Source organism: Zalophus californianus, chromosome X, assembly GCF_009762305.2.
Source record: "Zalophus californianus isolate mZalCal1 chromosome X, mZalCal1.pri.v2, whole genome shotgun sequence".
Lineage (NCBI taxonomy): Eukaryota > Metazoa > Chordata > Mammalia > Carnivora > Otariidae > Zalophus > Zalophus californianus.
In genome coordinates this window covers 117138925-117211013 of record NC_045612.1, presented here as the reverse complement: position 1 = coordinate 117211013, position 72089 = coordinate 117138925, and the positions used below count along the sequence as shown (strand labels likewise).

General features: G+C 42.5%; 1 protein-coding gene and 1 pseudogene across 1 annotated transcript; both read left to right on the top strand.

The window, feature by feature from the left end:
• Positions 1-31482: 31482 nt before the first annotated feature.
• LOC113930760 (carbonic anhydrase 5B, mitochondrial) lies at positions 31483-71874 on the top strand. The gene is made up of 8 exons (XM_035725689.1): positions 31483-31610; positions 41416-41610; positions 51051-51248; positions 60488-60606; positions 62062-62157; positions 62778-62840; positions 63862-64017; positions 69640-71874. The coding sequence occupies exons 2-8, from the start codon at positions 41469-41471 to the stop codon at positions 69817-69819; spliced, it is 954 nt and encodes a 317-aa protein (XP_035581582.1). The 5' UTR covers positions 31483-31610; positions 41416-41468; the 3' UTR covers positions 69820-71874.
• On the top strand, positions 55767-59140 carry LOC113930624 (annotated as a pseudogene).
• Positions 71875-72089: the final 215 nt, after the last annotated feature.

Sequence of the window (72089 nt, the reverse complement as noted above, 5' to 3'; positions counted from 1 at the left end):
TTAGTGTCCCCTTTCAATTTGATACGTGATTATACCCTTGCATTTTCCTGGAAAGCAATCCTGTATTTCATATTATGTACACATACTTTAAATCCTTTCTTTTACTTTTCAACAGTAATACCTAGCTGATGACGACATTATTCTTGTTTGTCTCACTGTAGTGGCGCTATCAGAACAGCCTGATGTAATGGCACTATCAGAACAGCCTGATGTAATGGTGGGAAGACCCTTGTCTTCCTCCTCACCCTGATGGGAATGCTGCTTTTCTGCAGGATCTTGTGAGTCCTTTTAAATATAATGGATCTCTGGTTTACTAAAAATTCTTTTTATCAGTAATTGATGTTGAGTTCTATCAATTGCCTCTTCAGTATCTGTTAGTATGATCACTGGGTTTTTACCATTTGGTGCATTATACTAATACATTTCTTTACATTGATCCAGTCCTTAGATAAACTCAGTTTGATTATTTTTAACATGCTACCAGACTTATTTTGCTACTTTTTTCCCTCAGATGTTTAGACCTATTTTCATAGGAAGAATAGTACGTGGGCTCCTTTTCAGGTGCTAAATCCTGAAGATTCTGTCTTTTTTTGTCATTATAATATCACCTTGAAAATCATACAAAAATATTTCCAACATTTCCTATGTATAGAAATATTCAAAAAGCATAAAAATTAAAAAGTTACAGGTAAATAATCTGGACATGCATATATGGGGCATGTTCTCTGAAAACTCCATTTCTTCCATTGTTTTAGTTATTTCAGATTTAATACTTCTTTCTGAATCCATTTAGATTCTCTACAGTTTCTAAGAATTCAGGTTTTCTAGTACTCTCATGAGCTTTATTTTTTTAATTTAAATTTATTTATTTTTATTTAAATTCAATTAACATATAATGTATTTATTATTGCTTTCAGAGGTACAGGTCATTGATTCATCAGTCTTATATAATACCCAGTGCTCATTACATCACATGCCCTCCTTAATGTCCATCACCCAGTAACCCCATTCCCCTACTTGTCTCCCCTCCAGCAACCCTCAGTTTGTTTCCCATGCTTAAGAGTCTCTTATGGTTTGTCTCCCTCTCTGATTTTGTCTTGTTTTATTTGTTCCTCTCTTCCCCTATGATCTTCTGTTTTGTTTCTTAAATTCCACATATCAGTGAGATTATCTGGTAATTGTCTTTCTCTGATTGGCTTATTTCGCTTAGCCTAATACCCTCTAGTTCCATCCACGTCATTGCAAATGGCAAAATTTCATTTTTGATGGTTGAGTAGTATTCCATTGTATATATATATACCACATCTTTTTTTTAAAGATTTTATTTATTTATTTGATAGAGATACATCAAGAGAGGGAACACAAGCAGGGGGAGTGGAAGAGGGAGAAGCAGGCTTCCTGCTGAGTAGGGAGCCCAATGTGGGGCTCAATCCCAGGACCCCGGGATCATGACTGAGCCAAAGGCAAACGCTTAACGACTGAGCCACCCAGATGCCCCTATACCACATCTTCTTTATCCATTCATCTGTTGATGGACATCTGGGCTCTTTCCACAGTTTGGCTATTATGGACATTGCTCCTATAAACATTGGGGTGCAGGTGCCCCTTCAGATCACTACATTTGTATCTTTGGGGTAAATACCCAGTACTGCAGTTGCTGGGCTGTAGGGTAGCTCTATTTTCAACGTTTTGAGGAACCTCCGTACTGTTTTCCAGAGTGGCTGCACCAGCTTGCATTCCCACCAACAGTGTAAGAGGGTTCCCCTTTCTCGCATCCTCGCCAACATCTGTCGTTTCCTGACTTGTTAATTTTAGCCATTCTGCCTGGTGTGAGGTGGTAATCTCATTGTGGTTTTGATTTGTATTTCCCTGATGCCAAGTGATGTTGAGTCTTTTTTCTTGTGTCTGTTGCCCATTTTGTATGTCTTCTTTGGAGAAATGTCTGTTCATGTCTTCTGCCCATTTCTTGATTGTATTATTTGTTCTTTGGGTGTTGAGTTTGATAAGTTCTTTATAGATTTTGGATACTAGTCCTTTATCTGATGTGTCATTTGCAAATATCTTCTCCCATTCTGTTGGTTGTCTTTAGGTTTTGTTGAATGTTTCCTTTGCTGTGCAAAAGCCTTTTATCTTGATGAAGTCCCAATAGTTTATTTTTGCCCTTGCTTCCCTTGCCTTTGGAGACGGGTCTAGGAAGAAGTTACTGCGGAGATCACAGAGGTTGCTGCCTGGGTTCTCCTCTAGGATTTTGATGGATTCCTGTCTCATATTTAGGTCTTTCATCCATTTTGAGTCTATTTTTGTGTGTGGTGAACAGAATAGAGCAATACACTGGATTCTGTTTGTATTTTGGTCTGGTTGTTAAAAAACTAGATCCCAAAACTGTAAAGAAAGAAAAACGTATATATGTACAAAAATAAAATTAAATACAATGAAAGGATAGAATGTAATTTTAAAAATGAAAATTAAAAATGATTTAAGCAGGGGCGCCTGGATGGCCCAGTTGTTAAGTGTCTGTCTTTGGCTCAGGTCATGGTCCCAGGGTCCTAGGATCGAGCCCCGCATCGGGCTCCCTGCTTGGTGGGGAGCCTGCTTCTCCCTCTCCCACTCCCCCTGCTTGTGTTCCCTCTCTTGCTGTGTCTCTATCCGTCAAATAAATAAATAAAATCTTTTTAAAAAAAGATTTAAACAAAAGAGTTGATAAAATAAGAAATTGGTTGAAAAAGGAAAAAGAAAAAAATTAAAATTGAAAGACTAAAGAATCGTGGAGAAAAAAACATGAATTCTATAGGCTATATTCCCCTAGTGCTGGAGTTTTGCAGTTCCCACTGAACCTGTTCTTGGCTGGATGTTCTTGCTGATCTTCTGGGGGAAGGGCCTGTTGCTTTGATTCTCAAGTGTATTTGCCCCGGGCAGAATTGCACCGCCCTTGCAGGGGGCCAGGCTGTGTAATCTGCTCCTGATTGCTCTTTGTGGCTTTTGTTCCCTGGAGGCTTTCCTCACAGCTTTAGAGGATGAGAATGAAAATGGTGGCCTCCCCTTCTCAGTCCTGGAGTTGAAGGCTTGGGGCCCCACTCCTCAGTGTGGCCTCAGAGAAAAGCAGTCAATCAGTCTTGTCTGCCTGGTCTCCATCTGCACTCGGTGCTCACCCAACCTGTGACCGAGCACCCAACCTGTGACCGAGTGTTTCTGTCTCAGGTACATGACCCTGTTTCGAGTCTCCAAACCCTGCAGACTACTGCTGCGCAGTCTCCCACTACTCCTCCTATGGGGGGAAGTGGGGGTCTAGCTGGTTCTGCTGTTTGTTGGGCCCCTGCTTAGAGAGCAGTCGCCGGACTGTGACATGGTTCCTAGTTTATGGCAACCCCCTGCTGAGAGCCCACTCCTGGGCTTGCTCATTGCAGCTGGCTTCCCTGTTCTGGTGCCTGGGAACTCAGCCTCACTCAGGCAGCCCTGGTCTTCCTGTGACTCCAAAGATCCTGAGATTACACTGTCCCACCTAGGATTCTGCCCCCACTTTGCCGCCTGAGCGCCTTTCAGGCAGGGACGTCCCTCACTGGAGCAGACTTCTAAAAGTTCCGATTTTGTGTTCTGCTGCTATATCGCTTTCTGGTAGCCAGCTAATGGATGCTCCCTCCTCCAGCAGTTTATCTTCCCATATATCGCCTTGGGTTCACTTATCCGCACCTCCTACCTTGCAGAAAGTGGTTGCTTTTCTCTTTGTAGAGTTTCAGCTGTTCTGTTCTTAGATCTCCGGTTGAGTTCACAGGTGTTCAGAATGATTTGCTAACTATCTAGCTGAATTCCTGGGACCAGACGAAACTAAGGTCTCCTACTCCACCATCTTGCACCGCCATGCTCTATGAGCTTTATAGACTATTTCCCATAAAATATCTATATTTGTTACCATGTTTTATATATTTGCTAGTGAATACATTTTTTCTCATTTTCCATTGGACTTGCCAGGAATTTTGCTAATTTTTATTATTTTTTCAAAGAACATGTTCTTAGATTAATTTTTATTTCTATTATTTCTGTTTTCTGATTCACCCATCTTATTTACATTTATTAAGTTCTTCCTCTAGTTGTTATACTTGTTTTGTTGTTCTGTTTATAACTCTTAAATTGACTAGTAAGCTCATTTATTTTTGGTCTCAGTTAATAATGAAAACATCTGTGGCTGTGAATTTTCCTCTGACCACTACTTTGGCCATGTGACATAAGAAGTGCAGATGTACAGTGATCTCATTATTATTCATTTTCAAAATAGTTATAGTTTTAAGTTTTTCTATACCCAGTAATTACTTAGTAAAGTATTTTCTAAATTTCTAAGCCCCTTTCAAATTTAACCCAACATATATATGTGTTTATCTCATTTTAAATAGCATTCTTATTAATCTGAAGTACATTGATCTATTTTTACTTTTAGAATTTATAAGAGGAAGTCTGTATAACTTACCCACTAACATCCAAAGATATTTCATTCATAACTTCAAATAAGCATCTAACAATATTCTTTTAAAAGGAATCATGAACGGGGCGCCTGGGTGGCTCAGTCGTTAAGTGTCTGCCTTCGGCTCAGGTCATGATCCCAGGGTTCTGGGATTGAGCCCCGCATCGGGCTCCCTGCTCAGTGGGGAGCCTGCTTCTCCCTCTCCCACTCCCCCTGCTTGTGTTCCCTCTCTCGCTGTCTCTCTCTGTGTCAAACAAATAAATAAAATCTTTAAAAAAAAAAAAGGAATCATGAATGAATACCACGCTGTTAGAGTAAATTTCCTTTTTTACAATAAAGGCATTATAGGTGACTTTCATATGGTTTTAGAGCAGATTTATCATAATATTAAAGAGCTATGAAATATACTGTTTCTTAAGGTAGTACGATTTTTATATCAGGATAAAGCAAATTCCTGACTATGGGCTAATGTACTCATATGACAACAAAATTGTCAGATATGCAGCCCAAAAGGTCATGATTCAAAATGTCAACTTGTATAGGTCCTGTCAGTTGAATAGAAAGACAAAAGCTCAAGTGACAAATATGAGACACTGTTAATAACTTGACTTCAAATCCAAAGGCGCACTATAAGTTACATATTAAATAGAAAGTATTAAAAATAAATTAATTGTTAAATAGCTTTATGGAGACCTCAGTAAAATGGAAAACTGAACTGGATTCTAGCCTGCCAACAAACTGTCTTTACTTTCTTATAATTTTTAATATCTTGCACAAATTTAGTATGTACAAGTTTTAAGTAGTGAACTTCCACAAGATTCATCTTTATGTAATTTGCTTCATACAGTGCTCATTTTAGCAGTTCCACATATAGGAACCCAATAACCTATTAGTAACAGTGGTAACGATGACAAATAAAGTAGTTTCAATCATTCTGAATATGTTACTATTTACTTCCAATGTTCAGAGTTTAGAGAACAAAGATAAAAAAGAGATTACTGTTGCCATGAGCAATACAAAAGGCACCGAGTCTCCAGAGACAGGAAAAAGAAATTGATTTCTGTGTCTTTTTCATACTCCACAACACTATTGAAAAGCAGTTTCTCATACATAACTATTGATCTACTGCCCTGGAGAGTAAATTAAATATGAGATCACATGGAAAGAAAACACATGTCATTCTTTTAATTCATGCAAGATAACTTTTAAAGTTCATAGTGCTGTAAAAGCATGTGGGCATATGTATACTCCATTTACTTGCAGGCAAACAAGAGGTAGTAGGGGTCAATGTCCCTTTTGAATTTTGACCCTGATTATTCCACTTCATTATCACAAACAGAAATTAACTAAACCTATAGCACCTCAATCTACTACAGTAAACTGTGAAACCATTTAAAATATGATGTTACTCTGGGGTGCCTGGGTGGCCCAGTTGGTTAGGCATCCAACTCTTGATCTCAGCTCAGGTCTTGATCTCAGGGTCGTGAGTTCAAGCCCTGTATTAGGCTCCATGCCCAGCATAAATAAATACATAAAAAATAAATACATTAAAATAAAAGAAAATATGATGTACTGTGCACATTTTTAAAAGATTTATTTATTTATTAGAGAGAGAGAGTGTGTGCAAGCACAGGGAGAGGGGCAGAGGGAAAGAATCTTCAAGCCAACTCCCCACTGAGCATGGACCCCATCATGGGGCCCAATCCACAACCCATGAGATCATGACCTGAGCCAAAACCAAGAGTCGGAGGCTCAACTGACTGAGCCACCGGAGCGCCCCTGTACATTTTTATTCGTTTTTGGGAAATGTATCTGGCTGTGACACATTAAAAGAAATCAGATAAAACCTTTAATCACTGAATATGGAAACCTACATTTTTAAAACTAGTATCTCAATTATATTTAGGACCACTCACTAATTTTCTACAACAGAAGTTGTAGATTTTTTTTTTTTAAGATTTTATTTTTACGTAATCTCTACACCCAACGTGAACCTCGAACTTATAACCCTGAGATCAAGAGTTGGATGCTATACTAACTGAGCCAGCCAGGCACCCTGAAGTTGTAGACGTTTAATAAAAAAATGATCCTTCATAGTTTAATTGGAATAAAATTGATATATCTATATAATATACAATTTCAAGAGGTTTATAATAATTACCCCAATATTTTCAGAATACTTAGAGAAGTAATAAGATGGTTCTAGTCTCTTTAAGCTATCATCAGGTTAAGATACATATGGGGATAGAAGATTTTTGCTTCTGTGCAAACCTATTATATTTTAACTCAGTGGTTCTTAATCAGGGGCAATTTTGTCCCCCAGAGAACACCTGGAAATGTCTGGAGACATTTCTGGTTGTTAAAACTGTGGGGGACAGGGATGGGGACTTCAGTGGCCTTCTGATGGGTAGGTGGAGACAGGAGATGCTGCTAAACATCCTCCAGTGCCCAGGACAGCCCCCCACACCAAAGAGTTATCTGGCCCTAAATGTCAGTAGTGCTGAGGCTAAGGAACTCTGTTTTAACCTAATGGTGCCACTTTCACTGTGCAGATGCTTTTGGGTAATGGACCACATATCCCTTCCTAAAACAGCAACTTAGGATCTATTGGAGACAGTATTTGGCACTGACACCTTGATAAACTGGGATCATTTCTTTTATTGTTCACATGTACAAATAAATAGGTCATATGTCATATTCTGAGGAAAACCTCCTAGTTGTATGTGTAGTGAGTATCACCCTTGGAGACACGAAAAAGTGGAGAGCCCTGCAGGACAGCGAGGCACAAGGCATTGGAAATGTTCACCTCTTCCTTGTGGCCTGGAACCCACTCCTGTGCTCCAAGCCAAACCTTGTTCCAGGGTCCCTGGATAACCCCCGTGGGTCTGATCTCCCACCTGCTCCACCACCCCCTCCCCACTGCTGTCCCAACAAGGTTTTCCTTCTCGGGGCTTCTTCAGAAGCCACACTCGTGGGGTTTTATTTTTTCTCTCCCAGCTCTGTTCATTCGTGCACTGCTTTTCAGATTAGCTAGGAGCCGCTTCCACCCCCTTCCTTCTTGTCTCACATCTGCTCGCCATTTGAAACACCACGGAACAGTGTCAAATTAGTAAACCTGAACTGAATCTCCTAGATCCTTTAGTCCAGGCGTCACTTTCCAGGTGGACACAATAACTGAGGTCCAGAAAAAAGTGGCGTGAAGTCCATGTCACTGATAGATCATTTCCAAAGTCCCCTTCTCCCTTCTCCTGCTTCATTGACTCATTCTGTGAGTTCTTGTCCCCTTTCCTTCCCACCTTCAGAGCCTCCCAGGCGCTGCCCTGGTTGTTCGGGGCACTGTGGCTGCCAGTCGGATGGGGACTTGGACAGTTCTCAGTCCTGGAATGCTGTGCCTTCCTTCCGTCCTTTCCTCCTTCTTGGCATTTACAGTGGAGTTATCACCACACTGAAATCTTCATCAGCACCCCGGGGCCCATGTCAGGGAATCAGACTCCTTGGCCTCTAAGATCTGAACCCCACTTGGCTTTTCAGATGCATCTACCCCGATGCCCCCTCCCCCATCCTCCTGAGCCATCCTACCTGCCAGTCCCTGCCCCTGGGCTGTGTCTCACCTCTGCCCTTTGTTGTGTGTGTTTGTATTCTTAGTTTCCTTAACTTCAATGCTGTGAGCTTTCATTTTTTACCTTTAAACATCTTAGCCATTCTTCCAGGTCTATCTCAATTAACTCCTTTGAGAAGACTTCCTTTTTTTGCTTTTTTTGTAGAGTTTTATGACTGACTTGTCCAATCTGCTAACTTTGTATTCTCTCCTTTTCCTGTATTCTCATAGTATTTATTTAACATTTGCATATGCAGGTCTTGCCAAGATGATATACTTTTGTGTCCAACAAAATTGAAACTTCCTGGAGGGCAGGGACTGAATTTGTTTCATTTTTTGCATTTCTAATGGCTCATGAATATATGTTGAACATAATTGAATTGACTAACCCTAATCATAAACTTGATTTCTATGAAGCCCAATACATTTTTTCTCATTCCTAGACAGAAAAAAAAATGGTTTCCAGGATCTATCATAAACAAGGCTTTGGAATATTTTGTCTCCATCCTGATATTTTATGCCCTATTTTAGGACAAGAAAATGTTATGAAACTATGATATTCAAAAGGCTCATCAATTTTTGTAGGTGAAATTTATAGCCATAACCATGATGAACTTTCACTTATTTTTCACAGGCTAACATTGTCTTACTTCAGTGAAAGTGAATCACTACTGCTTAGAAACAAAAATTAGGCAAACCGAGTGTAGTTTTGCCAACATCATATTCCTAAAGTGGGAATTTAAAGAACAGTTTCTTCGATGATATGCATGTGTGCCTGTGTGCCTTCATCCTGTGAATGATAAATCATGAGGTTTAGTAGTAAAAGCAAGACTGTACTGAGTCTTCTGATATTTTCTCCTAGAGGTTTAATTCTTTACGCTGCTTCTTAGATGTTACACGGGAAATTTTTCATGGTCTTGGCACCTAATGCTTGCTTTTCTAGGCTAAATTCTTGCAGCCATGCCTGGAGTGGGATTTTCAGTCTTTGATTGCCTATTGAGCTGCCTGTTGGAGTTTACCCAGAGGTCTGTAGCCCTGCCCATATGTACTTCCTTTGCCAGCCTTTATAAAGAGGCAGAGGGGGCATTAGGCCATATACTACTTTGGCTAGAAGCTCTTATTTTCATAACAGAACCTTAAACTGCCCACCTCCTAGTTGATATACAAAGCATATGAATTAATATCTCAAAGCTTCAGCCCTTAAGTTTTGGCCAGCGTCAATGACCTTGTACTCTCTTCTATATGAATAGTTCGCAGCAGCCCTTTAATGAGAAATGTTGTTTCTGGAAGACTGCAAAGACCTCTATTCCTACAAACCAGAGATACCGGATAGGTTGTTGCTTGCAGCCACTCATCCTGTAGTGTTAATCACAAAATTTTGTCCTTCCTTTCTCCTTCCTTCAGCCTCAAAACTTCCCAGTACAGTTACTCAGGCAGCTACTATGAATGGATCAGAGTTGAAATGCGGGTTGAAACCTTGCCATCCTGTGGAACAATAATCTAAATGCTATTGTGGATTAGGCCAGACCATTCAGGACCTGAGTACTTTACTTAGTTAAACAGGAATGTTTGGACATGGTTTAATGCATTGTGCTTTATGATTGTAGCAATGATTTACATGGAGGGGAACTCTGTAATTCCTTATGACACTTATGTCCCACTTAGCTCACAACATCATCTTTATGAGTAATCAGGATTTCTCTTGGTACTAAAAATTGAGAAAGCTTTACTTCCCCAAATCAGTCAAAGAAAAACCCTAGCTTTTATGTTATGAACATTGGAAAACGTTAAAATGGTTACCATTCTCTCTTTTGATGGGCATTAGGAGGTTTAGAGTCAGATCTCTGGCCTGCCTTTAACAAGGACATTTTCCTCTGTGCTCACAAGGGGAAGGTTCAGGAATCTAGCAGCTTGTCTACTTGTTTATCTTATCATTGGCTGCATTATTCTCTTTCTTTTAAGCTCCCCTTTTCTTGATTCCTTCAACTATTTAGTTTACCCAGCATTGTCTTTATTTTCATAAGTTGCCTCAAATCATTTGTAGAAGTCAGCTCTTCCCAACTACATAAAAAGTAACTCAGTAACTCAGTCTGTATTTGGCCTCATTTCTTGTTATTTTTTAAGGCAAGAAATGGATGACATTTGAAACATTTTATGTAAATAAAGCAGACTTTTCAGGGTCAGAGTGAGCTCAGTTTAACTGTTCTGTTGAAAATTGTTCTTTTCTCTGTGTTCCTTCTAGCTCAACATTGTGAATGTTGCCATCATCTTCAAGGCAGAAATGGGATGGACGAGGGTGGGAAGGAAAGAGAACTAACATGTGATCCTAAAATCATTATTGCCGGCATATGAAGATTTATATGTAGCAAATCTTTTTTTTTTTTTTAAGATTTTATCTATTTATTTGACAGAGACAGCGAGATCAGGAACACAAGCAGGGGGAGTGGGAGAGGGAGAAGCAGGCTTCCTGCCGAGCAGGAAGCCCCATGCGGGGCTCGATCCCAGAACCCTGGGATCGTGACCTGAGCCGAAGGCAGACACCCAACGACTGAGCCACCCAGGCGCCCCTATATGTAGCAAATCTTGCTACTATGGAGGAAAAACTGTAGCTCTCCACTGGAGTTAAAAGGATATACATTCAATGAAGATTTATTGAGAGTTTCTTGTACAAGGGGCCATAGTAAATACAAAGTGGCTTCCTATGTTTTTCTGCCCCAAATATTCCTACTGATCGGATCAAGAAGGCCTGTGGTTGTTGTCAAATGACAGAAATAATACAATTTAGTAACAAGTGTGATGTCCTTTATTCAAGGGAAAACAATGTATGGATTGGAGAGTACAGTGCCTCACAAGCATCGTTCCCCTGAATTTCAGGCAAGAGAGAGTTTCACAGAGCATTCGAAGAAGCAGCCCAGAAACAGAGCACAGTTGGCTAAGAAGCCAAGGCTTTCCTTATAAGGCTAGCAGGTCCTATGTTCTAGGGTAATGTAGGCCCACTAAAGCAGAGAGGGAGGACTGTGACTAGTGTATATTAGCTGTTTCCTGTAAGTCCCAGCTGACCTAGGTTTAGATCTGTGCTGTGGGCAGGGCCACTGGAGCACCCTCCAGTTTGCGAGTCCCAATATACAAATTTACTTTAGCATTACCAAGTCCTTTTCCACCTATCAACCCCCTTAACACACTTTCCTTTACTCTCCAGTCATTTCTTACTCTTCACAACCCAAGTTGGGGCAACATCAGGCTGTAAGCTCCTTGAGGCTCATTAATGACTGGACTTAAGAGTACCTAATAAATATGGTTTGAATGAATGAGTGACTGAATGGCTAACAAAGAGAGCCCTGGCCCCAGGAGTGCTCGTTCTGAGATTTTTGGATGGGGAAAAAAGTTGGTTATGTATAACCTCTTCCTTTTTTTTTCTGGACTCAGAGTTGTAAATGGAGCGAGCAAGGCTAGTAGAATGATCTCAGAGCACAGGGCTGCAGCCGGAGTTTCAGTCTAAGCGGGGTGATGTCAGGTCTGGCCCTAGACAGCCAGAGCACCCTGGGTGCCTAGGAAAGATGCTTGGGAGGAGACATCAGGAAATACAGGATTGCTGCTTACTCCGTGCATCTGTCAGCTGAGGAGCTGGAAGGAACAGGTTTTCCAGGTCACGTTATAGAACATGAAACTCGGCTAGAAGGAACACAGGTTTAGTGGACATGAAAACTGGCTGGGAGGAACATGGCTCTATGACCCATCTACCAGTTGGGTTTCTCCGCTGAACAACTACGTTGCTTCTCAAGTCGTGGTGTTTCAAGCCAGGAGAAATCTGAGGAAAGTTATATTTTAGATGAGGACCATGAGTCCACAGCCTCATTTCATTATACAAATGCCCCTGGAACCAAGCTCTGGGGCCGGAGTAGGATTCTCAGGACCTGAGCGCCCCCCACAGGCATTCCCTGAGGTACCAGGGACCATGCCTTGCCAGTGGGGGAACAAAGGGGGTGTGGCATGCACAGTAAGGTGGGATTGAGACAGAGTGCACCTAGCTTTCCTGGGACTGGATGGACATGGCCATGGCAGGTTGCAAGGACGTGGCATGGGCAGAGAGCAAAGGGATAGCCCAATTGGGAGGGGAACGGTTGGATGAGAGGGGCATGACCAGTGGGTATGAATGGGGTGTAGTTATGGTGGGAGCGGAGTGGCCATTGACTGGTACAGAGTGGCCTTGGAGGGGGAGGAATGTTGGGTGCAGGAGGGAATGTGGTTAGGACTGAGCTCATTTGTCATGGCCCAGCCAGTAGGGGCACAGTGCAGGTGGATCACAAGGGCATGACCTTTAGTAAAGGTGTCTGGCAGGTTAGGAGGGGGCTCATTTATGACAGAGAATTGGGAGCAAGGCCCTAGGGGTAGAGGTGTGCTCAAGGCTGAGCTTCGAGGACTTAGCCTAGCCAAAATAAGTGTATTGGGATGTAGGAGGTGGCCAGGAGTGAATGAAAGGAACTGCCAGTTGGTAGTGCTAGGGGTGTGACCTGAACAGGAAGTATGTGGCCAGGTGGAGCCCAGGGGCATGGCTTTGAAATGATGGGCATGGACATAAAGAATTCCAGAAAGGTGTTGGGGCAACAGCCAGAGACCAGAGAGATGTGAGGGGGGCATGATAGAAGGGTGGCCCAGATGGACCACAGGAGTGTAGCCATAATGGGAGGGATATTGCTCATGCAGGAAGGTCAGGAGAAGCTCAAGAGACCATTTATCTATACATCCCACAATATCTTGTCTTTCCCACAATTCCTCGTCTCTCCCCAAGACTCTACATCTCCCAGAATTCCTTGTTCTCACCCACAGTTCTCCATTATAACCCATAATCCTCCATTGTCCCCTAAAATGTTTCTTTCTTTCCCATACTGCTTCTTTCTCCCTCATAATTCTTGTTTCTCCCACATTTCTGTTTATACACATAATTCCATATCTGTCCTGCAATTTTTGAACCATCTTTTTTTTACTGAGGTATAATTGACATATATTAGTTTCAGGGGTACAACATAATGATTTAATATTTGTATATATTGCAAAATGATCACCACAATAAATAGTTAACATTTGCACCCGTACGTAGTTATACAAAGTTTTTCCTTAGGATAAGGACTTTTAAGATCTACTCTCATAACAATTTTCATATATGTAATACAGAATTATTAACTATAGTCACCATGCTTTATATTACATTCCCACAACTTATTTGTTTTATAACTAGAAGCTTGTACCCTTTGACCCCATTCCCTCCCCTCAAACAACAATCTGTTCTCTGTATCTGTGAGTTCGTTTGTCTGTTTCTTTAGATTCCACATAAGAGATCATACAGTATTTATGTTTCTCTATATGACTTAGCATAATGCCCTCAAAGTCCATGTGTGCAAATGGCAGGATTTCATTCTTTTTTGTGGCTGAATAGTATTCGTGTGTGTGTGTGTAGAATAGTATTCCATTGTGTGTGTGTGTGTGTATATATATACATATATATGTATATGTATCACATCTTCTTTATCCATTCATCCCATCAGTAGACACTTAGGTAGTTTCCATATCTCAGCTATTGTAAATAATGCTGCAATGACATGGGGCTGCATTTATCTTTTTGAAAATTAGTATTTTCATTTTCTTTGGATAAACACCCAGAATTGGAATTGCTGGGTGATATGGTAGTTTTATTTCTTTTTTTTTTAAGATTTAATTTATTTACTTGTCAAAGAGACAGAGAGAGCACAAGTAGGGGGAGCTGCAGGCAGAGGGAGAAGCAGACTCCCCATTGAGCAGGGAACCTGATGTGGGGCTCGATCCCAGGACCCTGGGATCATGACCTGAGCTGAAGGCAGACGCTTAACTGACTGAGCCACCCAGGTGTCCCATCTATTTCTAATTTTTTGAGGAATTCTATACTGTTTTCCATAGTGGTTACACCAACTTACATTCCCACCAACAGTGCACAAAGGTTCTCTTTTCTCCACATTCTCACCAATACTTGTTATTTCTTGTCTTTTTGATAATAGCCATTTTGACAGGCATGAGGTGATATCTCATTTTGGTTTTGATTTTCATTTCCCTGGTGATGAGTGATGTTGAGCATCTTTTCATGTACCTATTGGCCATTTGTATCTCTTTGGAAAAATGTCTATTTAGAGCCTCTGCCCATTTTTAAATCAGATTATTTATTTATTTATTTATTTATTGCGATTGAGTTGTATTAGTTCTTCATATATTTTGGATATTAACTGCTTCTCAGAATATGATTTGCTCATATTTTCTCCCATTCAGTAGGTTGACTTTTCATTTTATTGGTGATTTCCTTTGCTGTGCAGAAGCTTTTTAGTTTGATATAGTCTCACCTGTTTATTTTTGCTTTTGTTGCCTTTGCTTCTGGAGTCAGATCAAAAAAGTCATTGCCAAGACCAATGTCAAGGAGCTTACCTCCTATGTTTTCTTATAGAAGCTTTATGGTTTCAGGTCTTACGTTCAAGTCTTTAAATTGTTTTGAATTTTTGGCTATGGTGTGAGACAATAGTCCAGTTTCATTCTTTTGCATGTGACTGTTCAGTTTTCCCAACATCATTTATTGAAGAGATTGTCCTTTCCCCATTGGATATTCTTGGCTCCTTTGTCATAAGTTAATTGGGCATATATGTGTATGTTTATTTCTGGGCTCTCTATTTTGTTCCATTGATCAGTGTGTCTGTTTTTATGCCAATATCATACTGTTTTCATTATTATAGGTTTGTATTATAGTTTGAAATCAGGAAGTGTGATGCCTTCATCTTTGTTTTTCTTTCTCAAGGTTGCATTGGCTATTTGGGTTTTTTGTATGCTTTTACAAATTTTAGGATTATTCTATTTCTGTAAAAAATGCCATTAAACTGGGGCGCCTGGGTGACTCAGTCATTGAGCGTCTGCCTTCGGCTCAGGTCATGATCCCAGGGTCCTGGGATCAAGCCCCACATCGGGCTCCCTGCTCAGCGGGAAGCCTGCTTCACCCTCTCCCACTCCCCCTGCTTGTGTTCCTTCTCTCCCTTTGTCTGTCTCTGTCAAATAAATAAATAAAATCTTTTTTAAAAATGCCATTAAACTTTTGATAGGGATTGCATTGAATATGTAGATTGCTTTGGGGAGTGTGGACATTTTAACAATATTAATTCTTCCAATTCATGAGCATGGAATATCTTTCTATTTATTTGTTGTTTTTTAAAATATTTATTTATTTAAAAGAGAGAGAGATTGTGTGTACATGGGGGGAGGGGCACAGGGAGAGGGAGAGAGAGTCCCAAGCAGACTCCACACTGAGCGTGGGGCCCAGCATGGAGCTTGATCTAATGACCCTGAGATCGCAACCTGAGCTGAAACCAAGTGTCATATGCTTAACTGACTGTGGCACGCGTGTGCCCCTCTTTCTATTTATTTGTGTCTTCTTCAGTTGCTTTCAGCAGTCTTAGTTTTCAGTGTATAGGCGTTTCACTTTCTTGGTTAAATTTATTCCTAGGTATTTTATTCTTTTTGATAACAATTACAAATTGGATTGTTTTTTAAATTTCTCTTTCTTATACTGCATTAGTGTATAAAAATGCAACAGATTTTTGTATATTGATTTTGTATCCTGCAACTTTACCAAATTCATTGACTAGTTCTATCGGTTTCTTGGTAGTCTTTAGGATTTTCTATATATAATATACCATCCACCAACAGTGATAGTACTTCTTCCTTTCTAATTTGGATGCCTTTTATTTCTTTTTCTTGCCTAATAGTTCTGGCTAGGATCTCCAATACTATGTTGAATAAAAGTGGTGAGAGTGAGCATCCTTGTCTTATTCCTGATCTTAGAGGAAAAGCTTTCAGATTTTCACCATTAAGTATGATGTTAGCTGTGGGCTTGTCAGATATGGTTTTTATTATGTTGAGGTATGTTCCTTCTGTACCCACTTTGTTGCAAGTTTTTATCATGAATGGATGCTGAATTTTGTCAAATGCTTTTTTTGCTTCAATTGAGATGATCATGTGATTTTTATTCTTCATTTTGTTAATGTGGTGTATCATGTTGTTGATTTGTGGATGTTGAATCATCCTTGCATCCCTGGAATGAATCCCACTTGATCATGGTGTATAATTTTTTAATGTACTGTTGGATTTGGTTTGCTAAATTTTATTGAGAATTTTCACATCTATGTTCATCAAAAGTACTGGCCTGTAATATTCTTTTCTTGTGTTTTCCTTGTCTGGTTTTGGTATCAAGGTAATGCTGGTTTTGTAAAATGAGTTTGGAAGTGTTCCCTCCTCTTCAATATTTTGGAAGAGTTTAAGAAGGATAGATACTAATTTTTCTTTGAATATTTGATAGAATTCATCAATGATGTCATCTGGTCCTGGACTTTTGTCTTTTAGGTGGCTTTAGTTTACTGATTCAATCTCCTCACTAGTAGTCCATCTGTTCAGATTTTCTTTTTCTTTTTTCTTTTTGAAGACTTTTTTTTATTTATTCATTTGAGAGAGAGAGAGAGCACAAGTGGGGGGGGGGGAGGCAGATTGAGAGGGAAAAGCAGACTCTCCACTGAGCAGGGAGCATCCCTGCTTCAGATTTTCTGTTTCTTCATCGGGCTTGGAAGATCGGATGTTTCTAGGAATTTAGCCATTTATTCTAAGTTATCCAATTTATTGATATGTAATTGTTCATAGTAGTCACTTATGATCCTTTGTATTTCTGTTGTATCAGTTGTAACATCTCCTCTCTCATTTCTGATTTTATTTACTTGAGCCCTCTCTCTTCTTGGTGAGCCTACTTCTGTTGTCAGTTTGTTTATCATTTCAGTGAACCAGCTCTTAGTTTTATTTGTTTTGTTTTTAGTGACTCATCAGTTTTATACCCAGTGCTCATTATATCACATGCCCTTCTTAATGTCTGTCATTAGGAGCAACCCTCCAACAACCCTCCACCAACCCTGAGCATGTTTCCTATGATTAAGAATCACTTACGTTTTGTCTCTCTCTGGTTTCATCTTGTTTTATTTTTTCCTCTCTTCCCCTATGATCCTCTGTTTTGTTTCTTAAATTCCACATATCAGCGAGATCATATGATAATTGTTTTTCTCTTGATTGACTTACTTCGCTTCACATAACACCCTCCAGTTCCATCCACGTCATTGCAAATGACAAGATTTTGTGTTTTTTGATGGCTGAGTAGTATTCCATTGTGTGTGTGTGTGTGTGTATATATATATATATATATCACATCATCTTTATCCATTCATCTGTTGATGGACATCTGGGCTCTTTCCATAGTTAGGCTATTGTGGACGTTCCTGCTATAAACATTGGGGTGTTTCAGATCACTACATCTGTATGTTTGGGGTAATTACCCAGTAGTGCAATTGCTGGGGCATAGGGTAGCTCTATTTTCAACATTTTGAGGAATCTCCATACTGTTTTCCAGAGTGGCTGTACCAGCTTGCCTTCCCAACAACAGTGTAAGAGGGTTCCCCTTTCTCTGCATGCTGACCAACATCTGTCGTTTCCTGACTTATTAATTTTAGCCATTCTGCCTGGTGTGAGGTGGTATCTCATTGTGGGTTTGATTTGTATTTCCCTGATGCCTAGTGATGTTGAGACTTTTTTCATGTGTCTGTTGGCCATTTGTATGTCTTCTTTGGAGAAATGTCTGATTGGACATTTCTGTCTTGATTGGGTTATTTGTTCTTTGGGTGTTGAGTTTGATAAGTTCTTTATAGATTTTAGATCCTAGTCCTTTATCTGATATGTCATTTGCAAATATCTTCTCCCATTCTGTCAGTTGTCTTGCTTTTGTCGACTGTTTCCTTTGCTGTGCAAAAGCTTTTTATCTTGATGAAGTCCCAATAGTTCACTTTTGCCTTTGTTTCCCTTGCCTTTGGAGAAGTGTCTAGCAAGAAGTTGCGGCAGCCGAGGTCACAGAGGTTGCTGCCTCTGTTCTCCTCTAGGATTTTGATGGATTCCTGTCTCATATTAGGTCTTTCATCCATTTGGAGTCTATTTTTGTGTGTGGTGTAAGGAAATGGTCCAGTTTCATTCTTCTGCATGTGGCTGTCCCATTTTCCCAACACCATTTGTCAAAGAGACAGTCTTTCCCATTGGCTATTCTTGCCTGCTTTGTCGGAAGATTAGTTGACCACAGAGTTGAGGGTCCATTTCTGGGTTTTCTATTCTGTTCCATGGATCTGTGTGTCTGTTTTTGTGCCAGGACCATACTGTCTTGATGATTACAGCCTTGTAATAGAGCTTGAAGTCCAGAATTGTGATGCCACCAGCTTTGGTTCTCTTTTTCAACATTCCTTTGGCTATTCAGGGTCCTTTCTTGTTCCATACAAATTTTAGGATTATTTGTTCCAGCTCTGTGAAAAAAGATGATAGTATTTTGATAGGGATTGTATAGATTGCTCAAGGTAGCATAGACATTTTAACAATATTTGTTCTTCCAAACCATGAGCATGGAATGTTTTTCCATTTCTTTGTGTCTTCTTGAATTTCTTTCATGAGTGTTCTGTAGTTTTCTGAGTACAGATCCTTTGCCTCCTTGGTTAGGTTTATTCCTCGGTATCTTATGGTTTTGGGTGCAATTGCAAATGGGATCGATTCCTTAATTTCTTTTTCTTCTGTCTCATTGTTAGTGTATAGAAATGCAACTGATTTCTGTGCATTGATTTTATATCCTGCCACTTTGCTGAATTCCCGTATGAGTTCTAGCAATTTTGGGGTGGAGTCTTTTGGGTTTTCCACATAGAGTATCATGCCATCTGCAACGAGTGAGAGTTAGACTTCTTTGCCATTTCAGATGCCTTTTATTTCTTTTTTTAAAAGATTTATTTATTTATTTATTTGACAGAGAGAGTGAGAGAAAGCACAAGCAGGGGGAGCAGCAGAGGGAGAAGGAGAGCAGGCTCCCCACTGAACAGGGAGCCCGATGTGGGGCTCGATCCCAGGACCCTGGGATCATGACCTGAGCTGAAGGCAGACGCTCAGCCGACTGAGCCACCCAGGTGCCCCCCTTTTATTTCTTTTTGTTGTCTGATTGCTGAGGCTAGGACTTCTAGGACTATGTTGAACAGCAGTGGTGAGAGTGGACATCCCTGCCATGTTCCTGATCTTAGGGGAATAGCTCTCAGTGTTTCCCCATTGAGAATGATATTTGCTGTGGGCTTTTCATAGATGGCTTTTATGATATTGAGGTATGTTCCCTCTATCCCTACATTCTGAAGAGTTTTAATCAAAAAAGGATGCTGTACTTTATCACATGCTTTTTCTGCATTTATTGAGAGGATCATATGGTTCTTGTCCTTTCTATTATTTATGTAGTATATCACATTGATTGATTTGCAGATGTTAAACCATCCTTGCAGCCCAGGAATAAATCCCACTTGGTCGTGGTGAATAATCATTTTAATGTACTGTTGGATCCTGTTGACTAGTATGTTGGTGAGAATTTTTGCATCCATATTCATCAGGGATATTCGTGTGTAATTCTTTTTGGTGGGGTCATTGTCTGGTTTTGGGATCAAGAGAATGCTGGCCTCATAGAACGAGTGTGGAAATTTCCTTCCATTACTATTTTTTGAAACAGCTTCAGAAAAATAGGTATTAATTCTTCTTTAAATATTTGGTAGAATTCCCTTGGGAAGCCATCCAGCCCTGGACTCTGGTTTGTTGGGAAATTTTGGGTTACTGCTTCAATTCCCTTGCTGGTTATGAGTCTGTTCAGGTTTTCTCTTTTCTTCCTGTTTCAGTTTTGGTAGCAATGCTTCCATTTCTTCCTGATTGCCTAATTTGTTGGCATATAGTTGCTCATAATATGTTCCTTTAAATGTTTGTATTTCTTCAGTGTTAGTTGTTTATATTTCTTCAGTGTTGGTTGTGGTCGCTCCAGGTCTCTCTCCTCTTTCATTCATGATTTTATTTATTTGGGTCCTTTTTTCTTTTTGATAAGTCTGGCCAGGGGTTTATCAATCTTACTAATTCTTTCAAAGAATCAGCTCCTACTTTTGTTGATCTGTTCTATTGTTCTTTTGGTTTCTATTTCATTGATTTTTGCTCTAATCTTTATTATTTCTCTCCTCCTGCTGGGTTTAGGCTTTATTTGCTGTTCTTTCTCCAGCTCTTTTACGTGTAAGGTTAGATTGTGTATTTGAGACCTTTTTTGTTTCCTGAGAAAGGCTTATATTGCTATATACTTCCCTTAGGAGCACCTTTGCTGCATCCCAAAGGTTTAGAACAGTTGTGTTTTCATTATCATTTGTTTCCATGAATTTTTTTTAATTCTTCTTTAATTTCCTGGCTTGACATATTCATTGTTTAGTAGCATGCTCTTTAGCCTCCATGTATTTGAGTCCTTTCCAAATTTCTTCTTGTGATTGAGGTCAAGTTTCAAAGCATTGTGCAGGGAATGATCCCAATCTTTTTGTACCAAAAATGTGCAGGGAATGATCCCAATCTTTTGGTACTGGTTGAGACCTGATTTGTGACACAGGATGTGATGTATTCTGGAGAATGTTCCATGTGCACTTGAGAAGAATGTGTACTCTATTGCTTTAGGGTGGAATGTTCTGAACATATCTGTGAAGTCCATCTGATCCAGTGTGTAGTTCAAAGCCCTTGTTTCCTTGTTGATCTGCTTAGATGATCTGTCCATTGCAGTGAGTGGGGTGTTAAAGTCCCCTACTATTGTATTATTATCAATGTGTTTCTTTAATTTTGTTATTAATTGGTTTATGTAATTGGCTGCTCCCATGTTAGGGGCATAAATATTTATAATTGTTAGATCTTCTTGTTGGATAGACCCTTTCATTACGATATAGTGTCTTTCCTCATCTCTTATTACAGTCTTTGGCTTAAAATCTAATTTGTCTGATATAAGGATTGCCACCCCAGCTTTCTTTTGATGTCCATTAGCATAATAATTGATTTTCCATCCCTTCACTTTAAGTCTGGAGGTGTCTTTGGGTCTAAAATGAATCTCCTTAAGGCAGCATATTGATGGGTCTTGCCGTTTTATCCAATCTGATACCCTGTGTCTTTTAATTGGGGCATTTAGCCCATTTACATTCAGAGTAACTATTGAAAGATATGAATTTAGTGCCATTATAGTACCTGTAAAGGGACTGTTTCTTTATATGGTCTCTGTTCCTTTCTGGTCTATGTTACTTTTGGGCTCTCTCTTCACTTAAAGGATCCCTTTTAATATTTCTTGTAGGGCTGGTTTGGTGTTTGCAAATTCTTTTAGTTTCTGTTTGTCCTCGAAGATTTTTCTCTCCTTCTATTTTCAGTGACAGTCTAGCTGGATAAAGTATTCTTGGCTGCATATTTTTCTCATTTAGCTCCCTGAATATATCATGCCAGTCCTTCCTGGCCTACCATGTCTCTGTGGATAGGTCTGCTGCCAATCTAATAGTTCTACTCTTGTAGGTTATGGCCCTCTTGTCCCGAGCTTCTTTCAGGATTTTCTCTTTGTCTCTGAGATTTGCAAGTTTCACTATTATATGTCGGGTGTTGACCTATTGTTACTGATTTTGAGAGGGGTTCTCTGTGCCTCTTGGACTTGGATACCTGTTTCCTTCCCCAGATTAGGGACGTTCTCTGCTATAATTTGCTCTAATATACCTTCTGCTCCTCTCTCTCTTTCCTCTTCTTCTGGGATCCCAATTATTCAAATATCGTTGCACTTTATGGTATCACTTATCTCTCGAATTCTCCCTTCGTGGTCCAGTAGTTGTTTTCTCTCTTTGTCTCAGCTTCTCTATTCTCCATCATTTTGTCTTCTATATCACTGATTCTTTTTTCTGCGTCATTTATCCTATCACTTAGAGCCTCCATTTTTGACTGCATCTCATTAATAGACTTTCTTATTTTGACTTGATTAGATTTTAGTTCTTTTATTTCCCCAAAAAGGGATTCTCTAGTGTCTTCTATGCTTTTTTTCAAGCCCAGCTATATTATAAAGATACTGTAATCGTTACTCTGACCTCCAGTTCCAACATCTTACTTATGTCTATACTGATTAGGTCCCTGGCAGTCAGTACTGCCTCTTGTTCTCTTTTTTGAGGTGAGTTTTTCCATCTTGTCATTCTATCCAGAGAAGACTAGATGAACGAGAGAACCGAATAATAAAATGGCAACAACAACCCCAGAGAAATAGACACTGAACAAATCAGAAAAGTCCTGAAACAGAAAAAAAAAATTAGGAAAAAAGAATGTACTCAGACAGGTGAACAGAATAGAGCAATACACTGGATCCTGTGTATATTTTGGTCCAGTTGTTAGAAAACTAAGATTCCAAAATTTTAAAGAAAGAAAAACGTATATATGTACAAAAATAAAATTAAATACAATGGAAGAAAAGTATGTAAATGTAAAAATGAAAATTAAAAAAGATTTGAACAAAAGAGTTGATAAGAAATTGGTTGATAAAGGAAAGAGAAAAAAAATTAAAATTGAAAGACTAAAGAATTGTGGGGAAAAAACCCATGAATTCTATAGGCTATATTCCCCTAGCGCTGGAGTTCTGCAGTTCTCACTGATCAGTAAACTTGGTCTTGGCTGGATGTTCTTGCTGATCTTCTAGGGGAGGGGCCTGTTGCTTTGATTCTCAAGTGTATTTGCCCGGGGCAGAATTGCACCGCTCTTGCCAGGGGGCCAGGCTATGTAATCTGCTCCTGATTGCTCTATGTGGCTTTTGTTCCCTGGAGGCTTTCCTCACAGCTTTAGAGGATGAGAATGAAAATGGTGGCCTCCCAATCTCTGGCCCTGGAGCTGAAAGGTTTGGGGCCCCACTCCTCAGTGTGGCCTCAGAGAAAAGCAGTCAGTCAGTCCCGTCTCCCTGGTCTCCATCTGCACTCGGTGCTCACCCAACCTGTGACTGAGTGTTTCTATCTCAGGCATGTGACCCCGTTTTGAGTCTCCAAACCCTGTAGACACCTGCAGCATGCTCCTGTGCAGTTCCTCCCTGGGGAGGAAGGGGGTTCTCGCTGGTTCTGCCGTTCATTGGGCCCCTGCTCAGAGAGCCATTGCCCGACCGTGCCTTGATTCGTGGTTTATAGCACCCCGAGCTGAGAGCCCACCCCTGGACTCGCTGATTGCAGCCGGCTTCCCCGCTCTGGGAACTCTGCCACACTCAGGCACCCCCGGTCTTCCTGTGACCTCGGGGATCCTGAGACCACCTGTTCCCACTTAGCCACCTGAGTGCCTCTCAGGCCAGGAAGTCCCTCACTGGAGCAGACTTATAAAAGTTCCAGTCTTGTGCTCCACTGCTATATCACTTTCCGGTAGCCGGCTTATGGAGGGTCCCCCCCCAACCCTGCCCCTCGGTTTATCTTCCCGTATATCGCCTCAGATTTACTTCTCCACACCTCCTACCTTGCAGAAAGTGGTTGCTTTTCTATTGTAGAGTTTCAGCAATTCTTAGATCGCTGGTTGAGTTACACAGGTGTTCAGAATGATTTGATAGTTATCTAGCTCAATTTCTGGGACCAGATGAAACTGTCTCCTACTCCTCCACCATCTTGGACTAATCTCCCGAACCAGTTCTTAGTTTTATTGAGCCTTTCTATTGTCTTATTAGTCTCTATTTCATTTATCTATGCTCTTATCTTTGTATTTCCTTCCTTCTATTAAATTTGGGCTTCATTTGTTCTTCTTTTTCTGGTTCTTTGAGGTATAAATTTGGGTTGTTTATTTGAGATTTTTCTTATTTTTTGATGTAGGTATTTATCACTATGAACTTCCCTCTTAGAATGCTTTTACCACATCCCATAAATTTTTGTATGTTGTATTTCTATTCTCATTTGTCTCAAAGTATTTTTTATTTTCTTCTTTAATTTCTTCATTGACCCATTCATTGGTTCTTCTCTCCTACAGTTCTTAGTAGCAGGCAGGTAAGAGGCATAACTATGACAGTGCAGCGGTGTGGTCATGGACAACAACTGCCTGTGGCCCCAGCAAGAAAGACATTGTTGTGCTAGAATTAGTGTGGCCTACGAGGGAGGGATATGACTCAGAGAGGGCATGGCCAGAAGATGAGAGGTATGGGCCCTGCAGGACAGTTGGGTAGAAGAACAAAGAGTCAATTATCTTTCCTCCACAATTCCATTTTCTCTCCCAAATTTCCTGTCTCTTCCACAATTCTCTGTATTAACCTACAAATCTGTTTTCTCTCACAATTGTTTCATCCCATTATCCTCTGTGCTCTCCCATAATCCACCATGCTTTCCCAAAATCTTCCTGCTTCCCCTCCAGTCCTCTGTGTTTTCCCATAATCCTCCATGTTCTCCCACAATTCCTCATGCTTTTCACAGTGCTACCTTTCTCCCACAATCCTCTGTGGTCACCCACAATCCTCTGTGCTTTCCCACAATCCTCTTCTCTCATAGTCCTCCTGTGCTCCCACAATTCTTCATCCTTTCTCCCAATGCTACTTCTCTCTTATAATCCTCTGTAGTTTCCCACAATCCTCTGTTGTCTCCCACAATCCTCCATGTTCCCCCACAATTCTCCTCTTCTCTCACAATTCCCCATGCTTTCCCACAATGCTGCCTCTTCCCCACAATCAGCCAGTGGTTTCCCACAATCCTCTGTCCTCTCCCACAAACCTTTAGTGAATCCCCACAATGTTAACTCTCTCCCACAATCCTCTGTGATCTCCCACAATCCTCCATGTTCTCCCACAATCTTCTGTGCTTTACCATAATCCTCTGTACTCTCCCACCATCCTCCAGTGATTCCCCACAATGCTACCTCTCTCCCATAAACCTCTGTACTCTCCCACAATCCTCCAGTGATTTCCCATAATGATACCAATCTCCCATAATCCTCTGTGCTTTCCCACAATCCTCCTGTTCTCCCACAATTCCCGTGGTTTTCAACAGTCATTTGTGCTTTCCTACAATCCTGTTCTCTTCCATAATCCTTTGGTGATCCCCCACAATGCTACATCCCTTTCCCATAATCCTCTGTCCTCTCCCACAGTCCTCCATGTTCTCCCACAATTCTCCATGCTTTCCACAATATTAGCTCTCTCCCACAATTTTCTGAGGTCACCCACAGTCCTCTGTGCTTTCCCACAATCCTCTGTAGTCTTCCACATTTCTCCAGTAATTTCGCATAATGCTACCACTCTCCCATAATCCTTTTTGCTTCCCACAATCCTCCATGCTCTCCCACAATTCTGTTTTCTCCTGTTATTCTGTGTTCTATGACAGTGTTGCCTCTCACCCACAATCCTTTTTCTCTCCCACCATTTCTGATGCTTTTCTACAATGCTCCCCTCTCCTTTACAATTCTCCAGTAGTTTCTCACAATCGTCTGTGCTTTCCCACAGTCCCCCTGCTCCTTCACGGTTCTCTATGCTTTTCTACAATGCTCTCTCTCTTCCTCAGTTCTTTGCAGTTTCTCACACTTTTCTGTGCCTTCCCACAATTTTCCTGCTCTATCACAATTTTCCATGCTTTCTGAGAATGCTCTACCCCCACAGTACTCCATGTTGTCCCACAATCCTTTTGCTCTCCCACAATCCTCCTGCTCTCCCACAATTCCTAATGCTTTCCCATAATGCTACTTCTCTACCGCAATCCTGTTTTCTCCCACAATCCTCCATGTTCTCCCATAATCGTGTGCTTTCCCATAATGCTTCCTCTTTCCCATAATTCTCTGTGCTCTCCCACAATCCTCCATGTTTTCCCACAATCTGTTGCTCTCCCTCATCCTCTGTGGTCTCCTCAAATCCCCTGTGTTGTTCCTTAATTCCTGGTGCTCACCTTCTGGTTTCTCCCACAATTTTTTCTGCTTTCCCAGAATACTCTGTAGTCTCCCACAGTCCTTCATTATTTCCCACAAGTCTCTATTTTTCCACAATTTCAGGTCTCTCCTACAGTTCTCCCTGATGGGTAGGTAAGGGTCTTGGCTATGACTAGTGCCAGGGTATGGCCATGGATAACTGGTATGTGGCCCTTACAGATGAGGCATGCCCAAGAGAGGTGTGTGGTCATGAAGAAGTAAAATTGGCATAACCTAGGAAAGAGGGCATGACTCATAGTGTGAGGGCATGGCCAGAAGGTGAGGAGTGGTCTTGCAGGAGGGGTATGGATAGGAGAATGGGCACTTCAGGAGCAGGTGAATTCTCTCTCTCCCACGGAATATCTTGTTTTTCCCATAATTCCTGTCTCTCCCACAATTCTTGTTTTCTCCCACAATTTGTGGTCTCCCACAACCATCCTCTACGCTCTCCCCAGTCTTTCATCTCTCTCATGACTTTTTTTTCCCAGTCTTCCATGTTCTCTCACAATTATTCCATCCCAGAGGTCTTCCCCACAATTCTGTTTTCTCTCAGAATTCTTTGTTCTCTCCCAAGATGCTTCATTCTCTCCCACAACTGTCTCTCCCTCCCAGAATTCTCTCCCATAATTTCTTGTTCCCTATAATTATCTGTGGGTCCTAGGTAGGGGGCATGGCTATGATGCCGCAAAGAGTGGCTGTAAATGGAGAGCAAGATGCCATGGAACCACCTGTGGGAGTGGCCATAGTGGGAAAGGTGGGTTGGCAGCTGGATGGGGGGCATGGTGGTCATAAAGGAGCAAAGATGGCAAAGCAGAAGAGGCAGGGCAAGTACAAAGGGTGAATTTTCTGTCTCTCCCACGGTACCTGTTTTCCCCACAATCTCTCTTCCAAAATTTCTTGCCTCTCACATATTTCTGTTCTCACTGACAATTCTCTGTTATATGTATTTTCTGTTTTAATTGTGTGTTTCCCCAGGTTCTTTGTGGTGCCTCGGTAGTGGGCATGTCTGTTTAGACATGCAGGAGGCATGGCTGTGGCAGTAGCTGTGTAGTGACCACATTGATCAGAGGGCTTAGCTTATGGTGATAAGAAGGAAAAGGACAAGGCCTAGATGGACTGGTAGGTGCTTCCCCAGGCTGTGGTGGCCAAGGTGGAGCACAAGGTTGACCAGGAAAAGGAGGAGTGTGGCAGGGAGAAGGGATGGGTAGTGGCTCAGATAAGGAAACTTCAGTCAGCCAGAATAGAGGGGCATGACTCAAGAGGGATGGGAATGGCCATGAAGGAGCAAAGGAGCAGCCAAGGGAATATCCCAAGGACTAGGACTGAGCTCAGGTGCCAAGGCCAAGGTGAAGGGGCCAGTTCTCAGTCTTTTCTATAATACCTGGTGTGTTAGTGAGGGTTCTGCAGAGAAACTGAATAAACAGGATACACACGCACGCGCACACACACACACACACACACACACACACATGCACACGCACATGCACACACATGCACAGAGAGAGAGATTGATTTTAAGGAATTGGCTAAAATGATAATGGCGTTGTTAAGTCCAAAATCTGCAGTAAGCTGGCAGGCTGGGACTCAGGGTAGAGTTGAGTTGAGTCCAAACAGTTGGCTGGCAGAATTCCTCTAGAGGAGGCCAGTCTTTGTTCTATTAAGGCTTTCAATTGATTGGATGGGGCTCACCCACAATATGGAGAATAATCTGCTTTATTCAAAGTCCACCAATTCAGGGGCACCTGGCTGGCTCAGTCGGTTAAGCGTCTGCCTTCGGCTCAGGTCATGATCTCAGGGTCCTGGGATCGAGTCCTGCATCAGGCTCCCTGCTCGGCGGGAAGCCTGCTTCTCCTTCTCCCTCTACTGCTTCCTCCGCTTGTGCTTTCTTGCTCTGTCAAATAAATAAATAAAATCTTAAAAAAAAAAAAGTCCACCAATTCAAATGTTAGTCTCATTCAAAAAAAAAAAAAAAAACCTTGATAGTAACATCTAGAATAATGTTGACAGAATATCTAAACATTATGGCCCAGCCAAGTTGACACATAAAATTAACCATCACAGCTTGTCTCTCCAAATTCTGTCTCTCCCACAATTCTCTGTTATTGCTCAAAATCTTTCGTTCTCCCCAGAGTTTCTTGCCCTGGAAAGAAAAACAACTCATTGCTTCTGTCATCAAGAAAGCCTTGCTATGAAAAAAAAAAAAAAAAGTCATCTAACTGAACACTGTTGTTTTTTTTTTTAAGATTTTTTTATTCATTTGAGAGAGAGAGCAAGCAGGAGCAGGGACAGAGGGTGAAGCAGGCTTCCCGTGGAGCAGGGAGCCCGACGCGGGGCCCAATCCCAGGACCCCAGGACCCCGGGATCATGACCTGAGCCGAAGGCAGACGCTTAATGACTGAGCCACCCAGGCGCCCCTAACTGAACACTGTTTAATGACGTATCAGATTTACATTCTGGTTCAAGCTTCTTATCTCAGCTTGGGCCAGTAACTAGCAGTTCCTGGACTGGTACTTGAAGAGCAATGCCATTTTTCATTTCTAGTCTACTTCCTGGTATATAAATGAGCAGTGACTGAAGTATTCAATAAGCAGGAACTGAAGAGATGGAGGAATCAATGAACCTTGAACATCACTTATCACTGATATTTACGGAGTAGCCCCTACCAGTGTGCCAGTACTGTGTTAGGTGCAAGGAATACAAAGTTGAACAAACTGGTCAAAGTGTCTGCTCTTAGGGAATTTACATTGTAGTGAACAACCAACCACAGACAATCCAATATACAAACCAGAAAATACATAATTACAAGTGGTGAGACACCATAAGGAAAATGAAACAGACAATGTAACAGAGAGAGGTGGGGCTGTTACTTAAAGTGTGTTTTGTGGAACATCAGCTTTGCATCTCCTGAGAGATTGCTTGAAATGCAGAACCTCAGGTCACACTCCAGAATCACTGAGTCAGAATCTGCATTGTAACATGATCTCCGGGTGCTCCCTATGTTCAGTGAAGATGGAGAGGCTCTGGATACAACTTCACATATGGTTGTCAGGCAAGACAGCTCTAAGGAGACAACATTTTAGCTGAGAACTGAATGAGGAAAAACCCAGTCCTGTAAATGTAGGCAACGAGTGGTCCAAAAAATGGGAACTCCAGCAAAGGAAATGTCCCGAGATAGGAATGAACAGGGAAGATGAGTGTGGGTGGGACAGATTGAGAGAAGATAACTTGACCTTTACTGTTGGATCATTTATCAAAAGCCCCATAATGAGAATTGTTGATTTGCAGCGACTCCAGAAAAGTTCTACATGCAGAGACCTCTATTTCTGCAAATGAGAGCTACCAGATAGGTTTTTGCATGCAGCCACTCATCCATCTTGCACCCATGACATTGTTTATCAGTCACAGAACTTTTTCCTTCTGAGCCTAGACAAAGATACAAAGCTCAACACAGTTATTCAGGCAGGCACCACAAATAGCTCAAAGTTGACATGTAAGTTGAAACCCACTTGCCATCCTAAGGAAAGAGCATGAAAATGCTACCCTTGGAGGGCCTGTGCACTTGGATGAACAGAAAAGTTTTGATGGTTCATAGAACTGATTTAATGCACTGTGCTTTGTGATTGTGCCAGCAGCTTACATTGAGGGGACCTATGTTTAACTCCTCACGACACTTATTTCCCACTTCTCTCACCACATGATATGAGGAAATAGGATTTTTCTCAGGACTGAAATTCAAGAAAAACTGTTTCTGAAAAAAATTAAAAGATTGATTTTTATCTTAAGAACACTAGAAAACCTTAAAACAATTTTTTTCCTCTTTTCTAATGCTGTTCAAAAGCTTAGGGGCAAATCTTTGTCCCAGCTTAAACAATTGTTCTGGATCTGGTGGCCTGCATACTTAAATGCTGATCTTATCATTGGCTGCTTTATTCTCCTTACATTAAGTTCCCCTTTCGCTGGCTCCTTCAGCTATTTGTTTTATCCAGTAATGTCGATATTTTCGTAAGCTGCCTCAAACTTTGTGGAAGAAGGTGAGGTAGAACTTACTATAAAAATCAGCTCACTAATTTATACAGGCTGTATTTGTACCAACCTCTGTGAGTTCATTTTTCAGGCAAAAATGACTGGCAGTTGGAACATTTTATAAATGAGGCAGGGTTCTCAGGGTCAGGATGAGCTTAATACCAGTGTTCTGTTAAACTTGTTCTTTTCTCTGTGCTCTTTGTAGCACAACATTTTGAATATTCCCACTATCTTCAAGCCAGAAATGGAATTGGAGGGTGGGAAGAAAAGAGAAAGTAGCTATATATGCTCTCACAAAATCTGTATTGTTGGCATATGAAGAAATAAATGTAGCAAATCTTACTGCTGGGAGCAAAGAAATGTTATCTTTCTACACATGTGAAAAGGCTAAGTATTCAATGAAGATTTATTGAGAATTTATGGTGTAAAGAAGTGTACTAAGTCCTATAAAAGTGACTTCCTATGTTTGCTACCCAAAAACATTCCTACTAATCGAATCAAGAAGACCTGTGCTTACCAAATCCTTTTCTGCCTATCAGCCCCCTTGCCACACCTTCTCTAACTTTTTCATCATTTCTTGTCACATCCAAAACCAAGTTGGGACAACTTCAGACTATAAGCTCCTTGGGGCTTATCTTCTTTGTTAGGGGAGCAGGTACTCAAAAAATAGGATTTGAATAAATGAATCAGAGATTTCTGCACAGGGGTAGAAAAGCTGGTTATAACCTTCACATTTCTCTTGTGGACCCAGAGTTGTAAGTGGAGAGAGGAAGGCAAGCAGAGTGATCTCAGGGCACACACAGGGCTTGCAACCAGAGTTTCAGTCTCATTGTGGTCGTGTCTCCACAGGCCCTAGACAGCGGGAGCTCCCTGGGTGCCTAAGCAGTGGAGGAGGTATCAGGAAATACAGCAGTTCTGTTTACTCCACTCATCTGTCTAGCACTTAGGTTGGCTAAGGGACTAGAAGGAACATTGGTCCATAGTTCTGGTTTAGAGGATGTGAAAACTGGCTGGAAGAAGCAGTTACAAATTCGAGTTCGGTTGTAAAAGCTGGCTCCAAGAAACTCGGGTAAAGTGAACATGAAAATAATAGGAAGGAACACGGTTGTATGACTCGTCCAATATTTGCATTTCCCTACGGACCGACGGGCTCTCGGTACATTCAATCTTATGTTTGGAAACGGGAGAAACCTGAGGAAAGTCATTCTCTAGACGAGTCTCTTAAGCCTGCAGTCTGATTTCACCCGACAAAATGTCGCCAGCGCTCAGTTCCCAGACCCGGGAGGGTTTCTCTAGAGACAAGGGGGGCCGCCCACGCGACCTCGAATCCCTGAGGCCAAGTCCCGCCTGGTAGAGAGGAGCGCGCTAGGGCCTTGGCTCCCTGCAGGAGCCAGGCCACCCCGGAGCGCAGGGGCGTAACCAAGGTGGAGGGCGGAGCCCAGGCGGAGCTCATGGGCGTGGCCCGGGTGAAGGGGCGTGGCTGTGACGGGATGGGAGCGGCCAGGCCGCGGGCCACAGACAACTTGGCCTGGAGGGGCGTAGCCGGGGCCGCACGTAAGGACGTGAGGGGGCGTGGTCCCGACCGTGTTGGGAGAGGCTTGGAGGGGGCGTGGCCTGGGCTGTGGGGCGTGAAGACGGGGCGTGGCTATGATGTCCAAGCGCACTTGCCGCGGGTCCCCAGGCTAGAGCTGGCCGCCGAACTTCGTGCAGTGGAGAAACGCTAAGGTAAGGGCCGGTGGCCGACTGGAGTGAGGGCCACGGCGGGGGCAGGCCGACTCAGGGAGGGCCGGGACCGCCCTCACACACCCGCACCCCGCCACGCGAGATCTCAGAGCCCGGACAGCTGTTCGTCCTGCGAGTATTGCCGGGGTCCCGGCACGGCCTCACCCTTTCCCCATTGTAGCCCTCTTCTGCTATGGGAGTCACCAACCAGATGGCAGCACCTCCTTTGGAGTTATTGCACTTGCCGGGAAACAGCTGTCTGAGGGCCCTAGGAGGGAGTGTGGCCAGGGGTGGTTGAATGTGAATTAACTCAAGAAGGTCCAGTCTGCTGTGAAATAGCTGTAGACAGGGGTAAAGGCTACAAAATCTGAAATAGCAGTTCCGGAAACCGAGGCGCAGCAAGCTGGGACTAACTAGGGTCTGGGTTGTATTCCCCCCATCCCCCTCCCCCTAAATTACCAGGGTCTGTGGACGGAGTCACAGCCACCTCCAAGGCAGGGGATCAGCATCACAGCTGTGTCACGTGGACAAATCTGAGCCTTCTCCATTCCGAAATTACTTCTGGCCTTTTTGTTTTGTGCCCCGCCCCAGAACTGAAGGAGAACCGCTGAAGTACAAACATTTTTGATAGTTACGAGTCTTTGTGGCATTCAGTGTTAAATGCTACTACCTTAAGCCTGGTGGCAACTCCTTAATATTAATATAAGTACCTCCCCTCCCCTGTATTTTCCCTGGGAAAGTTTGAGAAATACAAGAAGTTGGGGCGCCTGGATGGCTCAGTCGTTATCGGCTCAGGTCACGATCCCAGCGTCCTGGGATCGGGCTCCCTGCTCACCCGGAAGCCTGCTCCCTCTCCCACTCCGCCTGCTTGTGTTCCTGCTCTCGCGCTCGCTCTCTCTGTCAAATAAATAAACCAAAATCTTTAAAAAAGAGAGAGAAATACAAGAAGTTAATGTGTACATCTTAATTCGGTTAGAACTTGTTCTCCCCCAGCCACTGAAAACTTTCTGCTTCTCCTTCATCCTTTACTGCTAATCTGGCCATCTCCTCTCTGTTATTAAAAAACCTTGCTGGAGGGGCGCCTGGGTGACTCAGTCGTTAAGTGTCTGCCTTAGGCTCAGGTCGTGATCCCAAGGTCCTGGGATGGAGCCTGCATCGGGCTCCCTGCTCAGCGGGAAGCCTGCTTCTCCCTCTCCCACTCCCCCTGCTTGTGTTCCCTCTCTTGCTGCGTCTCTCTCTGTCAAATAAATAAATAAATTCTTTAAAAAACCAAACAAAAAAACCTTGCTGGAATAAGGAGAGGAGTAGGCAGATTTCTCTCATGAGGAAAGCTGCTCCAGACCCTACCACTTATCTGCCCCTGCACATCCCTCAGAGTGGTCACTGTTCACAGGTATGTTGGAAATGGAAAACCTTTCAACTATCTGGGGCATTCTCAGATAATTTTTATGTCAACCAGGACTGAAATTCACGGAAAGGCCAAGATCAGCAAGGGCACCATTCTCTGGGCCTGTACACACCTTTCCTGTTCTCCCTAGAGCCAGTCAAAAGGTTGTGACTCACAGTTGGGACTCAATAAAGATTGAGTGAATTGTGAGTGAATGAGTGGACTTTTTGGAAATCTTACGGGGGGGGAGGACAATGCATGTTTTCGGCAGCGCTGGGGCACTTAGTTGCAGCACACACAACAGTTACTAGAAATGTATTTTGAAACTTCTGGCAACCCCAAATTGGGATCATGATCTTGGGGAAGAAGTAGGTGAGAGGAAGAAGCAGCTCAGCTTCTTATATGCTGTCGGGACAAGACAGCATAACCTCTGATTTCCATTTCAGGGCTTTTGCAAAAGACTGGCTTCCTTTGAACTCAGGAGGTGAGAAAACGAAAGGTCAGTCTGATGAGAATCAAGGAATTTTTTTCAATGTAATTGTAACCTTTAGTTAGAGTACTTTTTTTTTCTGTCTGTTTTGCACATGTATAAATGGCTTAATCAGGCAGAGTTCAAACTACAGTTGAGCCCTGAACAGCACAGGGATTAGGGGCACTGATCCCCTGCCCAATTGAAACTCTACCTATAACTTGATTCCCTAAAAACATAACTTCTAATAGCCCACTGTCGATCAAAAACCTTACCAATAACATAGTCAATTAACACATATTTTATATGTTATATGTATTATATAATATATTCTTACAATAAATTAAGCGAGAGAAAAGAAAATATGATTAGGAAAATCATAGGGAAGAGAAAGTACATTTACAATACTGTACTGTATTAATTGGGGAAAAAAACCCACATATAAATGGAGCTGTGTTGTTCAAAGGTCAGCTCTACCTGTCATTTAATGAATACATAATTTATGAATGATTCTTTAAAGGCTTTTAGAATTTTTTCTTTTTTCACAAATTTCTTAGTCTGCAAAACAGCAGATAAAAGACATGTTAGTAAAAAGCCAGGGACATACATAAATAATCAGTGATAGCAAAGGCATATAGTACAAAAAACTTAGCACTCATGGGGCCCATCCAGGCTACGGTCCTATCTTAGAGACAAAACTTAAGTAAGGACAGATTTTTCTGTGAAATCTGGTAATGTATGCTATTAGTTCATTGTTATGTATAATGTTTGATAAACATTATTTGTGGTTTTACAAGCTTAGATTTTATGAGATCTGTAGGTAAATTTAAATAACCACCTATCAATAAATTATAATTTTAATGTCACAGAGTAGATTGGCTTTAGGCTTTAGCATAAATAACCTCATGTATTGCTACAGGTATTGTAGCCTAGCATTAGCTAAATTGAGTTTCTTTTTATTTGGATTTTCCTGGAAACTTCCTCACTGCTGACCTTCCATGCTCTGTTCCTTCTTTGATTGTCTTCGACTGCTCCTTCTGTCTCTTGGCCTCCTCACTCCATTTTGTGAGGCTCCCTCTATACACCTGTTACTCCTGGGGGGAAGGGTGGGGACTTTCCTTCTCTCTCTAGCCACATGACCTCTCCTGATCACAGACAGAACTCTTTTCTAGATTTTTCCTCTCGCTGTCCCCTTGGACCTCAAATCCATAGGATTAGCAGGAAGACTGCCCTCTTTCCCTTCCCACCTGCTCCTTTTGCCAGCTTGTTTCTCTCTTCAGGCATTCATCCTCATTCTGCCACCACCATCATCCAGCCATAAAATCACGGGGCCTTCTTCAGCAACTACTTCCCTTCTCTCTCCTCCAGTTGAGTGCCAAATCCTACATTTTTTACCAAAATGGCAATCTCCTGAATACAAAGAACTTTGGTCCATCGCTACTGTCACTCTCTGGTTCAGTGCTTCATATTGTCTCACTTGGATTACTGGAATTTCATTTCAGACTCACGTGCCCAAATCTGAGCTACTGATGTCCCACCCAAAACCTGTTCTGCACACTGTGGTCCTCATCTCAGTTCATGGCAACTCCATCCTTCCAGTTGATTAGGCCAAGATTCTTCTAGCCATCCTTAACTCCTTTCTTTCACATCTTATGGGCAGTCTCTCCAAGATGTAGCCAACGCCCAACCCCTTCTCACCACTTCCACCATGACATCTTTTGTTCCAAGCCCCTGGATTATCCTGAATGATCTCCCTGCTGCTTTCCTGCTTCCCATCCCAGTTGATTTCCAGTAGGACAACCTGAGTGATCTTTTAAGACTATAAATCAGATGGTGTCTCTGCTGTGCTGCCAAAACTCCATTGTGCCCCCATTTCGCTTAGAGCAGTGGTTTCCAGTCAGAGGTGATTCCCCTTTTCCAAGGCACATCGGCGTCTGGAGACATTTTTGGTTGTCACAGTTGGAGGGAGGTGCCATGGGCATCTAATGGGTAGAGGCCAGAGATGCTGCTAAACATCCTACAGTGTATAGGACAGCCCCCAAACTGAGTTATCTGGTCAAATGCCAATAATGTCAAGGTTAAGGAACCCTGAGTTGGAGAAAAAAGCTTAACAAAGTAGCCTAGAAATCTACATGATCTGGCATCCATGACCTCTCCACCTTCTCCCCTACTACCCTGCTCCTAGTGCACTCTATTCCTGCCATGCTGGCCTCCTTACTGTCCCCTTGTATGTGCCAGACATGCTCCCACCTCAGGGTCTTTGCACAGGCAGTTCCCTCTTCCTGGGCAATACCTTTCCTCCTGCTAGTCCTATTACTAATTCTTTCATTCCCTCAATCTTTTGCTCAAATCTCACCTTCTCAGTAAGGCCTCCTTTGAGCAACTTACTTTAAATGCAATACTCCTTTCCCAGTGGCACTCCAAATTTACTTATCCTGCTCTGCTTTTCACTGAGTATATTTTAATTTAATTGTCTGTACAACTGACTTACGTATTACACTGCTGTTTATTGTCTGTCTCCCCCTACTAGAACGTAAGTTCCACAAGGGCAGGGACTTTGTTTTATCCCCCCAATGATCCTAGAACAGTGTCTGGCATTTAATAGATGTTTGGTTGCTATCCTGATGAATGAAAGGATAACAGAGTGATGGATTGAATGAAGGATGGTTGAAGGAATCTCCTTGTCACTGACCTTCCCGGCTCCACTCTGCCCACTGCATTCCATCCTGTACTGGTGTACATGGGGTCGTTGGAAACCGTCCTGTATGTATGGAATAATACCTGAGGGTCTTCCAGTCTCTTGGAAATCAGTATTCTTCAAGTTAGTCTCAAATCCCCATCCGGTTCCATTGCATCCCCCAGGTATCTGTGTGGCCAGCACCTTAAGAAATATTCATAACAGACTTGGGATGATGGGAAGCTCAGATACACTTAGCTTTGTTACAAAACAGGACTTTTTTGTCTAAACACACAAAAAGTTATCTTCAGAGTCTATGTCCACCGCAGTGAGGTCAGCAGTATTCTTAGGAGACAGACAGAGGGTCAGATTTCCACACCACGACATGCAACCCCACCATTGGGTGGGTTTTGTGAAGGAGGAGGAAGGAGAAGGTGAGGTGGTGTCAGGCCTTCTGGAGCTTGGTGTACCCCTAGCCCTAGAGAGTCAGTCTGGAAGTGGGCAGGAGACAGTTCCTCTGGGCCAGGTGTCATCAGCCACTAGCCTCAGCACTGTGCACAAGCAGCATGCCTGAGGAGTGCAGGGCAGTCGCCCAAGGCATGACCACAGCCCTGGCTCTCTGTGGAGCTAGGCCAAGGATCAGTCCCCCAGACTTCTCTGGCACCCCACTAACATGCCTCAAATCCCCATACAGCCCATTATGCGGGGCCAAGTGCATGCCCACTCGTCTGTACAACTCCCTTGGCAGTTAGGCATGCCCTTGGCTGTGTCTTATTACACCTTTCCCTTTGAAGGACTACCCAGCATGTCCTGTCTTTTGAGTATATGATGTACTTGTCATTGTCTTCCTGGGAATTACTAGGTCTCTTTTTCCATCTAGATTGTAAGCAAGAAAGAAGTCCTTTTCCACATCTTTGCCAACCTCCCTCTGACACTGGGATTATTGAATAAACCCAAGGTTCTGCCCATTTCAACCCTAATTGTCCTCTCCAGCCTTGACTCCTAAACACCCCCGCCTCCCCAAATGTCCTCATAATCCCTGACATTACCCCTGTCTATTTCTACCTTTCTCCCTCCTGTTAAAATTGTCTCTCTCCTAATGACACATGGTTCAGATGCTGCCTGCTCCTGAAACTTAAGAGTCTCTGCCCTCTGTGTTCTCACTGAATTAAGTCAGAGCTGTCATCCGTCTGGCTTTGATTAGGAAGTATTTGTTTAATTATGCTAAGTGCAGTAAGCCAGACTCAGGGAAAATATTGTACGAGTCCACTTAATTGAAGTATTCAGAATAGGCAAATACGTAGAGACAGAAAGTAGAACCGAGGTTGCTGGGAGCAGCGGGGGTGCGGAGGAATGAGGAGTTTTTGTTGAATGCATATAAAGTTTATGTTGGGGATGATGAAGAAGTTTGGGGTACAGACACTGGTGATGGTTACACCAACATCATGAATGTATTTCATGCCACCAAACTGTACCTTTGAAAAAAGTTAAAATGATAAATATGTGTATTTTACCATACTATAAAAAGGTAACTAAAAAACCCAGAAAGGTTACTTAATAGTTTCTTAATAGATTGCAAGCTTGTGGGGATGGGGAGAAAACATGATTTTTTCATCTTCACCCAGCCCAGTGCTTTGCATGGGATAATCACTCATTATTGCTTCAATTCAGGGATGGAAGTCAATGGAAAGAAGCACTAAATTCAGGCAAGGTTTCCCCATACCTCTTAACAATTTTTAAAAATTCATTTTATTGATTGATTTTATCAGAGAGAACCCTGTTGATGGTATTATCTCAGAAAGAAAATGAAAAACATGAAACTAAAAATCATCCCAAACTGCTTTCTATTTTCTTAGTGTTTGCATTTATAGCATGGGGAGCATTTTAGCAAGCTCAGTTTGAATAATAATAACTTTCAGGGCGCCTGGGTGGCTCAGATGGTTAAGTGTCTGCCTTCGGCTCAGGTCATGATCCCAGGGTCCTGGGATCAAGCCCTGAATCGGGCTCCCTGCTCAGCGGGGAGCCTGCTTCTCCCTCTCCCACTCCCCCTGCTTGTGTTCCTGCTCTCGCTTTATCTCTCTCCGTCAAATAAAATCTTAAAAAAAAAAAAAAGATGAAGGGTGTACATTAAGCCTCACTCTTTAATATTTCAGTTCATATAATCCTTTTACTCTGCTGATCTGCAATTATAAATTATACAGTTTCATGCTGCACATAGTCTTACAAGTTAGAAAGAAGCATAAAGTTCTCAATGTGAGCGCTCATCCAACAAGATTAGGGTGGAGAGATCAAGAGAGAAGTGAAATGTTTACATGAAGAAATAGGTGAGTGCTGAGATTGATAGGTTTCATAGTCTGTCCATAAACTACCACCAGAGGCTATTTCCTACAGATGATTTTTATGGAGAAGAAACTATAAATTAATTTGGAGATATTTTCCTATGGAAAATAATCATGGATAAGTTTCTAAGATGTATGTCCTTTGCTTCAAAGTCTCACAGAGAGGGGAAGTAGGAGGGAGGGAGGATATAAATAAAACATGCTTGGCCACCAACAGATAATTATTGAAATAAAGTGTTGGGTACATAGGTGGTTTTATTATAGTATTTCCACTGCTTGTTCAAATTTGAAGTTTGCCAAAATAAAAAATTAAGGGGAAAAAAGGAAATAGATTCTGAAATGAGGTAGCCAGTGGTCTATTATTCCTTAAGCCTGCTCAGTTAATTCAGTTAATGAAGGTATTTGAAAATGAGGGACTTTGATTTGGCTCAAGGCACTATCAAGATAATATCTTGAAAGTTTATTACCAACCTGTATTTGAAATCCTGAGTCAGACTTTTTTTTTCAAGATTTCTTTTTTTTTTTTTAAAGATTTTATTCTATTTATTTGACAGATAGAGACATAGCAAGAGAGGGAACACAAGCAGGGGGAGTGGGAGAGGGAGAAGCAGGCTTCCCGCTGAGCGGGGAGCCCGATGCGGGGCTCGATCCCAGGACCCTGGGATCATGACCTGAGCCGAAGGCAGACGCTTAACGACTGAGCCACCCAGGCGCCCCTCAAGATTTCTTATTTATTTGAGAGAGAGCCAGCAAGGGAGGGAGCATGAGCAGGGGGAGGGGCAGAGAAAGAAGCAGGCTTCCCGCTGAGCAGGGAGTCGGAAGCGGGGCTCCATCCCAGGACTCTGAGATCATGACCTGAGCCAAAGGCCAATGCTTAACCCACAGAGCAACCCACACACCCCGCTGAGTCAGACTTTTGTATATCTTAAATAAGGTACATATTGACATACCCCCCAAAATGTGTGTGTGTGTGTGTGTGTGTTTATGCACACACATAAAACTAAACAAAAGTGATTTTAACTTTGAGAATTTCTGACATCTCTTGGCAATGCAGACATACTTTAGGTGTCACTGGTTTAAAGACCCCAGGTAAGGAGTTAGGCCTGCAGGTGAGGAGCCTCCATGGGATTCAGAACTTTAGACCAGTCCCCTTTAATGTGGTGACCGTGCATCTTTGCTCCTTGCGTTCAGTGTGTTCATTGGCAAAGTGATGCATACAACAGAGTGCGTGGCACCAGGCTGAGAGGCTGGCTGTTGGCCACAGTTCACTTTACAATACTTGTCCAGACACATGGCTTGTTGCTGGTTATAAAGGGATCTGCCTGGAGCCCGCATTTGTTCCTTTCAAGGCAGCAATAGGAAGTAACTCTGCTTCCTGCTTTTACTGGACACAGCTCAGGTGTGATTTTTTTTGTTCTCTCCTTTCCCTTAGGTGTAGCCTTCTCCTCTCTAGCTCCGATCTAGTGGGGTCAAGGGCAGCAGTACAGGGGAGAAGAGCTCTTTCACAGCCAATTAAAAGCAGTGAAGTACATGAAGAGAGGGAAGGGTGAAATGAGAACATTTGCCTCTTTGCTTAGCATTGGTAGGGATCCGCCACCATTGCCAGACTTCTGAGTGCCTCCTTGAGCAGGCTTAAGGAATAATAGACCACTGGCTACCTCATTTCAGAATCTATGTCCTTTTTTCCCTTAATTTTTTATTTTGGCAAACTTCAAATTTGAACAAGCAGTGGAAATACTATAATAAAACCACCTATGTACCCAACACTTTATTTCTTTTTGTGACTTTGGGCCCCTCTCCTCCCCGCCACCATTGCCAGACTTTTGAGTGCCCTCTGATAGGCCAAAGGCAGAATCTGAGGAGTCGCGGATGGTTTTCCTTGCCATATGATGTGCATTTCCAGAGGCTCCAAGGGGGAGAGATTCATTGCACACCTGGAAGGTGGAGTTCATGCCTTGTTCCACTTTGCATCCCAGCAGCCAACATGGTTCCTGGAACAAAGGAAATGACCATAACTGTTGAAATGCAAACGTTTAGTGGCAGAATTCCCATCCCTGTGAGACTAGCTTCGATTTGTCTCTGGACATGGTCCTCCTTCAGATGGGCAGAGCTTCGGGGGTCCTTCAGATCTTATCGGTAGGGATACGAGGCCCTCCTCTTAAACGGCAAGCATTTAAAAGTGTTTCAGAAGTATAGATAACCACACAACGGGGTGATGGCGGCATCTAGGAAAAGCCCTTCCTACTGTGCAAGAACATGCCGGCAGTCACTTCACAGTGTGCGGTTCTTGGAATCGGGATCAACATCTCCCTCACCAAGGAAGTGTGCCCAGGTCACCGAGCTGCCCTCGCGGGCCAGGCACCGTGTCCCTGAGAGATGCAGCTGTGCCAGAGACAGACAGGGTCCTTACCGCCGCGGGGCTCGTGGCTGGGGAGGTGGCGTCCTAAAGTCCATTCTCGATGAGGTGTGCAACTGCACGCAGCACCGCGAGGGAGACGAGGGCGCCAGGCTCGCCCGGTGAGCGCAGGGTCAGGGGAGGCTTCTGGGAGGTGGTGCGGGAGAGGAAGGCCTGCGGAGAGGGGAGGAATTGACCAGGCGGCGGGTGGAGGAGGAGCATCTGCACCAGCCCTGAGGCGGGAGGGAGCTTCTTCGGGAGCGAGCGGGAAGAACCCGAGTCCACGGGGCTGGTGTGCAGGCAGGAGTGGGAAGTGGACGGCACAGCAGAAGAGTCTGTCCTCCTGGGGTAGCCAGTGAGTTTCCGGAAGAGGAGCGGATTAACCACCGACTCATCCCCCCCTCCTCCCCTCCCCCTCCCCACCCCCCAGCCCTGCCATGTGTACTCATAGTCTGAATGCTGTGGTCCTGCTTACAGGTTTCCACTTGATGGGCAGTCTCCGTTGTTTATAGCTTTGCCTCCTCTGTCCTCCTGCCTCTAGGTTATTAGGTTCCTGCAAGTTATTTGGGGCCCGGTCAAGATTTCAAGCTAAACATGGTGGCGATGAGTAGCCTGAGGGTCATTCTTCAAGCCTCTCCATGCAAGTCACTGTGGAGAAGATTGCAGACCGCCAGGTTCGTGCCAGCGAGGCCCTGCAGCCTCTACACCTGCACGTACAAAAGCCGGAACCGAGCCTGTGAGTACACTGCTGCCTTAAAGAGAGCGGAGGTGGGGGTGCCTGGGGGGCACGGTCGCTTAAGCGGCCGACTCTCGGTTTCGGCTCAGGTTGTGGTCTCAGGGTCACGAGATCGAGCCCCGCGTCGGGCTCCACACTCAGCTTCAAGTCTGTTTGAGATTCTCTCTCCCCCTCCCTCTGCCCTCTCCCCCCCCCACCTCCCCCGCTGGCCCATGCTCTCTCTCTCAAATAAATAAATGAAACTTTTGAAAAAAAAGGGAGAGTGAGAGGTTTGGTGTTGCATGACAATGACGTGTGTCCTGTGTTTATCCATACGGGTGTCGGTGGCATTGCAGAGTGGGATTATGTATGTGCCTTTAGAATGTGAGAATAACCACTTGTTTCTTTGTCTTCTAAAATAAATGTGGAAAATTCTTTTCCCCCAGGTTTATTGGCATAGAATTGCCACCTAACATTGTGTAGGTCGAGGTGTGCCATGTGCTGATTTGATACACATATATATTGCAAAATGATTTCCATGATAGGTTTGGAAAGTTCTTTTCTTGACTAATTTTAACATGTTAAAATGATGTCGTGTCGGTGGTGCCTGGGTGGCTCAGTCGTTAAGCGTCTGCCTTCGCCTCAGGTCATGATCCCGGGGTCCTGGGATCGAGCCCCGAGTCAGGCTCCCTGCTCTGCGGGAGGCCTGCTTCTCCCTCTCCCACTCCCCCCTGCTTGTGTTCTCTCTCGCGCTGTGTCTCTCTCTGTCAAATAAATAAAAACAAAATCTTAAAAAAAATAAGTAAGATGATGTCATGCAGAAATAGGATAAGAGAGGTGTCCCAGTTTCAAATACTCTGGAACCTGTTCTGTATCGTTCTTGTTAGCAGCAGTCTTCTTACTGACACTGATCCCCAGACTGCGAATTATTTCTGTGAGTCTTTAACGTTCTGGAAGTTGCATGTTAATGTGTGTAAGCAGGTCGGTAGCTTCACGCTCTGGAATATCCTTTCTCAAGTCACAAATGGCAGCGTTCATTCCAGTTGACCAGCTTACCGGTGTGTGCTCTGCCGTAGACGCAGCATATCAAGCGAGGCGGCAGATGGCCTTTCCTGAACGCTTTCGCATCTCGTTCCCCTCCTGAAATACCAGTTCCCTGCCCCATCCCTATGGAGCAGGGATTGTGCACCGAGGTACTGCTGACAAGAGGGATGGGTCATTCTGTGTTGTTGTGGGTGCAGTGTACACTGTGGGGTGATTAGCAGCATCCCTGCCAAATACCCATTAGATGACAGTTGTATCCCCACCCAGTTGTAACAACCAAAAATATCAGCAGACATTACCAAATGAGCTCTGGGGGCACAAAACTGCCCCTGCTTAAGAATCAGTGGGACGGGGGCGCCTGGGTGGCTCAGTCGGTTAAGCGTTTGCCTTCGGCTCAGGTCTTGATCCCAGGGTCCTGGGATTGAGTCCCACATGGGGCTCCCTGCTCCGCGGGGAGTCTGCTTCTCCCTCTCCCTCTCCCTCTGCCTGCCACTCCCTCTGCTTGTGCTCTCTCTCCCTCTGTCTCTCTCTTTCTGACAAATAAATAAATATATATATATCTTTAAAACAAAAGAATCAGTGCGACGATAGGAGAGAATAATGTATTTATTTGTGGAGAGATGAGTTTGAATTTGTGGAGAGGTAAAATGGCTAAGTATGTTGTTAAAGAGGAATTTTTCGTATTTTCTGTTATTTTAAAGGAATTGACAGAATTTTCACGTGTTGCCTTCCTTCTGGGTCTAGGTTTCTCCACTTTTTCTCTTTGGGTTTACTCTCTTTTGATATCATATGCACGTAATAAAGAAAGAAGGTAAGAAAGGAATGCTTTTAAATTAGTAGTCTAACCTAGCTACATCCAAGGATTTGGAACTGCTCCATAAATACATTTCTATTCCATATTTACTTTGTTTCCTCCAACAATGACAGTGTTCTCATTCAAGTGAACTGGTTGGAGTCATAACAGATTTCTGGTTGCTGGGTGTGGCTTCCTACCAACAGACCCACATCCTACCAGGACTGGCTTATTCTCAACACTGGCATTTTGTGGTCTGAGGCTTAAAATGGAAAAAATTAGTCATGTTCATGTAGTTACTAAAGTTTTACTTTTTTTAACAGAGAGTTGAAAGTTAAAGGTCTAAAATCCAACATACGAATGTCTTTAGGATGGTTTGTTTCTTCTAGGGCTGACTAAAACAAAAAGTGGTGGCTTGGGGAGATGTGGGCTTTCCGTGATTAATTTGTCACATCAGATGTTCTTGTTTTTAAGTTACTAAGAAAAAAAGGTAACAGACATGATTTGATTTGGCTTTTGGCATATTGCACCACCCCTCCCTTTTTGCAGGGGAGAATATTACAGTCTCTGCTGCCCTGAGCCACTGAGCATGTCGTGTTCCTAAATCCCAGACCCTCCACTGATCAGTTGTAAAAACAATACACGTTGTATCTGGCAACTTAAAACTCCAGCAGGAGGCCCGTTGTCTACTTGTGTGACAGAATGACCCAAGATCATTGAGGGTTAGAAAAGATAACATGGAAAGTCCTTAGCTGGTGCCTGCCACACAGTGAGGACTGTGTTGGCACGTTACTTCGAGTACTAGGATTATCGTCATCACCGTCTTTATCTAATCATCACAGGCTCAGTGCCTCCCTCAGATGTTTGTGTGGCCATTGTTAAGATTGGGTTAAGCAGAATGAGGAGTAAAGGAAGGAGGAGGATATGGCCGATTCAGAAAGCAGCATTTCCCTAGAGCCTGTCTGTGCTTTGTGCTTCACCTTCACTCCTCTCCCCCCCCCCCGCCCCCAGGGAATCATTGGCTGTCCACGCACATTGCTGTTTGCTCTTATCTCAAGGAGCAGACGGTAAATGTTGACAGTCCGGCATCTGTTACCTAAGGTGCAAATAAAATCAGTTTCGCTTAGTGTATCATCTAGTGAAGTTTAGCCTAATTGTCACATGAAAAAAAAATACTAGGCAGAGATCTTAGAGCAGAAAAAAATAAATTCAATAATGTTAATTTTTAATTTAATGAAATATAAAGAGTATCAACTAGAATGAAGATGGTACAGATTTGTTGTTATTCCAATGATAACGATCTCCCTGCTTTGAGAAGGAAAACAAACTTTTTTTTTTTTCTTTTTAGGACAACGTGGAATAGAATGGCACTGTATAAAATCTAGCCACTGGCCCCATGTGTGTATTTTCACATAAATGTCAATTTATTATAATTTTATGGGCACAAGTTGCTAGCACTCACCATATTGAAAATTTCCATCATCGGAGAAAGTTCTGTTTGACAGGACTGGTCTGTATCATAACTGTATTAGTAAATTGTTCTATTATTTCTCCTGTTAACTTTGATGAACACAAAGGCTGGACAACAATAGTATTAAGAAGCTTGTTGTTTGTGTTGGGCGCCTGGGTGGCTCAGTCGTTAAGCATCTGCCTTGCCTTCGGCTCGGGTCGTGGTCCCAGGGTCCTGGGGTCAAATCTCTAGAGACAGCGAGAGAGGGAACACAAGCAGGGGGAGTGGGAGAGGGAGAAGCAGGCTTCCCGCTGAGCAGGGAGCCCCAATGTGGGGCTTGATCCCAGGACCCTGGGACCACGACCCGAGCCGAAGGCAGACGCTTAACGACTGAGCCACCCAGGCGCCCCCGTAAATAAAAAAATCTTTAAAAAAAAAAGAAAAGAAAAGAAAACTTGTTTCGCAATGTCTTCACAGAGAATTTTATTAATCCCTAGATAAAACAAACTGGGATACCCCGACTATGTTGTCTTCCATTAACTCATGAATAATCCTGAGAAACAAAGGACTGGTTAAGAACCCCTTGAAATTATGTTAATAGCCTCAGGGGTGCCAGTCGCTATAAGGAGCTAACACTTAGCCCTCAACACATGACCCCCAGGAACTGTGGGCTTTAGTCTCCTGTGCTGATAAATGCATGTGTATGCTGTAAGCTACCTGGGCTCAGCATCAAGGTGCATCTAACAGCCCTCATGCTCTGAGAAGACAGTTTGTGATTCTGAGATCATCCTTAACGTTTTGTCATTTGGGAGGGGGCTGTCCCTTTGTGTCACGTCCCTGTGCTGAGCCCCAGGCCTACTAGGGTGGTCTTCAGTTCCATGAGGAAATCGCACGTCTCGAGAAAAAGGACGGTAACAGGGCTAGGCGCGGGAGGAAAAGCCAATGAGGGTGTAGAACAACAGTGTCCATTGGAAAAATAACGTGAGCCACCAATATGAGCCATATAGGCGATTCTGTGTTTTCCAACAACCACATTTAAAAAAGAACAAATAGCATGTCAATTACATCTCAGTAAAACTGAAGGAAAAACAAACAAAATTGTTCATTTACGAAATACTATACAGGAAATATATAGATGAAATATAGTATACAGATGAAATTAATTTTACTAATATATTTTACCCAGTATATCCAAAATATTAATCACTTTTTTAAAAGATTTTATTTATTTATTTGACAGAGAGAGAGGGAACTCCAGCAGGGGGAGTGGGAGAGGGAGAAGCAGCAGGCTTCCCGCCGAACAGGGAGCCCGATGCAGGGCTCGATCCCAGGACCCCGGGATCATGACCTGAGCCGAAGGCAGACGCCTGACGATTGAGCCACCTAGGTGCCCCCAAAATATTACCACTTTAACCTGTAATTGGTGTAAAAAGTATTGAGATAGTTTACATTCTTTATTTTGTACTAAGTCTTGAAAGCGTGTAGGTGTTTTACACATTTATAGCAGATATCACTTGGAATGACCAAGGAGAATAGAATGGCAAAACCAGAGTTTGGGAAGAATGAGGAGCCAGGAAATTTAGGTGGCTGAGGTGGGTTCCTGATAGGAAAACCTTGGCACTGGACACAAATTAGGACTTGACATAGAGACTTTAACGCAGGAACAACGTGATGAGTGGTAATTTAGGAAAACTGGTGAATGACAAAACATGGTAAAGGGTATTAAGACCAAGAGGCATGGTATGAAGTCCAGGGTATAGGGCCCTGAACTGGGCTGCTGGTTATGGGCAAGGCAAGAGATAAGCCTGAAAGATCCTTAAAGAAAATATAATGTGATCAGTAAAGTAATAGGCATAGAGATGGAAAGAAGACTGGAACCTTCCCAGCAGTGCTCTTCATCTTATATGTTCAGTGAACAGGCAGTGATTAAAAGCCACTTCAGTTCTTCTTGGGGCTTATCCAACCCTGGGAGAGGCAGATAATTAAGCATGTATGCATAGAATTATTACGCCTGTGTGACAAATGTTTTGAAGAAAACAATGTTAGGATTTTTTTTTAAAGGGGGGGATCATATAATAAGAGGGTAGTCAGAAAGGTGAGGAGGTGACACTTTTGCCGAAGAGGTGACAAGCCAATAATAGGAGCCAGCCCTGAGCTGAATGAGGGGAAATTGATTTCTGACGAGGAGGAGCAGGAACTGAGGGGCTAAGACAGGAACGTGCTTTCTCTGTTTCACGAGTTGAAAGAGGGACCCTCCTGAGGCTGGAGACACAGGGTGGTACAAAGACAAAATAAGTCAAAACCAGGACTAGTCCTCCAGATAAGAACTAGAATTGAGCACATTTTCGCTATGGAATCTACAGGTATTTTTGTTGCTCATCAGCAGTATAGGAGTGACAGCCTCATAATGGGAGTGTGGCTCTGCTCACTGAAACATGGTGGGTTAAGATCACTGTTTCTGTTTATTTCACTTTCCCCATATGAGAAGAACCTGAAAATGAAGGCACTGTTGATCAGAATACTTAATCCTCTTCCTGTTTTGAGGGAAAGTATGAGCAACTACCAAGATATTTCAGTCTGTATTTTGTTAAAGTGGAGGAAGGAGATGGGAGTATTGGAGAGGAAAATTTTTCGTTTACTCTTCAAAGTTCTAACTGGTCTAAGAATTAAATTGACATGAGACAGATCGACAGAAAAGAAATCCCAAAAGTTTAAGTACGTGCATGTGGAGGCTCAATAATACGGTTGTCATCCAAAGAAATGACCAAAGTGGCTAGCGTTTCTACCGTTACAAAGAAACAATAACAACGTGGGGAATTGGCAAGACAAAGAAAACGTATTATTCAGGATCTTCAGTTCGTAAGGAATTCTAAACAGAATTTGGGCTGGAGTAGTAAATTAGTAAAAGGAACAAGGGTTACCTATACAAACTTCTCGGCTCTGAATTTCCTATCTCTGGTGATAAGGTTTGTCTCTTTACCTCCCTGGTGCAGGAAGAGTACCTTTCACATGGGAGATTTATTTCTTGCCTTCTGGAGGCAAAGGGGGTTCCAAGTGTTCTTGCACTGGCTGTTTCTTAAGTGACTTTAATTCGAAATAATAAGCCAAAGTGGCACATTTTGGGGTGGCCTGCCCTTGGCACCCACAGGAAGAAAGAACAAAAGTGTCACTGTATCTCTCACGACAGTTTATCTTGCAAAACAAACCCTTGGGAAAAGCTGGCTTCACTAGGGTGACAGTCACTAAGGGGCCTTGGTCGGGGGATGGTCTGGGTGCCCAGAGGAGGAAGTGGTGGTGGGGGCAAGGAAACCTTCTAGAAGCTGAACTTGTGAATCAAAGGGCATAAATTGATAGGAGCGTTAAGGTCATAAAAGAGCAATGAAGGAAAAGGCCTGCTTCTCTTGGGCTAGTGTTTGCATGGGTGAGAGCAGATTCTGGGCATTTCCTGAATGGAGTGTGGGGGACGAGTCAAGGTGAAAGGAGGGATCGTCTTGGGGATCTGCTTGTTAGTTTCCTTCTTGCCTAGTCCTTACAGGAGACCCTCATGAATTGGGTTTGAAGAGTGTGAGTTGTCAAACCTTCAGCCATAGTCTGAGTATCTTAGAGGGGAAGGAGTTGCAAGGTCTCTTTGTGCCAGGCATGCTTACAACTGAATCAGGGTTGTTTGCCTGTGTTGGAAGGTGGGAGAAGGGTAGTAAAGTTTCCCCCAAACTGAGAAGACACTTTGAGACCGGAACACAAAGCAGGCCACTCCGTACAGTTTACACCGAGTTTTATTCAGAGTAACTTACTGCGGGGTATCAGGCAGGTGACGGCCGATCCAGACGAGACACAGCTATTCTTTGGAAAGTCTGGACCTTGGTCCACAGATTTTATAGAGCGAGGGGACTCTCAGGGGGCGCTGTAGTGAGGTCAGAGGGCTCACATGCATTTCACAGGGTTTGCAAGCACCTAATTGACAGCCAACATTGAACAGACCTTGTGGCACTATCTGTGCATCGGGAAGGGGCGAGAGACTGTGTTATCTCTGATAGATTCGTAGGAGACCAAGACGAACCTCTCCACATTCTGGCCTTGGCTGGCATTTCTAAGGTACAAATATTAATCTCTAAGGGGCCCATAACACATAGCCGCAAGACAGGTCAGCGAACAAGATGGAGGGCCAAAGATGGAGTCAGTATTGTCAGCACCCCTACAAGTTACTTTCTAATTTGCATTCCAATTAGATTATTATATTAAAATATCGTACCAGGCAAATGCATTTTCTGTTTTAGGTTTTTGAAACAAAATTCTTGTTTTCAAAGGAACAAGTTCTTTTATACTAAGAAAATCAATAAAAACATTGGGTTTGGATCTCTCCAGAGATAAGATGGTACTGTTTTACAGAAAGAAATAGTTAAAAAAAAAAAAATACCCTGAGTTTGCAGAGACCATGGTTTCTCAACTTACTGACATTTGGGGTCATACAATTCTGTGCATTGTAAGATGTTTAGCTGCATGTCTGGCCTCTATCCACTAGATGTCAGTAGCACTCTCTTCCAGTTGTGACAGCCAAAAATGTCTCTAGACGTTGCCAAATGTCTTCTAGGGGCAGCATCCCTCCTTCTGTTGAGAACGACTGGTCTACTCTCAGGAGAGCCCTCTGTCTCATTTTTAACCCCCGCAAAAAAAAACCCATACGGCTAGGATTTTGAATTTATAGATTTTAGCAGCTACCCAAGCAAAACAAATGTCTCCTTTGTAAAGGTCAACCGGAAGCAAGTTTCTGGGCCTTTTTAAAATTTTTCTTAAAGATTTTATTTATTTATTTGAGAGAGAGAGAGAGAGAGAGAAACAGCATGAGAGGGGAGAGGGTCAGAGGGAGAAGCAGGCTCCCCGCTGAGGCAGGAGCCCGATGTGGGACTCGATCCCAGGAGTCCGGGATCATGACCCGAGCCGAAGGCAGTCGCTTAACCAACTGAGCCACCCAGGCGCCCTGGGCCTTTTTTTAAATGAAAAAAGGTGTCTCTGTGAACCTGCCATACAGAGTGGGTTGACTGAATAGCAGCTACCTTATCACTTTCTCAGATCCTTACTCTCATTGTTCGTAGTGGGGTGAGGCTCAGAGGGTCATTGGTAATGATTTATCTCAATTCATGTTTCTTCTGCCTTCCCTACTGCGCTTGGTTCTACCCATCTGGGGTGTTTCTACGGGGCAGAGAACTGGAGCACCCCCAATCATGCATGTCGTCCTATCCCTCATGCATGGATGTCTCATCAGCTCTCTGTTACAGGAAGTCCACTGAGATTTATCAGACTTCCCACGAACACCTGGTGCTTGATTCTTTGTAGAAAAATCATTATCAGTGATGTGTGGCATCTGTGTGGAGTCCCGGGCTCGAGTCCCACGTCGGGCTCCCTGCTCGGGGGGAAGCCCGCTTCTCCCTCTCCTACTCCCCCTGCTTGTGTTCCTGCTCTCGCTGTCTCTCTGTAAAATAAATAAAAAAAGAAAAGAAATGACTCCTTCTCCTCGCCAGATTCATCGGTACCTTCCTTCATTTTTCCAAAACCCTGGAGTATTGCCCTCATCTCAATTGGAAGAGTGTAATATCGCATTGTATAAAGAATCCAGAAGTCTTCCAAATCGCAAGCTAAATTACAGACGCATGCCACGCAAGCCTTTATTCCTACTAGCCCGGCAATTAAAAGATTTACAGTGCTTTAGTGAACACTTGCGTTCCAAAAATTGTCCCTCCTCTTCCCCCGTGGCCTTGGTTGAAGAGAAATCCACGACGGAAAGTTTCATTAATTTGTACTTGTATGCGAACCTGGTTGGTGGGTGGGGCTCAGAAGATGATCAATAAAGAAAGGAGACCCGTTTGAGAATCCCCTCCTTCCACGTGGTGCTAGTCTGCACGCATCTTACTGTCCTCAGGAGACCGGGCGGCACCTGGTTTAGGTGAGAGGCGAGGGTAGACCGAGCGGCTCGTGGCTGACAGAGCAGCAGGCTGCCCCTGCGCCAGGCGCTCTCTGAGCCGCCTCTGTCCCCTGCTTCCGTCGGGCCCATGAGCCCCCGGGTGGCTAATTCCTGAGACTTGGATTCCGTCACCTCGACACACGCCAGCACCGGAGTTGCCTGCCGTGTGATCCCGGATAGCGGCGTCTTGACGATGGCCCCGCTGTGCTTTCTCCTAGTGCACCCGCTCTGGGAGACCGTGGACCTGGTCCCGGGGGGCGAGCGCCAGTCGCCCATCAACATCCGGTGGAGGGACAGCATCTATGATCCTGGCTTAAAACCGCTCACCATCTCTTACGACCCCACCACCTGCCTCCATGTCTGGAATAACGGGTACTCTTTCCTCGTGGAATTTGAAGATTCTGCAGATAAATCAGGTGAGAGCCCGACTGGTGGTCTTGTCTGGAGTTAAGGGACAGCCTCGTGTCAGCCCAGGCCACACCACACCGCATCCACGGGCACGCAGACCGCCTTGGGCAGTGGCATGGGACTCACTGCACTGAGCTTTTTCAACATATGAAAAAAAATCCCGTCTAGTTTTTATGAACATTTTCTTCTAGTATAGGTAGTACTTATTAATAAGTATGTATATTTCTATATATAGACAGGAGATAGGTTTTGAAATTAAAGCTTTGCCTGAAGTTTATTTTGTGTGTATTGAATATGTACTAATTTTCTCTGCTTGCTTGCTTTACAAGACACTTCTACATTAAATAGTATTACTATTTAGATTTAACTGAGCAGATTGCAATACCTTTGAAATGGGGTAAAAAGAATATTCATGTGTACATGACATTATTGTCTTAACAACCAGTTCTACATAGAAAAATGAAAACTCACATTCTGTTTATTTTATTGATTAAACAATGTTACTTGGTTTAATAGAAACACAACTTAAAAGAGATTTTCAAATCCAAATGTTGTATTGCTTTTGAATCTTCTGGTTTTCAACCTACCCAGATACAGACTAATCTGAATGATTTCAAAGTTTACCTGAAACTTTTAGTGTCTGCTGAACACAGAATGTGATTAATTCTATGTAGATTTCTTTTCTCTTTTTCTTCTTTTTTTTTCCAACCAAACTTGATGGTATCAAGTAATCTTAGTCTGAAATAATTTTTAGTTGAAATAGTATATCTTTAAAGAGTGGCTCTCAACCAGTGGCAGTTTTGCCCCATCTCCCTCCCCAGGAGCTGGGGGACTTGGCAACATGTGTAGGCATTTTCAGTTGTCACCCTTGCGGAGTGGGGTGGAGGGGGGTGCAACTGATATCTTTTGGGTCGAGGCCAGAAAAACTGCTGAAGGAAACTACAGTACACAGGGCAGCACTCACAAAGACTTACCCAGCCTCAAAAATCAATAGAGCCTCCGAGATTGAGAAACCCTTTCAGAAATTAGTTTTCTCTCGTGCATATGAGGACATGAGCCCATGAAAGTGTGAGTGAATGAAGTAAAAAATGTAACCTAAAGCATAAACAGAAGTGTTCCCTCCTGTATCTGTCCTGGTCCTGGCTCTAGGATTCTCACCTGTATCTTGGTTCTCTCTTCATTTTCCTAGTGATGCTCTGATACTTAGACCCAGCCCTCTGGCCCCAGCCACAAACTGACTGTTTCTCCATTGGGAATTATCTCCGGCTCTCTTCCCTTTGACCTGCTTCTCTGCTGTGATCCAGGAAGTGCTTAAGTCTGTCCTTAAGAGTTTAGGTGTCCCTATGTTCCCCCATTTTCTTCTTTCTCCCCCAGGGTATGACCTAGCCCCCTAACCTTGACCATCTTACATATATTTCTCAAACTAAGAAGAAAGTAATTACTCCTTTTCCTCCCAAATCCATTAGTATCTTTCCTAGTTTTTTCCAAAACCCCGTAGTGTGCCCCCATCTCAACTGGAAGCCTGTAATATTACACTGTATATAAGGATTCCAGAAATCTTCAAACTAGCAACCTACATTCCTATGTCCCAGATGACCACCTTGCATGATGATGAGCTTTACTTTGTCTCTGTCGAATTCTACTGTTACTCCTGCCAACTAGACTAGTGGGCAGACCCAGTCTGTAAACACCAACTCTCATGCGTGCACTCGGGATGCGTGGCGATCCTCTCAAGTCTCAGTCCTGTGTAGGGCCCTGGCAACCTTCTTTCTTTTTTTCTGAGGATCCTAAATGTTGGTTAGCCTTCTAATGACCTTGCTGATCTAGAGACTGTGTGTTTCCAATCTATGATTGCTTCATTGAGTTGGAAATTGTGGGAAGTTGTTCAATTGGTTTCTTAACCAAGTGATTAATCTCCAGATCATTCCAGGCACATAGCTTTCTGTTTTATTTTTTAGTCATTTTTTTTTCTTTTGAACAATAGATTCAAGAATGCTTTTCCACCCATTTGCTTGGGCCGTCTCAGATGGAAAACAAATGACTTGATTTTCCTCATAATAGCAATGAGGCACCTCCCAAGACAACTAACTAAATCATTCCTTGACATCACCTTCCCTAAGTGTGTCAGAGTGTCACACTGTTTTTACAAAACATACAAGAAAAATTGTGGAGCGGTTGCTAATTTTCTGCTTGTTTTGTTAGGAAGGACCAAAATAGGTAACCTCTTTTTATTAAGCGTTAATAATCATTTTCTTTAAGATACCATTAATCTATGATAAGTACCTAACTTTCTCTCTTTCTTTTTCCACATTTCAGTGGTTGCCTCCTATTTCCTGCTTATTCTTCATTGCTATTTCTCCATGCTGTTGCAAAATAATTCATAGCATTCAAAGAGGAAGAAAGAGTGAATGAACATAAAACCTAAAGAAAAAGTAAAAGAGAGCAAAGACTACCTAGAAATGAAGAAAGGCAAGAACATTGGTTCTAATTCTAGAAAGGAAAGGAGCTAATAAATATCAATGTCTATAAATTTTAAAAAACTAGGCAATGCTGCTGCAGTGTGCTTTACAAAGAACTCGGGATAAGGTATGTGAGGAAAGGGTTTGGGGAAGGTATGTGATAAAAAGAAAACATACCAAACCTTATGGGATGCAGCAAAAGCAGTGCTTAGAGGGAAATTAGACATGAAAATGCCTATATTGGAGAAGAAGAAATTTCTCAAATCAATAACCTAGCTTTCCACCTTAAGGAGCTAGAAGGAGAAGAGCGAACTAACCCCAAAGCAGACACAAAGAAGGGCATAATAAAGGACAGAGCAGAAATCAGTGAAGTCAAAAGTCGATTCTCCAGAAAGATCAACCAAACTGATAAACTCTTAGACAGGTGGACCAAGAACACAAATAAGAGAAGATTCAAATTACTAAAATCAGGAATGAAAGAGGGACATCACCACCAACCTTATCGAAATTAAAAGGATAATAAGAGAAGGTATGTGAGCGTCTTGTACCGCCACCCATTGCTGGGTGTTGTTTTCTTATTTGTCTCCCCTGAATAGGACACAGACAGTGATTTTAATGAGTGCCTGTGAGGGATACAAAATATTCTGGGGAAGGGCACTAAATTATGCCCTTGAATGATCTCTAATAATTCTACCTCCTCCATAAGTACCCTCATCGCCTATGTCACCAGGCCTCAAAGAGAGGAAGAGATGAGTCCTGTTGTTCTCCTAAGGGTGCTTCCTGCCCCATCATGCATCACTTTACACTTTTATGGGGCATCACCGGTAAAGCCAGGAAGAATGCTTCCACAGACATTTGAAGTTCTTCCGAATTTTGGTCCCACATTTACTTTTTCAACAATGTGATGATTTTTAGCAGATTTACAAGGTGGTGGAACCATTAGAGCAGTCCAATTTTAGAACATTTCTATCACCCCCAGCCAGTTTCGTGCCCATTTCCTTGCATTTAGTTTCATTTGTTTGGATCCTGTGTATCACCTTTCCCTTTATCATCCCGTTCTCTGCTAGCTCCTTCACCTTCACGTTAAAAGCAAAAGAAGGGAGCGAACATTACGTAGATTGCACACCATAGGCCCAGCACTAGGCTGGGTGTTTTATATTTGTCGTCTAATTTTTTACAAGTTTAATCCTTTCTCACCTTAGAAAACCAAAAGAACAAAATGTCAACAAGCTCAAATAAATATATATTTGTTTGAAATATCTTATGACTACTCTGCTTTCTAATTTCCTATCTTCCGTCTCCCTTCTCTGCTTGTTTCTTGCTGACTGTACTTGGCCCCTCTCATCTACACTTCTTCTCCCACTTACCCCACCCTTTTCCTCGCTCTTGCTGAGGATACCAGTGATGTTTCAATTAACAAACCCAACAGACACTTTGTAGTCCATTTCTTTAGTCCCTGGTTTCATGGAGGATCTTCTAAGTTCCAGGCACTGTGCCAGGTGCCCAGAATAGAAAGAGGAAGAAGGGATGGTCACTGCCTTTAAGGAGCTTACAATGTCAGGGGGTAGACAGACCCTTGAAGAGACATCGCTAATGCAGAGTGCTAAGCGCTGTGAGGGAAGGGTTCACGTGGGCTCCAGTGGGAGAAGGCTTCCTGGCAGAGGTGACATCTGGGTAGTCCACAAGGAGGTGGAGGTTCAAGGAAGTGCAATGCTTGTATTAGGTATTACTGTGTGTAGAGTGCAAGAAGGAAGACAAGCACGTCCTGAGGTAGGCAGGAGCCGATACTCAGAGAGTTCTGCAGACCGTGCCCAGAGACGGGGAATCTGGGTGCACCTTACCTGGGAACTCTTGCTCTAGGTCTTGCACTCGGCTGTGATTGAGGTGTTAGCTGTGGTTGGCGTTTCATCTCCAGGCTCCTCTGGCAAAGGATCCTCTTCCAAATTCACTCAAGTGGCCATTGGCAGGATTCAGTTTCTCTCAGGGCCTCAGTTCTTTGCTGGCTGATGGCCAGAGGCCGCTCCCTTTTCCTTGCCAAGTGGGCCTCTCCGTAGGGCAGCTCACAACATGGCAGCTGGCTTCGTCAGAGCGAGCAGGTAAGAAGAGTCTTGAGAGGGCAAGCGAGCTGGCAACCAGCATCTTTTTGTAACCTAATCTCAAAGGTGACATCCCATCAGTTTTGCCCTTAGAAGCAAGTCATAAGGTCCAGCTCATACTCAGGGGAAATTACATAAGGGTGTGAAGACCAGGAGATAGGGATCACTGAGAGTCATCTTAGAAACTGCCAGGACACATGGCCAATGACACAAAGCCCATTAATGCAAACTGAGGTCCTTTTCCTGTAAAGTGAATGCTCTTAACCACATCATACAGGAGAATACTTCCCTGCCTCACTTCTTCCCTATGTACAATTTATATAGGTGTAGTACCCAGCACATGTAGAGACTTTTTTTAAAAAGATTTTATTTATTTATTTGAGAGAGAGTGAAAGCATGAGTTGGGGGTAAGGGGCAGCAGGAGAGGGAGAAGCAGACTCCCTGCTGAGCAGGGAGCCCGACACCGGGCTCGATCCCAGGACCCTGGGACCATGACCTGAGCTGAAGGCAGATGCTTAACCGACTGAGCCACCCAGGCGCCCCTACATGTAGAGACTTAATGATTTTTCTGGCTAGAAGTGCCCAAGTCAGATGCCTGGGTATCTAACTTCCCTCCCAGAGATCACAAAGACAGAGGTACAGTGCCGTAGAGATAATGAGCCTGAGCCAGGCTGGGAGAGTGGAAGAAACGGCAGTGATGGTGACTGAAGAACTGTCAGGACCATCTAAAGGCAGTGGCCATTTCTCCCGCCCAGCCTGTTGTTGCCTGGAGAGCATGTGCCCAAAATGGGCAGGACATCTCTTTCTCAAGTGGCAAATGTGGATTTTTATGTGAAATTGTCTAGCTTTAAATGTTGGTAATGAACTTTAAAATGTATTTAGTATTGTGTGGGTGAATCAAAACACACCTGAAGACCAGTTCTGCCCCCTTCCCCCTGCAGCTACCCATTGCTGACATCTCTCTGCCTTGCTCATTATCTTGGGAGGAGACACACAGTGAGTGTCCAGGGTATGTTGCCAGTTTTTCTGGGGATAGGAGAGAAGGCCTTCCTCTCTCACCTTGCTCACTTAACTTGGGACGAGACCTTCAATTTCATTAAACACATTAGATTGAATATCTGCCAAAATCAAGCTCACAGTATGGAGCTGGCATAGCAAAACACGTTTTGGGAAGATAATTTTATTTTTATTTCAGTATGCTCTAGTACCATCCTCCTAGTAACTTAGTGAATCAGGTGGTATTATTCTCTGCACCTCCCCTGCCCCTCAAAGAAAAGTTCTCATTGGTATCTTTGCTCACCTCTTTAGAAAACTTTTTTTTTAAAGATTTTATTTATTTATTTGACAGAGGGAGAGACAGCGAAGAGAGGGAACACAAGCAGGGGGAGTGGGAGAGGGAGAAGCAGGCTTCCCGCCGAGCAGGGAGCCTGACGTGGGGCTCGATCCCAGGACCCTGGGATCATGACCTGAGCCGAAGACAGAGGCTTAACAACTGAGCCACCCAGGTGCCCCTTTCAAAAACTTTTTTTTATTTTTTTATTTTTAAAGATTTTATTTATTTATTTGAGAGAGAGAATGAGAGATAGAAAGCACGAGAGGGAAGAGGGTCAGAGGGAGAAGCAGACTCCCTGCCGAGCAGGAAGCCTGATGTGGGACTCGATCCCGGGACTCCAGGATCATGACCTGAGCCGAAGGCAGTCGCTTAACCAACTGAGCCACCCAGGCGCCCTCAAAAACTTTTTTTTAAAGAAATTATGTAAAATATTTTCAAAAGGCAGTAAGATAATAGCAGACCACTGCATGACATATCCAGTGTATTTGGTCCTTGGGGGTTGCTGTTGTCATACATAAAATTCAGCTAGTGATGCAAGAAACACTAAAGATCACTAAGATAGATGAGATGGGTGGGTTTTGTGCTGTTGTACTGGTTTAACCATGGACAGACATCACCAGGGTTGGATTAGATGGAAGAAAAGAGGAACTAATTAATATGTGTTAGCAAATTCAAGGGAAAAAATACCAGCACAACCTGAAGTCTGAGGAAGGGTGATTTTAAAATCTCATTTTATCTGAATATTTTGCGTTCAATGTATTGATTTCACTAGTTCAGAAAACTCTAAACAGAAGGTATTTATTATCCAACATGGTGAGGCCAGTGGTAGAGTGTGGATGACTCACATTGTTCACTGTGTTCAAAGAGAGAGGGGTGATAATTTTTCACTTGCAAAATTCCTATTCCATTTCAATGACAGGGAAAGAAATGCTAGTATCTTCCCAAATTGGAAAACAAGGGGCACCCGGCTGGCTCAGTTGATAGAGCATGTGACTCTTGATCTCAGCGTTGTGAGTTCGAGCCCCATGTTAGGTATAGAGTTTACTTAAGAAAAAAAAACATACCCGTGCATAAAGAAAGAGAGCATCTTTTGTCCCCACATTTCAGTTTTATGAGATTGGATTGGATAAATATGCTAAGAGAAATTTGCATTTTATTGCACAATTAGAAAGCAGGCACAATAATTCAAGGTCAAGATCATGTTCTAGGAAGAGGACTCCCTCATCTTCTAGGCATAGGCAATCAAGAAGCAGATTGAGAAGGAGATCCCATTCTAAGTCAAGGAGTAGGCGGGGATCCAAACGTCCAAGACAGAAAAGATTTCATTCCAGAGAGAGAGAGGTAGAAGGTAAAGGAGTACATCAAAAACCAGGGCCAAAAAGAAAGAAGGTAACGACAAGGAATGTTCCAAAATACCACCAAAAAGTTAGAGCACAGCCAGACGTTCCAGAAGCGGAAGCCGAGAGAGACAAGGACGAAGTAGGAGTGGCACAAGATCTCCTAAGAGCCTAGGTCACCTAAGAGAAAATCGTCTCACTCACCATCCCCTAGAAGACAAAAAGAAGAAGAAGAAAGATAGAGACAAAGAAAGAAGAGATAAAAAGAGAATAATCAACAAGCAAGAAGAAGAAAAGGAAAGATCGGGAAAAGGATCATCGGGAAAGAAAATCAGAGAGTGACAAAGAGGTAAAAGTTACACAGGATTGTGATGGAGAGGAACAAGGGGATGATAGCGACAAAGAGAAAAAAGAGAAGAGGCCAACAGAATCAAGTTCCCTTAAAACAAAAAACTGTTCTGTGGAAAAAGGAATTGGTGATTCACTAAGAGAATCAAAGTGAATGGAGCTGATCATCGTGAAGAAGATAGACATGTGAGTGGCTGCACGTTGCCTCCATGGGGAGCCAGCTGCGTACTCCTACCAGCGGCCGTTCCTTTGTCTGACTTCTTAATGCTGTATTTGTTTTTCTCAAACCCACATGGATACAGTTCTGAGTTACAAATGGTTACATAGCTCCTGATACTGATATTAGTTACTCACATCCCCAAAGCTTGTGCAAAGTGATACAGGAGTAACCAGTTCATGACATGATGAAATCTGATTGGGTAACCAAGCAATTTGAGTCTTCCGGTGCTGCTTCATAACAAACATGAAAAGCAGCGTGCATCCACAGCAGGCGTGAATTGTTCATGTTGTGTGATCTCCTTTATTAAGTAAGTTCACTTATAGTATTTCTAGAATTTGATTCATTGCTGCAATAGAGCCATATAGGGAATGCGTGTTAATTGTGGCAGGAATATCCTAAATGCCATTAAAATCCTCCAACGTAATGGATCTGCTTATGGTCTTGTGTGCTGACATGACAAATTAGCGTTCTTATAGTTACATCTGAAAATGAACATTTGAAATAGATAATCCTTTAAGCCTCATAGCTAAATTTTTGTGGCTTTTGTTTAACTTTGAAAGGTTATGTATGCACTCATTTTTTTTTAATGGCCGACTAGGCTTTAATTACAGAAACAAGATTTCAAATGAAACTGTCTTTGGCGGTGAATAAGTAGCATATTTTGAAGTAGAGTCATATACTTTTTCATTAAGGTGTTTAGGAATTTTTTTTCCCTGAAATCATTTATCCCACCTCTACGGCAGTGAAAGCTATCTGCCTGAGTCCATCTGTAAAAGAAAGTCGTCTCTTGTCCTGATTTTCAATTTTCCACTCTTTCATTAATTTGTTTTCATCTCAGTATTGGAAAAGGGGGTAGTGCATTTTAAATGGACCTTCATAATAAGACAGATGTACTTTATAAGGTACTTTTTATTTGACCTCAAGTATAAAACCAATACCTTTTGTTACTGTTACTGCAATAGTAGTCTGATGCACACAGTGATGGCATGTGAAATGCGGCTGGGTTCTTAGTTACAGGAGTTTCAAGCTTCACTTCTATGCGGTAGAAACTAAAGTAGGCTACAGTCTATGCCATGTTGATGTACAGTTTCTAAAATTGTTTTACAAGACTTTGATAATAAAACCCTTAAACTTATTTCATGTTCCTGTAAAAAAAAAAAGTGGGCACAGTAAATATAGAATATAAAAATAAGTCAAGAATTGGCCTATAACAGTTGTAGGTAGCTTGGAGTGCCGTTAAATTTCAGTGTCTTTCAGAGTGCAGGTCGTGCCCTGATACCTGTATTGACTGTGTGGAAATCAAGTTTCTATACACTTGTATCTAATATCTAAGTGGGCTCCACTTAAGACAGGTTTATGTAGAAGGTCCACCCAAAGCTCTGGCCTTCCCCCCCCCCCACATTCCTCCATGGTATGAAAAACTGTCCCCTGAATTGTTGGGCGTGCCATTTCAGTGATCGAGGGAGGACCCCTGGAGCACAACTACCGATTGAAGCAATTCCATTTTCACTGGGGTGCCATCGATGCCTGGGGCTCCGAGCACACCGTGGACAGCAAATGTTACCCGGCAGAGGTATGTTGAGCAGCTTGGGAGCAGTGACAACTGTGAGGGGGGGACAGTGCTGTGTTTCTAAGACAGCCTCAGGAAAAATTGGGGCGGGGGGTCCTATAAATGCTAAAGCGCTCTCTCAGGCATATGTGATTACTCCCAGTTTATACATGTAAACATGATGATCTGCCCTCATCTCAAATAACAGAGCAGAAATGAACCTTAAGATCCTAAAACAGAATCCTTCCAGAATTCTAAGCTAGGCTCAAATTATAGCCTGAAGTTATAACTCAGGCCACCATGCAGGGCCACCAGGTTGAATTAATCCAAGTGAGAATTGGTAGGAGCCTCAAGGAAGGCTGTGGAGATAGAAATAGAGGAAAAGAGCAAGATTTAACAGGCATTTCTGAAATAAAAAGGCACAGGACTTGGAGGCAGGGTCCACTTCAGGAGAGGAGAGGAACAAGTGAACCGTGACCTTGAGGGTCTACTTGGGAGGCTGGGTGATGATGCATTCGTGAATGATGGACAAGAAATAATTTGTAGGGAAGTATAGGGAAGGCATAAGGAAGTAGAATTTCTTCTTACAATTTTTCCCCTAATTTAGTTTTAGATGTTACCTTAAAAAGAAGCACATTTTAAGTGGTTATCCCTCAAAGAAATTTGTCTTCAACTCTTGTCTAATTCCCATGGAGAGAGAATCTATTTCTCTCAACATAAACCTCTCTCCTTAGGATGCAAATAGATTTTGGATATGATGGTTTCATGCAAATCAGTATGGGAATGGACAGATGTTGCTCCCTCACTGAAATATTACTTACCTTGTTGTATTTTTTTATTTTTTTATTTTTCTCTATTCAGAAGTAATATTAGGGGTGCCTGGGTGGCTTCTCAGTTGAGTGGCTGACTCTTGATTTTGGCTTGGGTCATGATCTCAGGGTCCTGGGATTGAGTCCCGCTGATCAGGCTCTACCCTCTGTGTGGAGTCTGCTTGAGAGTCTCTCTCTCTCTTTCTCTCTCTCTCTCTCTCGGCCCCTCCCCCCCAAGATAAATAAGTAAATATTTTTTATTTTATTTATTTATTTATTTATTTATTTATTTGAGAGAGAGAACGAGATAGAGAATGAGAGGGGGGAGGGTCAGAGGGAGAAGCAGACTCCCTGCTAAGCAGGGAGCCCGATGTGGGACTCGATCCCAGGACTCCAGGTTCATGACCTGAGCCGAAGGCAGTCGTCCAACCAACTGAGCCACCCAGGTGCCCGATAAATCTTTTTTTAAAAAAGAAGTAACATCAATTGCTGCTCCTGCATGCAATTCTTCCTATTTATTTCTCTCATTTTGCACCAGATTGGTGTATGCTTTTCTCAGCGGCTTTATTTGGGTGAGGGACCATGTTAAAATACCGTATTGAATAAGGCTGTTTGTTTTGGAGTGATCCTGTGCGGTCATGTGTCAAACCAGCTTTTAATGGTGTTTCAGCTGCATTTGGTACATTGGAATGCAGCCAAATTTGAAAACTTTGAGGATGCAGCATTGGAAGAACATGGTTTGGCTGTGATCGGAGTATTTTTAAAGGTAAGAAAGTCTGACCAACTTTAAATGATGTGTTGTATCCTAGGACGAAAAGATACAACATTGTAATATTAAGATCTAAGTGTATTGGGATTAAAAAGAAACAATGACTGGCTTGTGGAATGTTGTACATCTGAAACTAAAGTAATATTGTGTGTCAACTAAACTTCAACTTAAGAAAACAGGAAAGAAACAAAATGAACAGTGGTTAAAATACAAGATTGCTATGAATATATTTCAAGTGGTATAAAAATGCACAGTCCAGTAGAGTAGTCACAAGCCACATGTGGCAAATGAGCTCTCGAAATGGGCCTACTTGGTGGAAAAATTTTTAATTTTAATTAATTAAAATTTCAACATAAGGACTGATATTTAAGTGGAGCAGGGGCACGTTTCCCTGCAGGCACGCAGACCCTGTCAGCAAACAGCCTGCTCATTTGTTCTGTATCTAATTGAATTCAGTGACGTTTTTAGTGATCTAAGTTACCAGTTTAAGTGTATAAGTGTGTGATTGGTTTGTTTTTATGTAATCACCAGGTGACTAATTTTATTTCACATTCTGTCATGATTTCAAAAGTGAGATGTCAATTATTTTTAATATTTTCTCATTGCTGCTCTTTTAGCTAGGCAAACATCACAAAGAGCTACAGAAATTGGTGGATGCTTTGCCATTGATCAAGCATAAGGTAATACTATTTTTCCCTAAGTCACTTGAAATACATGTTATGTTTAATCTCAAGAGTAGAGACACTCACAAGGCACATTGCGAGTTGTCAAGAAAGAGCACTTGCCACTTCATATGCGTGTGTTGAGAGCCCCCGGCCCTGGGACACCTTACAGGGGCAGAAGTGGTTCTGTGGGTGCACGCTGACCCCTTTGGTTTTGCTGCCCTGCCCTAGCACTGGGGGACTCGGGAACCCAGTTCTGTCCCCTCCTCTGCTCCTTCTGAGTCCCTGTGGAAACACCCAGGGCAGCCCTGTTGACTCGACCTCCCGTCCCACGGGCAGAGAGCAGAGAAGCGTTTGACAGAAACGTGGCTTGGCCGGCTGTAAAGAACAATGACCCGTATTCTTCAGAATGGATACCTTTGTCCAGGCCCCAGGACTAACTGTTCATGATTCAGAATCCCGAAGGGGCTGTTCCCTGGAGGTCCGCATCTTCTCTCTCTCTCTCTCTCTCTCTCTCTCTCTCTCTCTCTCTCTCTCTCTCTCTCTCTCTCCCCCCCCCCCCCGTCCTCCCCACCTCGGTCTCTCTCCGCACCACCTCTTTCCCTCTCTCTCCCTGTTTATCTCCCTCTTTTCCCTTCCCTCTCTTCTGTCTCCCCTTTTTGTCCAGGAGCCTGGCTCCCCCAAATTTGCATTGTGTTTTCAGAAAGGAGAATTCTGTTGGTTTCTCTTGAAAAAAAGAAATCTTGTTCGTGCACCAGCTACTGCCTGATGCCTCCCAAAGAGTTCAGAGGGGACCACCCGCAGTAAACTTCCAGAATGGAGGGAGGAAGTGGTTTGTGCCGTGTTCCCGTGGAGGACTATCAGAACTACATAGTTAATTACAGGAACAAGGCATGGGCGTGATTCTGTCCTAAGGTACCCAGAAATCCTCTAGACCATTGATGGTCCCCAGCCTCCCCGAGATTCATCACTTCATCATCTGATTCCTGAGTAATTTTCACCACGAGATGATAACTTGGTGACCTCTTCTCTTGGCCAGGACACCCTTGTGGAATTTGGGTCGTTTGATCCTTCCTGCCTGATGCCTGCCTGCCCAGATTACTGGACCTACTCGGGATCCCTGACTACCCCGCCACTCTCCGAGTCCGTCACCTGGATCATTAAGAAGCAGCCCATAGAGGTTGATCATGATCAGGTATGTTCTTTCCACATTTCTGTCTGAGGAAATCCTAGCCTGCCCATTTAAAACAAGGCTAGGCTCCAACTTTGGCATCAGTTGTTAATATCTTATAATGCTTATACATTTTTATTAAAATGTGCTAATATCTTGTCTTAAAATTTGGATATAAATTAGGGAATGCTTCAAGTCAACTAGAGAGAAGAGTTAAAATTTAGGAAACAAGCTTTTTACTTTCATATTTGGCAATGACATATGTCTTATGCATTGTGTATTTTATATATAAATATGAATCTCTATATAAACAAGACCCTTTTAAAGGGAAGAATGAAGGCTGGAAATGGATATGCTCAAAACCCTTTAAAATCCATAAGGGAGGGCGCCTGGGTGGCTCAGTTGGTTAAGCGACTGCCTTCGGCTCAGGTCATGGTCCTGGAGTCCCGGGATCGAGTCCCACATCGGGCTCCCTGCTCAGCAGGGAGTCTGCTTCTCCCTCTGACCGTCTTCCCTCTCGTGCTCTCTGTCTCTCATTCTCTCTCTCTCAAATAAATAAATAAAATCTTAAAAAAATAAAAAATAAAAAAAAAATAAAATCCATAAGGAAATTTTGCTCTGGAACCTCAGGATAAAGACAGAATCCAACAATGTCTGTCCAGAAATTCTAAGTCAGATGTTTTGAACTTCTTTAAAAGTAAGTTTAAGTGGTGATTACTATGTCAACGAACAAAATCCTGTTTAATTCATAATTTAACTAAACTACAGTAATATTTGTATATGCTTGCTTTATGGGCTTTTTATTAATTACAAAGCATTTTCACAAGAGCAAAAGCTTCCAAAATCTTTTTTATGAAGTCAGGATAACGGATACCAACATCCATCAAATATTGGACCAAAAAATAAAGATAAACTAAAGATTGAAAAATATATTTAATTTTTTTAAAGATTTATTTATTTATTTTAGAGAGGGAGAGAGAGAGAGAAAGAGCATGAGCAGTAGGGGCAGAGGGAGAGAGAGAATCTTAAGTAGGCTCCATGCCTAGCACAGAGCCTCACATGGGGCTCGATCCCATGACCCTGAGATCATGACCTGAGCCGAAACCAAGAGTCCAATGCTTAACCGACTGCGCCACCCAGGCACCACTCTGAAGAATATATTTTAAAGAAAGCAAAAATAATATATGAGAAATAGAAGCTAGCAGTATATTAGAAGAAATAATACACTTCAACCAAATAATGTATATTCCAGCAAAGTAAGGATGGTTCATTATTAGGAATGATATTAATATAATTTATCATATCAGTGAATCTACATAGAAAAATCATATAACCATTTCCATATATTGTTAAAAGGAATTAGCAAAATTCACTATTCAGTTTTAAAATTTTTTTAAGGTTTACTTATTTTTTTAAAGATTTTATTTATTTATTTGACAGAGAGAGCACAAGTAGGCAGAGCCATAGGGAGAGGGAGAGGGAGAGGGAGAAGCAGGTTCCCCGCTGAGCAGAGAGCCCGATGCGGGGCGTGATCCCAGGACCCCGGGATCATGACCTGAGCCAGAGGCAGGCGCTTAACCGATGAGCCACCCAGGCACCCCAGGTTTATTTATTTTAGAGAGAGAGCAAGCACACAGGGGCAGAGGGAGAGGTAGAGAAAAACTTCGGCAGACTCTTCACTGAGCTTGGCACTCGGAGCCTGAAGCAGGGCTTGACCTCATGACCCTAAGATCATGACCTGAGCCAGAACCAAGAGTTGGATGCTCAACCCACTGCGTCACCCAGGGGCCCCTCAATTTCTTAAATTTTTAAATACAATAGAAATGAATGGAGAGTTCCCTAACTTGATAAAAGGGATTGCTCTGAGTTCAAAAATAAATAGTATGCCTAAGAGAGAAAGATTATTACCATATACAATTTTTTTTTAAAGATTTTATTTATTTGACAGAGAGAGACACAGTGAGAGAGGGAACACAAGCAGGGGGAGGGGAAGAGGGAGAAGCAGGCTTCCCGCAGAGCAGGCAGCCCAATGTAGGGCTCAATCCCAGGACCCTGGGATCATGACCTGAGCTGAAGGCAGATGCTTAACGACTGAGCCATCCAGGCACCCTACCATATACGATTTTGTATTATGTTCCTGAAGTAACCAATACAATTAGACCAAAAAAGAAAAAATTAGAGAAACAATAAAAAACTACTTCAAAAATAAGGTAATTTAGTAATTAGTGGAGTATAATATTAATTTATAAAAATCAATGCATTTAACATATATAAATCATAATCAGTTAAAGGATGTAATGATATAGAGTTATAATAGAAGAATGAACACTATTTATAATGGAAACAAAAATATAAAATGCCTTAGAGTAAGCCTAACAAAATTTAACATGTAAACTTAAAACATCCCTGAAGGACGTAAAAGAATTCATAAAATTTGGGCACCTGGGTGGCTCAGATGGTTAAGCGTCTGCCTTTGGCTCAGGTCATGATCCCAGGGTCCTGGGATCGAGTCCTGCATCGGTCTCCCTGCTCCTTGGGAGCCTGCTTCTCCCTCTGCTTCTCTCTCTCTCTGTCTCTCTCTCTGTCTCTCATGAATAAATAAATAAAAAAAAAATCTTAAAAAAAAAGAATTCATAAAATTCATACCACACTATTAATCAGAAGACAGCATAGAAACAACTTCGATGTCAACTCTCTTTCAGTTGTTATTCTCCATTAATTGTTTATTCTCCCTAAATTTGATGTGGTTCATTTACTATGTCAATAGGATTTTTAGATAGATGTGCTACTTCTAAAATCACACAGAAAAACAAACAAGCATAAATAGCCAGGGAAAATTCTGAAAGAAAAAATGAGAGATAAGATTAGATCCACAAAGTTATAAAGCCTCAATAATGAAATAGTGTGGTACTGGCACACAAGAGATCACTGGAGGGAAGAAAGTGGTAAGTTCAGGAATACAGCCAAGTACATATGAGAATTTAGTTTGTGATAAAGGTAGCATCTCATCTCATTTGGGGGGGTGGGAATGAGATTCTTCAGTAAAGGCTGTTGGGGGACAACTGGGCCAACATTGGGGGAAGAAAAGTTAGATCCACCATTCAGACCTCACACAAGAATATATTCCAGATATATTAAATGTTAAAAACACCACCATAAAAGTGCGAGGACAAGCATAGAGAAATCTTTTATACCTCCAAGTGGAGGGGACTTTTCTAACATATCAAACCCAGAAGTCCTAAAGAAAGTAACTAGTAAGTTAGACCATGAAATTTTTTTTTTTAAATCTGTGTGATGAAAACCACCAAAAACAAGTGACAAAAAATAGCTTAACTGTCATAGCCTGGGCTTGGTGGCCTATACGTTTAGTCTGCGTCTCTCCTTCATATTTAAAAACTGACGTAACACTGAAAAATAAATCAGTAAAATCAATAAATCAGAGGGTCGGTGGCCCATGTGAGGAGTTTTCAAATGAAATCTCAACACAGAAAATTCATTGAGAAAAAAAATGTTAGCTGTCATCTATAATCCCAGTAACCTATAATCAGTGTCAGTCATTGGTTAAATCCTTCTGGTTTTTTATCTATACATATACACATAAATCCTTTTGGTCTTTTATCTGCATAAATATACATAAGTTTCTTAAACAAATGGAATCATTCTGTACCTACCATTTTGTTCCTCTTTTCACTCAGTGATATGTAGAACATTTTATAGATAATAAGCATTATCTTCAATATCATTTTTTATGGCAATGTACTAGTCCATTTTATAGATCTAATGTAACTTATTATTTTTAAAGATTTTATTTATTTGAGATAGAGAAGGGGTGAGAGAGCATGAGCAGGGGGAGAGGCAGATGGAGAGGGACAGGCAGACTTTCCACTGAACAGGGAGCCCGACGTGGGGCTCGACCCCAGGACCCTTGGATCATGAGCTGAAGCAGACGCTTAACCGACTGAGCCACCCAGGCACCCCTAATGTAACTTATTGTTGATACTTGAGCTATTTCTAATCCTTTGCAATTAGCTGAATAAAAAAAATAAATCTTAACTACTTGGGCATGTTCTTAATTTATTAGGGTATATGTGTAATTTGCAAGTACGGTCACTATGTTTGGCACTTGCCCCTGGTCACAGTCCTGCCTCTGCAGCTCTACTTGACCTGAAGTCTTTGGTCCAAGCATGCTTGCCTACTGTGCCCCAGGCTGTTCTCTCCATAGCTGCAGTGTGCCTGATTGAGTGAGGAGAAATGTTGTGGAAAGGTCTTATGGCTGGCTTGAAGTCAAGTGTTCCAAAATACAGTTGCTCAGAAAGCCAGGGGGTGAGTGATGCTATTGCCATGTCAGAGAACAAGCCCTTGATCTGGGGCTGCTCCTTTTGTACTGAGCTGCACTGTCCAATCCATTAGCCAGCATGTGGCCATTTAAATTAAAATATAAATACAGGGACGCCTGGGTGGCTCAGTCGTTTGGCTCAGGTCATGATCCCAGGGTCCTGGGATCGAGCCCCACATTGGGCCCCCTGCTGGGCGGGAAGCCTGCTTTTCCCTCTCCTACTCCCCCTGCTTGTGTTCCCTCTCTCGCTGTGTCTCTCTTTGTCAAATAAATAAATCTTAAAAATATATATATATAAAAATACATTAAAATAAAAATTAAGTTAAAAATTCAGTTACAGGGCACCTTGCTGGCTCAGTCAATAGAGCATGCGTGTCTTGATCTCGGGGTTGTGAGCTTGTGAGCCCCACGATGGGTGTAGCAATTACTAAAAAATAAATAAATAAACTTAAAAAAATTAAAAATAAATACAGAAAAATTCAGTTCCTTAGTTGCACTGGCCACATTTCAAGCACTTAGTAGCCATATGTGGTTTGCGGCTACCATAATGAATCATGCAGAGCACATTTCTATCATCCCAGCAAATTCTTCTGGACAGTGATGGTAGGGGGTATCCCACTGCCTGTTAAAAAGATATCCACATACACTGCCTTCCCCACAATGCCCAGGTACGGTGAGCAATGAATAATACATTGTTTATGTTAATGATTTAGTTACATTTTGAAAAAACAAAACATTTTCAGCACTGTTACTATATGCATCAGGTCTTCCCTATGTTATCCTGTAGGCTATTTTGCCCATTTCAAGATGAGGTTCCTAGGGACGCCTGGGTGGCTCAGTCAGTTAAGCATCTGCCTTTGGCTCAGGTCATGATCCCGGGGTCCTGGGATTGAGTTTGGCGTTGGGCTCCCTGCTCTGCAGGGAGCCTGCTTCTCCCTCTCCCACTGCTGTTCCCCTTTACTTATGCTTGCTCTCTCTTTCTCTCTCTCAAATAAATAAATAAAATCTTTAAAAAAATAAAGATTAGGTTCCTAGAATCAAAGATGAAGTAACTTGTCCTTGGCAAATGGCCAATATGTGGGGGACAGGGCCTTTGACCCCCAGTCTTCAGATTCCAAGTACCACATTGGCTTTACCACCTCCTCTCGCTCTCCTCCCCACACATTTTATTCCCTGTCTAGCAGTGAAAGGCATTCCTACCCAGAAAGAAGTACTGTGTCTCGTTGTGGAAGAATGTTTGAGAATTGTAAAAATGAAAGTTAAGCTGTTACTCTATTGAAACTGTTTATGCTTCCTACTTCTGTTTCTAGCTTGAACAGTTTCGGACCCTGCTTTTCACTTCAGAGGGGGAGAAAGAGAAAAGAATGGTGGACAATTTCCGCCCCCTTCAGCCGCTAATGAATCGCACTGTCCGCTCTTCCTTCCATCATGATTATGTACTGAATATACAAGCGAAACCCCAGCCTTCAACTAGCCAAGTGACCCCCTAAGGTGCTCATCTCTAGGCAGTACTTTGCTTTAATAAATACTAGCTTTTTAAAAATTGCTAACTGGACTATTCTAAACACCTGCATTTAATAATGATTATAGATAATGCATTTCTTGGTGTGGCAGTGCTTCGTCAGTCTTCGAGGAAAGCTCTTTGGTAAACGAGTTCTTAATTTTATTGATAATGACATTTAATGCTGAAGTAGCAGCACAAGACGGGAGTTTCTCCTTACAGCAACCTGTTGGTAATTGTAATGTCTTTTTATGTCTGATATTTCTGCGCTGCCTTTTCATGTTTATTAGTAGCTCTGTAGAGTTATAAGTACGGATGGTAATCAAAATATTTAACAACTAGAAAGGCACAGACACTGACCATCCAGAAGGCAGGCCTTTCAGAAACAACCCTAGGGCCCAAACTGGTACTTCCTGGCTCGCTGAACATTGGCCATAGTTTTAGGTATATTTTATTTTAAAACATGAATGTATATTCTTTTATGAGGCCTTCTCAATATTTGCCCTGATCTTCAGTTGTCATTCCTAGTACATGATATGCTTACTGTCAGTTTATGGTATAGAAAAAATATTTTGTAGTTCAAAGAAAACAAGATTTTACTTACAACTAGGAATCCTTTTGCACTTCTGAAGATTAGATATATTACTTCAGGACTTGATCATATAGAAAGCATATGCGGGACATTTTAAAGAAAATGCCTGAAGTGCCTAGAATTTAAAATTTTTTCATGACATATTTACAGAAATCTTTTTCGAAAGACTAATAATATAACAGTCTATAGTTTATAGTGTTATTTTGCATTGTTTGTACACTGTTTCATAAAATATAATGTTTTCCACAATGACAGAACTATCTTGACTTCCCTTGAAAACTGAACTTTATTTCATTAGTTGAGGTTCTTTGCAAAGCAGGTGCTCAACATAAACTTCCCAATTTATACAGTGGTTTAGAAGACTTTCACTACAGTAAAAAGGAGAGAAACTTAACAGGCTAAAAATCTAGAGAATTCTACATATTCTGAGGAATCCATGCCATTGTTGCCTTTGCTTGTGCATATCTTGGAATGTTTCTAGTTGCCTATAAGCCTGTGTTCAAACTCATATTGCATTTACTAGTAGTATTTCTTTCATTAGTATGCTAATCATCTGATCTGCAAGGTAAGGTTGGATGAGTAGACTTAACACTACTGCACTGTACACTGGAAAAGGTTAAGATGGTAAATTTTATGTGTCTTTTACCACAATTAAAAATAAATAATACATTCAGTAGGAAAAAAATAAGGTTGGAGTTTTCTGTGTAAGTTTGGGGGGATATCTGCTCTTAAAAAAGGGAGGGGGCAAAGGCATTTGCTTCTAAAATACACGCCTTCTCTAGGAAGAAAATGAATAAAATTCTTAAAAAGATAAATGTGGGGGGGGAGTTTATGTTAACTGTATATAATTGATCTGTTCAAACCATAGTTACCTTTATTTAAAAGGGTAAACACACAAGATACACATTTTCCAGAGCACATGGGCTTCCCTCCCAGGCCTCTTGCAAACTCCTCATGCAAAATTCTCTTGCAATGAGTCTTCCACATTGGAGTGAGAACCAACGTACCAATGCCTGATTTGCCCTTAAATCTTAGAGCTACAAAGATGTATTTATTGGGTGTGTCCTGGTTTGCCACTCGTGATTCACCTGCACCTGGTGTTCTGGTGTGATTATTAACAGCATCCTCTCACTCTCAGCCGTGTCCTGGTTTGCATGATAAATTCTTGGTCACCTTCTCCATAGAGGTTATGGAAACTGCCTTGGGGAGGTGTGGTTCCATCTTATCCATATGACCTCCAAAGGGGTGCTGCAGATCCTGGGGCTACTATACACCCTAACAAGAAACTTTTTGTCTTTTGTGCCCCCAAAAGTGTTTTACTTGTACCTTCCTAAACTTGAAGGGGGAAAATGGGCTTGAGGTCTGTCAGAGGGCTTGAGAAAGAATTTTGTATTAACATTGCTGCTCATCTTCATTAAATATTATAATAAAACATTTTCTTTACAATATTAATATTTGTTGAATGGCTTTTTCTTCCTATTAGTTTTTTTTAATATGTACAATATCTCTAAAATTATGGGACATCCTTTACCATGTAGATCAGAAAGTGACTGGAAAACTACTAACAGATTTATTAGAAAAGCAGGAAAACAAAAACCACCCACTCCTCAGCTCACCTCTTTCTGTCAGATCAGTGCACAATCTGCTGACATTCCAATAGGGTAAGC

Excerpts from the sequence above, each read along its gene's own strand:
- LOC113930760 (XM_035725689.1), top strand. The coding sequence starts at position 41,469 with ATGGTGGCGATGAGTAGCCTGAGGGTCATTCTTCAAGCCTCTCCATGC. Across the intron at positions 41,611-51,050 it reads CAAAAGCCGGAACCGAGCCT|TGCACCCGCTCTGGGAGACC; the intron begins GTGAGTACACTG and ends GCTTTCTCCTAG. Across the intron at positions 64,018-69,639 it reads TAGAGGTTGATCATGATCAG|CTTGAACAGTTTCGGACCCT; the intron begins GTATGTTCTTTC and ends TTCTGTTTCTAG.